This window comes from Orcinus orca, chromosome 6, assembly GCF_937001465.1.
Source record: "Orcinus orca chromosome 6, mOrcOrc1.1, whole genome shotgun sequence".
Taxonomy (NCBI): Eukaryota; Metazoa; Chordata; class Mammalia; order Artiodactyla; family Delphinidae; genus Orcinus; species Orcinus orca.
Window position 1 is genome coordinate 47,128,293 of NC_064564.1, and position 72,089 is coordinate 47,200,381.

At 36.7% G+C, this 72,089-nt stretch overlaps 1 protein-coding gene across 1 annotated transcript; it reads left to right on the plus strand.

Annotated features, from left to right (window-relative positions):
* Nucleotides 1-33,544: 33,544 nt before the first annotated feature.
* TUSC1 (tumor suppressor candidate 1) lies at nt 33,545-37,617 on the plus strand. The gene has a single exon (XM_033437743.2). It carries the CDS (start codon nt 33,852-33,854, stop codon nt 34,464-34,466), a length of 615 nt encoding a protein of 204 aa, XP_033293634.1. The 5' UTR covers nt 33,545-33,851; the 3' UTR covers nt 34,467-37,617.
* The last annotated feature ends 34,472 nt before the right edge of the window (nt 37,618-72,089 follow it).

A 72,089-nucleotide genomic window follows, 5' to 3' on the forward strand; every position in this document is an offset into this window, starting at 1 on the left:
GATGCAGTGTGAGAGCTGGCTCTTTATTGAAGACTGTAGCCAACTTACTTCAAGTGTAAAATTTATATTGTCTTAGGTAATAGCATCAAGCAGCAATATGAACACTGGATGTAATTTATGTCACCATTTAGAGGCTATGTGTATTCTGCTAAAGTCATATTAACAACATTGTAGTCATTCTTAACATGACAGCTCCTGTATATATTAGTAATAACATTCTAGACACATTATTTTTCTCTCCAAACCCCTCCCCAGATGCACTTTCCAGAAATTCAATAAATAAAAATAAAGTTTACGGGTTTATGAGAATATTGGCTTTCAGTATTAAATGACAGGAAAATCAAAGGATCCAGAAATTGAGATGTCTACTCAAGTAATCAGTTCATTCTTACAACAGGCTTTCCTTGCATTGCAGGAAAGAAAAAAAAAGTGTTGTGTCTTTTTAGTTAACTGTTGCCTTGATCAAATATAATAGGAAACAAAACATAAAAATACTTAAAATTATATATATATGTATATATTTTCATATTTATATAGCCATATATATAACCACATGTATGTATTTATATGCAAATTTCTAGGTATCTCTGACATGTCACTGCTAATTCATGTGCTAGATGGAGGGGGAGAGAGAGGTATGAAAAACAAATTAAATGTTAATAAATTTTCAAACAAAAGATCAGTTTCTGCAGGGATCCAGTTGATTCTACTTTTGTTTTTAATTTTAGTTCAACAGACTTTTTTTTCCTATGCCTACCTATTATTAAGTAATATTAGTTAGCTATTGGGGATAAAAAATGAATGAGTCAGGTTCCTATTCTTAAGGAATGTATTATGTAATTAAGAGAAATATTATAAAAATAGCCTTAGATAATTTCTTCATGATATTAATAGAGGCATGCAAGACCAATGCTGTTTTTCAGTGTATTTCTCTTATTTGATTATATCACCAATTCTTAGTTGGTACACCATGATATTTGGTATCTCATCTTACTTAGGATGTTTTCATATTCTAACTTCCCTCTTTCTTCACCTCCATTTTGTGTTTGTAGCTAGAATGCAGAGACAGAAAACAGTAGATGGTATATTTGTAAAGACATTTAGGTGAGGTTGGGAGGCTGAGTGGACAGATTGCGAAGACTGATGGCTGCCTGTAAGATAAAAGGTTGGGTGGGGATGGATGCAGCATAAAGGGGAACATAACATACTTTCTTCTCTTCCCTGTTTTCTCTTTTGTATTCTTTGATTCTCCCAATTGTTAGAACAAGGTACTATATCACATAACTTCCATAAAGAGTAAGTTGGCAGCAACCAACTTCTTTAAGATAGAATGACTTCCACATGGAATTCTGAATTTTTCTTTAACTGGTAGTTTGTGTGAAAGAGAGTAACCAATGTTGTGACTTGAGCCTTTCCCTTTTTGACTGAAAGCACCACCGTCCCTCTGAGTAGCGTTCCCTCAAAAGGGTGGACCCGCTAGAGCACCAAGTTCAACATATTCTTTTTACTGCTCCAGTGCTATTCTTAAGAAAAACAAAAACAAAACAAATAACTAGGACTGAGTACTAATCATACAGAAGTAGAAGAAGTGTATTCTTCATCCAAAGTAGTCCAAATTGTTTTGCAGTAACAAACTGATATCCTGGATGGCTTTTAACAACACAGGTGGAGTTCATACTTCACTTACACGTCCATTTCAGGTTTGCTGAAGTTCAGTTCCCCATCAGCTCTCCTCCGAGAACGAGGCTGATAGAGCTGGTGATCCTGAAAAAGGGAAACGGGAATACGGCGAACCATGTTCTAGCTCTTAAAGCTTCTGTCTGAAGGGACATAGACCATGTATGCTCACATCACTGACCAGAGCATGTCACATTGGCACACGTGATGTCAAAGAGAAAGAAAGTAAAATTGTCCTCCAGGGAGAGGTGGCGATTACTAATGAACAATAATACAATCTGTTGCAGTGGATTTCTTCAAACAAGGCCCTACATGAACAGGTCCTCTGTTATTTCTCTAACACCATGTCCTACTACTTATGCCTGCTTCTCCTGCTACACTCCCTTTTTCATTCTCTGTCTTCTGACGCAGTCCTCCATGAGGATCTTTCTGGCGAGCCTGCAGAGAAATGCCTGCACTTCTGTGATATTTCTTATCTTTCTTCCTTGCTCTATTTTTCTGTACTTTCTAACATACTATATATGCCATTCATATTATTTATTGTCTAGCTTCCTTACTAGATTGTTAACGGCATGCAAGCAGAATTTTTTATTCAAATCTGAGCCACCGTCACCTAAAATAGTGACTAGAATGAGGTGGACATGCAATAATTGTTTGTTGAGTGAATCAGTTCATGAATGTATGGGGCATTTGATTCTTTCAGTTTGGGGGTTCCCCCTGCCTGGTTAGCTTTCTCCCTCATGCTGTGGATTTGAGATCCTCCTCTCTTCCCAACCAGGACTTCTCCTTTCTCCTAAATTTGATCTCTCCTCATCCCCAGGAGACATTTTTGAGTCAGTGTGATATACAGAAAAAAATGATAATTTGGATATTTCGAAAGAAATGTTTTTTTCAGTTTTCTGCCAGTGCAATAGTGCATGATTCTAGGGGAGTTATTTCAGTCGTTGGGCATCAAGAAATGTGGTCTAGTGAAAAGAGTATGACATTTATCATCAAGATATCTGAATGTAAATGCCAGCTTTACCAGCTTTATTATCTTAAAGCAAGCTATTTTGCTTTGGCTACATCCTCTTAAGCCTGATTTTCCTTCTTGGTTTTGATTTGCAGAATTAGGCCAGGAAAATGATCTGTTCTAGTTATTGAGTTCTTGGCCTCAACCTCCACACTGTCCTCTGTGTGTACTGGCCTCGGACCTAAGCATCTGGTGCCTGCTTTGCTGGCTGGCTAATACCAGGCTCTGGCAGGAGCAAACACTAGGGAGAGACCACACGCCTGGAGGGAGAAGAGGTACTAGCTCCTTCCCATGGCGGGCGGTTCTATGAGTCACGCTGGCAGGCCTTCTTCACCCTGTCAGCAGCAGTTCCTTCCCGAAGGAGCCGTTGAATCCTGTTTGCTGTTTTCTAATGCTTGCAGAACCAGCTTCATGCTGCCCTTCCCTGCTCCAAACACCAGCACCAGCTCCCACTTCTGAAGTCTGGGTCCCTGCCCCACAGGGTCCCTCTTCCCAGCTCAGAGATGCCAGCATGGTCGGAGCTGCACCAGCTCCTTAGACACCTGAACTCCAGCTCCTCTGGAGCCCTCCTCCAAGCTCCTGAATTGTAGTAATTGCTACCTCTTCTCTGTTCCCTCGGGCCTAAGGACTTTATAAAGTAGATACTTTTGTGAAACTTTAGAATTCTTTTTCTTAACACTTTGCAATAGTTAATTGAAAGTTAACTGCTACTTAAGCCTTCACATTAAATTCTCTCTTGTTTTCTGTCCCCTGATACGATCTTGACTGATACACTACCTGTCCTATCAAAGTCATAGGGTTAGTGGGAGGATCAGATGAGATCACATCTAGGAAAACACTGTGTATAACTCAATATTGTCTGAAAAAATGAAGTGCCCAGACCGGAGTCAGCCCTGCAGTGTGTGCTCCATGCACCCCTGAGAGCTTCCCCCAAACGGCCTGTAATGAAACATCAAGTCTAAGAGTAAAAAATATTTGTCACCAAATAATAACCCCAGTCGTTTTATCTGTGTGAATCGCCGGAAACAAAACAAAAAAGCCTGTTGCTGCTTCTGCTCTTGAAGAGTGGGCGCAGGGAATGGCACAGGTTATCCCCATGGGAAGGAGATACGTGAGGTCCAAAGAGGACGGCACACCGTTCAGCAGAACACATTCATCAGTGTCTGGGTTTTAAAAAGGTAAAAATAGATCCGTAGTTAAGTTTCAGGCTGGAGCTCAATTCAGGGAACTGAATTGTGGAGTGAATGAGTCTGGGATTGCTGGGGGGTCAGGGATGAAGAGTTGGACTAAGTAGTAAGAAGATAAAGAAAGAAACTGGAGTTGGAATGAGTTGGAGCGTATCATTGCCAAAGCAAGGCAATCTCAGATTTTAGTTTGCGTAATTTGTGGTGCTGCTGTAGAAAATTAATCCCTGCAGCACTTGAAGTCTGCCAGACGTGCCTACCGTGTATGAATGGTTCTGAGTGTTGTTGTGTTTGTTCGGAAATCAAGGTCAAGTGGCTGAAGGCCAGTACAGAGAAGACAGATGGAACTGCCCGTGAGAAGTGATAGCTCAGAAGAAGGAGAACTCCAGGGAGGCAGGAGTTCTGGGCCTAACAGGACCAGGTAGAACTTAAGGTTCGTGAAAGGACAGTAGAAACTGTTACCACCTCAGGACTGAGGCGTGGAAAGGAACTGCCATCGGGCCTGAGGCATTTGGAACCGCCTCCCTATTTTATATGGCACAAAGGGCGTAAACGAGGGAAAGCCGCATGAAAAGCATGACTAAGTTTCATTTGCACGGCATGTAGAAGCCTCCCTCTGCCTTCCCAGCCCTGTCTCTATCTACCCCAATCATCTCTTGGAGAAATGTTCAGTAAGATTTCAATTTTCTAATAATTTTATAGTCTGGAGATAGAAAATGAATTTGTGGGCTCCTTTTTTCATCCTCCTCCTACCATCTGCCTCATGACAACTGCCCAGACAAACTTACATATTCTCCAGAGCATCTCTACTGTCATCCCACCTCCGATGCCTGCCACACGCATGCCATTATGTCTACCTTTCTCCAGCTTCTTTAAGACCTTTGTATCCTCTAAGAGTGCTGTGTTTTTTCTCCCTAGACTAGCTGAATGCTGACACCCGTTATCAATTCCTATACATCCCTCCATATTCTACCACCAAGTCTTGTCACGTATACACACACATCCACAAACATTAAAAATATATCTCTCTATAATAGCCATCCTAGCAGGTGTGAGGTGATAGCTCATTGTGGTTTCGATTTGCATTTTCTTGATGAATAGTGATCTTGAGCACCTTTTCATATACCAGTTGGCCATATGTATATCTTCTTTGGTGAAATGTCTGTTCAGGTCCTTTGCCCACTTTTTTAATCAGATTATTTGTTGTTTTTGCTATTGAATTATAGGAGCTCCTTATATATTTTGGATATTAAAACATGAACCGTTTATGAGATATATGGTCTGCAAATATTTTCTCCCTTTCCATAGGTTGCCTTTTCATTGGTGAGGATGTGAAGAAAAGGGAACGCTTTACACTGTTAATTTACATCAATTACAATTAATTTTAAATTAATTACAATTAATTTACATTAAATGATGCAGGCACTATGGAAACCAATATGGACGTTCCTCAAAAAATTAAAAATACAATTACCAGGGTTTCCCTGGTGGCACAGTGGTTGAGAGTCCGCCTGCCGATGCAGGGGACACGGGTTCGTGCCCCGGTCCGGGAGGATCCCACGTGCCGCGGAGCGGCTGGGCCCGTGAGCCATGGCCGCTGAGCCTGTGCGTCCGGAGCCTGTGATCCGCAGAAGGAGAGGCCACAGCAGTGAGAGGCCCGCGTACCGCAAAAAAAAAAAAAAAAAAAAAAAAAAAATATGCTGCTTTTATAATTACATATTCTGCCTTGGAAAGTATATTTCTGACAGGGGGAAACTTCCATTTTGATGAAACACCAAAAATTAATAAATCCTCCACTTAAATTTTAGATATGTATTTATTGGAAGAATTTTTATAGAATAGTTTTTGGTCTCTATATTCAAACAGTATTTCTCCTCCACTAACCTCATATTTCCAGTGCTGAGGGTTGTAGGTAGTTTGTTTTCTCTGTAGGACCTCTGGTCCTGATGCATTCTCTCTTAATACCAGAGGGCCATCAGAGAATTCCCAGAAGTCATTCCTCTACAGGGATAGCAACCAGTAATGTAACTATCCATGGCAGTGACTGCAAACTACATAAATCTATCCTATTTGATACAAAATAAATGTAATGGCTGCAACTCAACTTCCATTTAGCTGGACCTCAAAATGCCCTCAACAACTCTAGTCACATGAAAACAATAAAAAGAAGTCAGAGTTGAAAGAGAGTAAAATAAAGCTAAAGGATTAAAAATTTTAAAAAAATTTTCAAATACGCAATTCAGTTTAAACACATAACTAGATCCCTTCCAGGCATAAATCCTCCTCTGGGCACTTATAATAATTACTTTTCAATGTAAAGTTTTTATTGAAGATAACTTTCCTTCCCCTCAAATTGTAAGTATATGGGTTTTTGTTTTGTTTTGTTTTTTGTGGGTTTTTTTGCGGTACGCGAGCCTCTCACTGTTGTGGCCTCTCCCGTTGCGGAGCACAGGCTCCGGACGCGCAGGGTCCGGACACGCAGGCTCAGCGGCCATGGCTCACGGGCCCAGCCGCTCCGCGGCATGTGGGATCTTCCCGGACCGGGGCACGAACCCGTGTCCCCTGCATCGGCAGGTGGACTCTCAACCACTGCGCCACCAGGGAAGCCCGTAAGTATATGTTTTGATAAAGTTTTGTGTGTACACACTCTTGTTACTAGTACTCAGATAAAAAAACAGAACATAATCAGTGCCCCAGCAAGCCTCTTGTGCCTCCTCCCATCACTATCCCTCACAGTCCCTATTCTGACTTCTAAAATCACAGATTAGGTTTACCTGGTTTTGAACTTTATATAAATAGAGTCATACAATATGTACTCCTATGTCTGATTTCTTTAGTTCAATATCATTTGTGAAATTCACTTACATTGTTGCATATTGTAGTTCCTTCATTTTCATTGCTGTATAACCTTTAATCGTGTGAATATGCCACAATTTATATACTTGTTCTGTGATTGATAGGCATTTTGGAAGATTCCAGTTGAGTCTATTACTAATAGTGCTGCTGTGAATATTATTTTTTATGTCTTTGTGTGTAGAATGAAGTTCTGATAGTTATACATCTAGAGTGATAATTGCTGGCTCACAGAGTATTGTTGTTCAGCTTCAGAAGATACTGCCAAAAGCTTTCCCAAAATGTTGTACTAATTTACACATATCTTGGCTGAAACTTGGTGATATCTGTCTTTTTCATTTTAGACATTCTGTAAGGTTTATTTATAGTAATACCAAAGTGTTATAATTGGCATTTCAGTGATTACCAATGAAGTTTACCAACTTTTCATATGATTATTGGCCTTTTAGATATCCTCTTTTATAAAGTATCTACTTAAGTCTTTTGGCTCTGTTTTCTATTTGTCATTGTCATATATTCATTACAGTGCTTTATATCTTATGGCTATACTTAGATTGGCTGCATCTTTTAAAGAAATATCTAAATGAAATAAGAAGTGTAGACATTTTAAGCGTATGTGTGAAAAGAGTGAAAAGTTATGACTTAGATGGAAAGCAAGTGACTATGTTTAGTACTGTCACCTAGGAGATCATTTGCATTCTCATATCTTTTAAGAACTAGTTTTTTCTCGTTCTTATTTATAATCATTTAAAAAATATAGGTTATAAAAGATTATATATAATGCTCTATAAAGACCTTACTCCAGTTAGAATATTGGGGCTTGTAAGCTTTTATTTTCTAAATTCTCAAATGCTTTGAAAGGAGCTTATTGTGAATGTACTTTTTTAAGCAGGAAATAATTCTTTTTTAAATTATGGTCTTTTTACTCTACCCACAAGTCTTAATGGGTTTACTTTATTTGGTCAAATTTGACAGAAATTTTCATCATGATATTTGCAATGTCCATTATGTTTAGAAATTCAGTCAAATTCTAAAACTAAAACACATTCCAGATTTCATTATGAGTTTTCCCTCACACTCTTTATAAGAGCTCTAATATTTGTCCAGTGTATTAGAATGTTTTCTGGCATAGTGCTAACAAAATTAATATTGCCAGAGTGTTAGTATTTCTCGTTTCTCACTTTCCTTATGTTTCTCCTTTCTTCTAAATACTCTGCACTACTCAAAAATATTCATTCCGTTAATTGAGTCACTAGACATAATCAAAACTGAAAGAAGATAATTTAAATACACTTCTCTTCGGGTAGAATAATTCAAACAAGCTCTCCTCTAAAGCACAGTATGAGCAGAGTATGGGAGAAAAAGATATACTTGTTTACAGCCCTGGTTTCCTAAAAACTATGAAAGGAAAAAATTGTCAAGGTTTTGCCATAAATGATGAATCATCAACAACATTGTTACTTTTGTTTTCAAAAATTTAAAATTCACACACAGTCATATCCAAAGATCTCAAAGATAATTTCCAGCTGGATATAATGAAACCCATGCTAAGACTATTAATCAAATTAAAGCCAAGATTCTGGGAATAATTTCTTTTATGCAGAAAGTTGCATTGCTGGTTTCTCCTCTTATATTAATATCAATAGTTGTATACAAAGCAGGAACTTAAAAAAAAAAGAGAGAGAGAGAGAGAACAAAGACTACAGATGATGTAAAGATGACTGCAGTTAATTTTTGTCTCCTGTCTGAGCACTGGAAAAAAGACACCTCCTAGAACTGAAAATTGTTAACATTTAGATTACATATTCCTTCTTTTTAAGCTCATCTTTAAGATGGTCAAAAGCAAGAGGCTTTTGTTAACACTGCAGGTTGGATTGTCTTAGGCTTTGAAAATGTGATTTAAATAGAGAAGGAACCATTATGGATGAGCATATTGGATTTTGCAAGTATTTGACTGTTTTGGTACTTCAAGCCTGAATGTTTTCCAACTCTCTGTACCATGGATGCTTCCCACACACTGAAATGTCTTACTGTTGTATTCAGAGTGAAGGAAACCAGGCAAGGAAGTCTATCTTCCAAAGAGAGTCCCTCTATATATAACATTCATTTAGCTGTCAAAACAGAAAAAGGCTGCCTGACAAATGTCTAAATATCGGAGTGTTCATGTAGGCTCATTGTCTGAGGTTTGTGTTTTAAATTTACATTTAAACATGTTTATTATATTTATTGCTCATATAAAGATTTGCCCATTTTAGTTGTAAATGATGTGTGTACTATTTTTTTGCGGTTATGAAAAGTCATATTTTCTGTGGTAGAGGTGAATTAGCTGTCTTTAGTAGAGTTTTATATATCAGGAGGCAGAAAAATATATGAAAAAGAGTTTTATATTATTTGACTCATCCTTTAGTAAGACTTCATAAAAAATACAAATATGGCACAATATTGTTTCTTTTTTCCAGATTATTATCACCAATAGAACCGTTAAAGGTCTATCTATCTTCCTGTGCTCCAAATAAAATTAAGTATTGTACTTTTAAGTCTATAAACTTTGCTTGGAATAGAGTTGGGGCTTAAAAGATTTGCTAGAATCTTCTAAAGGCTTCAGGTGCATCAAATTCTGCACATATACAGACTCAGGGAAAAACGTATGATAAGCAAAGTTCGGTTTTGGAGTCCTGTTGTCTCTCTTCCTGTGCCTTTTTCATTTCTCTTCTAGGGTCTCTTCCTTCTGGATGCCCAATAATCCATTCCCATGTTAGTTGCTTTCTTCCTTGAAGGAAAGCTTTATGATTGATCAATTCTTTCAAATAAAGGTATAATGATTTTTTTTTTTTTCCCATCTTAAGGATTCCTTGTGCTATTTGGATTTAAATAAAATTTTCTGGAGAATGTGTGCTTAACCCAAAGAAGTACAGTTTTAATGTCTGGATTCTGATGTCCTGTTTGTCTTCTCACTTTATTTTTTTGGCTGGCCAGGTCCCAGGGCCTAGGAAACCTTCCAGAGTGGTCTCTAGCTTTGGAGGCAGGGGGTGCTCCTGAAGAGGAAGGGGCTGTGACTGAGGGAGCCGATGCTGCTCTCTGGATTCCAATGTCCTTCCTTCCTTCTTTCCTTCCTTCCTAAGACAGAGCAAACTGGGCTCTTGTGTGGGCTATAGAGTATAGGTTAAAGGATCTTAGTGAAGGCTAAGTTGAAAGCATTAAACACAAATAAGGCAAGAACTTGATTGGGTGGTGATAGCTCAGGCTCTGAACAAAAAAAGTAATAAAAGAGGGAGGCTTGGAGCTTGTGTACAGTTTTAAGACACAGTTTCCGAGAAGACTTCAAAGACTGGAGTCAAACAGTGAACACTGTAGATAGAGTTCTCTGGTCCCTAGGCTAGTAGCATCTGGAAAGAATCCATTGTTATATTGTCCTAACCAAGTGCTTTAGAGATTGGCAGAATTAAAACAGCACGAAGCTCTCAGTCCTGACCCACATAGTGTGAACAGCTTCTCCTTATAGCTTTTAAAGATCCTGACTATATTTGGTTCTTCTGGAAATGGAACCTATTTGGGGCACAGGGCAACACTGAGGAGATGCTAAAAAGTTCTCCTAATTTTTCCCATATCTGCCAGAGATGGTCAAGGGACCTAATCAGAGAACCCTTGAAAATCGCAGGTACCTTTCCATTTAAAAGTACCTGTTACTGAACGTAAATTCGTGTGCCTGACGCACAGAGAGGCCAAACAAAAATGTCAGTTTGGAGCAGGCAAAGGTTTATTGCAGGGCCATGCAAGGAGACGGGTGTCTCATGCTCAAAATACCCGGAACTCCCCGAAGGGTTTCAGCAAAGCATTTTTAAAAGCCAGGTGAGGGGGGAAGGAGTGTCCCAGGGTATGTGATCAGCTCACACACAATTCTCTGATTGGTTGATGGTGAGGTAACAGGGCAGTTAATATTATCAATCCTTAGAAGCCGGTAGGTCTGGGGGCTCATGATCATCTAGTAGTTAATTTCTTCCATTTGGTGGTGGATTTAGCATCTGTAAAACAACTGAGGAAGTGTGCAGATACTATTACCTACGTACTTCAGAGAGGAGCTACAGCAGACGATATGGGGGAGGTATCTGTCCTGGGAAGGCCTCATAGGGTCCTGCTAGGTTACACATCCATGTTTCCGTGGTGCAACTTACTTATTTATTAGTTCGTTCATTCATTTATACATTGAAGTAAAATTTATTTTACTTGTACCCTAGGAGATGGGATTCAGTGTTCAAGAAGATAAACAAGGTCCCTGCTCTCATAGAAGGATCTGGACAATGAATGAGTAAGTAATTTATACCACTCAATTCTCACTTTTAATGAAAAGTCCTTATTTCAGCAGGTTTGTTTATTGATAATGAAGCACCTAAGATTTGTGAAAGGGTATATCCAAAATAAGTTATTCATAAATATTCAATAATATCTTATAACTGACAATACTAGATACATCAAAAATTATAGAGGATGCTCAATAAATGCATGCAGCTTTAGAAAGGGTCAAAGGGAATCATCTGTAGATTACCCATCCTTTGTCTAATGCAATCAGATGTAATATTTAGGAATTTGTATCTGTATGTAGGTACCTGAGTTAAGAATCAAGAGTAAAGGAGACAACTTGATGGTTTTATCAATTTGCATTTTTATCAAGACCACTTATTATGTGGAGATTTTATCTTTTCATGTCATTGCATTTAAAAATAAAAGGTTATTGTAAAATCTGGCATCATAAGGCATGTATCAAAGTATCTTCAAGGAAATTCCAAGTCATTTGTGAATCAAAGGCAGGTCTTTTCGTAAGTATGGTGGCAACTTGTGGCAGTATTGAATTTTAATGCAGATTACTTGCCTATCTTATCAGAAAGGTGGGATTCTTTAAGAAAAAGAAAGCTACTCTAAATATCAATACATGACATGATTATGTGATTAGGCCTTAGACACTGACATCTTTAAACCATGTTCTAGCTAGGTAAAGTTAGTTGTTTACTGAGCATACACTATGTTCGTTGTGTGGCAGTGTAATACATAGTTGGATAAGATATGAATCATCCACTTAAGAAGGCTTTAACAAGGTTTATATTGGCTCCCTTCATTCCAGATAAGTTGATATAAGTATTCCGACCTTCCATATTACCATACTTGTCGTAGTGCCTTGCTTCTATGACCTTGCTTAGCCAGTATTTTTGATTGAGTGGAAAGTGAGTGTAGGGAGTGATGATACAGTCATAACTTAATGGGCTAGTTCTTCCTCAGGAGGGAGATACTAATATATGCTCTTTGAGACCGATGGAGATGATATACTGTACCCTCAAGCCCTCTACCATTTCAGCCAAGTTTTCATCTCTGGAGGAAGAATTCTAGGACAAGCATAACAGCCTGAATGGTCTCACTGCAGGTTGCTAGATAAAGCGCTTGTGCCATCTCTTCCTCTAATGATTTTTCTGCAAAGGCACCTCCATTGCATCACTGCCAGATGGAAAGTTTACTCGTGGCTCCTCTCCAGTTTGAGCCAGGCCGTGCTTCCTCTGAGGGCCGTACAGTTCAGGCTAGCTGGTTAATTAACAAGCTCTTAATAAACACCTACTCTGTGTGGAACACTCTGTGCAGTTCTGCTCTCTACCTATACAAAACCTACTCACACATCACAGCTCAGCTCCAGGCTCTGCTCCTTTGCCTCCTCTACTGATTCTAACCTATGTTGATATACCCTGTGGAAACGATCATCTGAACCATTTGGCATTTTAATATTTTTTTATCATTTGATTTTTTATTGATATCTAAGTGTACACTTTAATTTCTAAGCACAACTGTAAGCACAAAGATGTTATTTTTCTATTGTTACTTATTATAGTTGAAGATTACTTTGTGACTAATTTATTGTTACTTAAAATACTGTTTCCCAAAAGTGTTTCAGGAAATGCTAGTCCTTAGAAAAATTCTGGGAAAAAGGGCAGGTGGTGGTGTGAGACGGTCGAATACGTTTGTGAAAAGCTGTACACCATTTCTTCCCTCTTAAAAATACATTGAAGACAATTCAAACTTTGCAAATTCATGTGTTAAAGATAAAATTTTAACTCGGTTTTCCCTAAATTTAACCAATTCCTTGTTTAATGAGATCAGATATAATCTTCAGGAATTACGTCTTTATTTAGATATCTGAAGTAAGAATTCACTATTAGAGATAGAAGTTTAAACTTGGTGTGGTTTGTTTTTATGGTGACAGTCAAATACCTTTTACCTTTTTTACCAGTCAAATACCTTTTTTACCTTTTTATATATATAAAATATACCTTATGGGTATATTTTCAAACGAAAGCCCCTCCCCTGTCCCTTTACTGAACACCATTTAACATCCCTCAAAACCAGCACTCTACTGAATAATTTTTGGGAAATACATTTTTCCATTGTAGGCAATAGTTACGGCTAGTGGTATAATCAAAGTAGATGCTACATCTGAGAGGTAGCATCTGTTTGGCTCGTGGCTGTGGTGAGGAATATCCTAGATGTCCAGAAACTTTGTACAGGCAGGGGTTAAGTTCTCTTCCTTAGCCTTTGAAGCTGTGATATAAGTGATACAAGAAAAACAGGTGTAACATCTATCACCCCAGTGGCAGTCAAGGTCCATTCAGTTGATCAGATTATCTCTGTCACTAAATAGAGAAGGACTGTCATTTGGTCAAAACTGTCTAAAGCTCAGCTCCCATGCTAGAGTCTTCCAATAAGCTCAGGAGACATTAAACCAGACAGTTTCCTTGTCATCAGACTTGAAACTACAAGGAAGTCCATAGCATTATTTAGTTGCACAGGGTACATTTTATGAAATACTGTGCCTGAAAAGTCAGAAGGAGGAAAATCACTCCAACAGAAGTAACGTTTCTATGTTTTCTCACATAGGAAGTGGTGTTTTCTAAGTTTTCAGATAAATGGCTACAGAGTTTAGGAAAATGTTCAGGAATCGATGCTATGTCTTGTTTTTGGCAATGTCAATTAGAGATTTTTGCCAGGTTTCTCCATTGTAAAATTTCAAATTTTTCTTTTGAAAGTAGTAAATATGTCGTAAGAGATACTTTGAGACTATGCAAATATTTTGTTTCTCATCATACTTTGACCCAGTAATTTTAGCATTAGTTGATGACTCCTGCCTACAGTACCTATTACTAAAATGTTCACCAAATGGCAAATTGCTATCATTCCTCCTACATTTATTAATTGCAATCCTAGTATAAGGAGGAGCTACCCCTTTTACCCCATTTATTTGTTTATGTATTTAATTACTTACTTATATCAATATAGACTCATGGAGATTTATTTTATTTGATGTACTATTATCCATTGCTTGTTACTCTTTAGTTTTTTTCCTTAACTTGTCTCAGCTTCAGCTTTTGGAAACATCTTTAAGTTGGCTTTTGTGACCTTCATCCTTTTTCTGTTTTAACACTTCCTTACTTTTCAGAACTCTAAGATATTCCAAGCTCATTTTGTACTTCCTCAGTAATTTCCCAGCCCTAGAATCAGTAATTTTTCAAGTGTTTTTGTTTCTTTTGGGGAATTGTTTATAGAAACCAAGATCTAGGCATAGAGTGTTCTCATTGCTACTGGGACGTCATTGCTGTTATGCCATCTCAGTGAATACAGCTAGAAAATATTTGTATGTATAGTAACCCTTGTATGTATACATCTACATCTATTTCCTAACAATTCACATTATTTCTAATAAAATCCATCAGTTCCAACTGATATTTCCAATTCCAATCTAACATCACCTAGTTCATTCTAGCCTTCTCCTTTCCTTATTTGTAACTCCTTTCTCTGATAGTGAGAAACCTGTGTCTCATTATCCACAATCCATTACTATCAGATACACTGACATACGATAGTCACAGAATTGCTAATTCATACTCCAGTGAAATCAAATTTACCAACTGAAGCATTATATTTGTGTATAGTTCTTTTTTTCTTTAGGCTTACAGTATCTTGTGAAAATACTTTTTTTTTTTTTTTTTTATGGAGTTATTTAGTCTATTTTTCTCTGACCCCTGCAGTGGGACTATTTATTCATTTGTAATAGGATTAGGTTTATTTGTTATTTTTGTATTCCATTTTCAGTCCTTCCCCTATATCCAGTTTGAATTTAATTATTTATTGCTTCTGTTTATAAAATATTGCTATGATTCTAAGATGCAGAACTATACATACAGGTACACTCAAAGAAGTTTCTCTTCCTCTCCTTCTTTTCTGATCCACTCCCGTTCTCATTACCCCATCCTTTCCACTCTATTCCCACCACCCCAGAGGTAACCCATCTCATTTGTTTCTGAATTTTTTTACCTGAATTACTTTTTGCACTAATGAGCAGATATATTGATATTTTCTTACTTGTCTTTCTTTATGAAAGGCTGTATGCTATATTCTTTTGTACTTGCCTTTTGCACTTAAAAATCCAACCTGAAAATTACTCCATGTCAGTAATAGAGATCTTCCTCATTCATTCTTACAGCTGTATATGGAGCACCTAACATTTTTAAGGGTCTGTACATACAAACTGATGAGAATGACCAATTGTATTCATTGATTGTGATGACTACTTATATTCAAATCAAAATAAAATACCCCATGCCTTGCCGCCTGAATTTTTATCTCATCCCTGGCTTCATGAGTCAGAAAACATACATATGTCTAACTTAATGTCATGCACATGCTCTGGCTGGTGCTTCTCACTCTCTTCCTTCCCGTTTCTTCTTGCTCAAGTTGGCTTTTGCTTCATCTTGTGGTCTCATGTTTGAAATGAGTCATTAGTTTCTGGTTCTCCCATTCTCTGTCTTGCCTCCAGGCACCTTACATCAATATGGGTTCTACCTTGGCAACACCACAGCTCCTGGCCTGTGTGTCAGTTTCACTGTAAACTCCCCTGGTCATGGTGGTCTTGCTTTTATAACCAGACCTAGTCTAGCTGAGTCTAATCCAGCTAACTCTACTCCAGATTTTTCTTTCGTCTCTGACTTCTCTGCGGCCCTCACTCACTCTTAGGCAAAATACCTGGGATACGGTCCAATTTGCAGAATGAGGCTTGGCTTTAAATTTTAGCACTTTTTTTTTTTTGAAAGAGGCTTACGTCTTTTTACTATATCTTTGCAATGCTTTTACTCTATTCATTTAGGACACTGTTAAACAGTTCCCTCATGAAATTCATCCATTATGGTAAATGTTTTCACTTCATGGAAACCTACTGAAATGGAAAGTATTTTGAAAATAAATGAAACCTATTTTTGAAGACTATGCATGACCAGATTTAGCAAATGTTGATAGCTTGGAAATTCCTGATACTTTAAAGGAAGAGGGGGAAAAAAAGACAGTTCTGTGCTAGAAAGTTTTTAGCCTGCACATGTAACTTTATTTTTATAGATGTAGTGATTAAAATCTTGATTAATTGTTCCAGGAAGTCTAACTCATAAAAAACAAACTTTCCGATTATCCAAATAAGTGCACACACAAATCAAAATGCAGGAATGCTATCTCTATGTTTAACTCTCTTCTCACTAAAATGTTATGAGATTCTGTTCATTCCCTTTTTCTGTTGATACACATAACAGTTTAGACATCTGGATTTGAGCTATATGAAAAGCAGGGGACAGCCATTAGAAGGAATAAGTAGAAAACATGTGCAGTGAATATTTGTGATAAAACAAGCCATTTCATTATCCACATGCAGTTGGAGACTTTTTTCTACTTTCTCATCTTTGGCAGAAATCAATTTAACTCTCACATCAATAGAACATCTCCTAGATGAACCCCTGAGGTGGGTCTATAAAGGGTATCTGATTTTTTCATTAATGCAAAGCTATTAAAGCCATAAATAGGGCTTAACAGCATTCAACATTCATTGCAGAAGGGCTCCTCTAGCAAAGTTGTATACAGAGAAAAAATACAATTTCCTATAAATTCTGGCATTTAAAGGTGGGAAGTGATCTGAGAATTGTAAGATGGAAATGTAGGTTCTAAGGATGAAAATAGGACAATAGTGGTCAGATCTGAAGAATTCACTTTTTTTTCCAGATCAGGTTTAATTTTGCTTATACTATAAATGGATACACACACTTGATACTCTAAAAATACACTGTGTATATTTACTTGCCACAGATGTCTGATGAATCACTGTACAATATGTTTGAGATAGGTGAAAATGATTTGAACATCTAATGGAATAGCAACTAAATATAGTACTTTAAAATACATTACAGAGGTTAAACATCCTGAGACATTTTAAGGTTAGCTCTGCCTAATTGATAAACAGAGTATTCATTTGTCCTTTTTCTCTGTATTTCTCATTTTTTGAGATCAGATAGCTTGTTCTACCAAATAGTTTCTGAGGTATCCCATCTTCTTTCTAAATGCTCCTTTTTTTTTTTGAGACAAAGAGTTAAGAGTAGTAACAGGTTAGTGTGAAATGTGTAGGTTAACATATTAACTAACTAATAAAACCTAGACGTTATGTTAGGTGTTGGAAATATAATAGTAAAAAAATATGGGCCTTGCCCTCACAGAGCCTATAGCCTATTATAGTCCAAGTAAGAACGTGTGTGTGTGTGTGTGTGTGTGTGTGTGTGTGTGTGTGTGTGTGTGTGTGTGTGTGTGTGTATGCAGGTTGTTAAAGAGCTATGAGGGGCAGCAGTAGGATGCCAAGAAGATAACAAGTGGGTGAAGTGATCAACTCCCATAGGCAGGTAGTCATGAAAGAATTCCCTCCTGAAGTTTGAAGAGAAAACCATATGAAAGCTAGCAGAAGACTACTCTAGATAGAGAAAGGAGCTTGTCATGTCCAGGGATCTGAAAAGAGGCCAATGTAGCTAGAGTACAGTGCAGAGAAGTTCAGATAGGAAACAAAAAAATGGAAGTTGAGAAATTGGAGTTTTCAGTGACGAAGCTGTATGGCAAAAGCAGATGGCATCTGGAGGGATGGGGATTTGTAGTCAGAGGTAGAAAGAGGAAAGTTTACACTTTCAGATGTATAGCAGCTCTAGATGATTGCAAAGTTTGCAGTGCTACCTAGCAGACCTGGGGGATGAAGTAGCAACATTGTGAGAGTTATAGAATGAAAAGATGTCAAGGAATGTTAAGAGAAGGCTGTTAAGGGGTCCTCATGGTCTTTGAGACCAGGCTAAGTATTATAGAAAGCAAGACTCTTTTAACATATGGGAAGTATACATTTTGTTATTATGCTAAATTCAAATCTCTATGATTAGAACATTTTTACTAGTTTTTAAACGGGCAAAACTTATTCAGAACATTAAGGATGTTCAGTTTTCTTCACATACATACGGGATAGTGAGAAATTTGTTGTACTTTGACTGAAACTGTCATTTTTACATTCAGCAACCAATTGTCTGTATTGTAGCAGAAACAAATAATCCAGTCATTAAAATAATCAGAGGCAGTGATTCTCAAACTTGCCTAGTGTAAGGATCACCTAGGATGCTTGTGAAAAGTGAAAACTCCTGGGTCTCATCCCAAATTTACTGACTCACAATCTTCTGGAACAGTGTTTGAAATTTTTCATTTTTAATAAGCACCCTAAATAATTCTTAAGATCAAAAAAGACTGGGAAAAGCTGCTGTAGTGGAAATACAGCATACTATGCATGAGGAAATACGAATTCTAGGCCCATTTCTCTGCTAACCAGCTTTTGATCCAATTACTTAATCTTTCTTGGTCCTCAGTTTCCTTTTCTACAAAATAATTATTTTGAGGGTCATCCATAAAAATTTCCTAGCATCAGCACTTCCATCTATGGTCTGTATAGGAAATTTTCCATATACAGTAAGTTAATAGTTTAAGTCTTGTGACTTCAGGGAACATTTAAGAAAACAGCAAATTACAAGTGATTTGCTGAAGATTCCATTAAATTAATAAGAAGGCATTTTTCTTATTTTCTGGTATTTTTAAGGACTGGCCACCTTACCATATCTTTGTGGAAATAATCTAAGAGATTTTCTGGCTCTCTTCTTTTGAATCTCCTTAAAAGTTTTCATTGAAATAGCTTATCAAAAGAAAAAACAACTCAGTAAAAATAACAGTCTTAAGCCCAAAATATATTTATTAAAATAACTATTCTTATAGTCAAAGGAAACCATGACAGACAGCAAAAGAAATATAATTTTTAACAATAATGTTTTATATTAAAACATGTTTTAGATTTAAAAGGCGTGTGTACCACTAGTAATATAATATAGCTCCTTAGATATCTAGTACAGTGTTTTTAAAGCTGTGGGTTGCAGTGTATTAGTGGATAGGAACCAAAAATGTTTTTGCAGATTAAATTGAACACAGTAAAAATATCAAACACATATAGTAGGTTAAGTATTATTTTGTGAACGTTCTTCTTCAGGTATATACTCATATATATATAGACATATTTTTGTATATATATGCATATCTATAAACACATGAGATTTTATACAAAATGAATTTCTCGCTGTGTCATACATGTATAATATGCATTATTTACTGCTGTATTACAAATAATTATGAGTTTTGGATATTAAGTTAGACCTGTGAATACTGTGCCTGAAAACATGAGGGAAAAAATATATCTCAGGCTCCTGTGAAATATGAGCACGAACTCAGTGAGCTCTGACTTATATCTCATTTCTAAGTACTCACTCCACACAGTTAGTGTTCTGTCTCCAGATATCCAGGTACGAAGGCCCAATAACATTGGTGCTTGGCACCAGAATCTAAATGAAGCACAGTGTTATAAGGGAAAGTCAACCCTGTTCAAAATCATACTCAACGCTCTTTACTACCTACCTCCCAGGTAGATTGAAATGTCAGTGTCCATTATTTGCTGTAAACTTCTTGAGATCAGAGACCCTGGCTTCTGTTCAAGACAAAATCAGTTTATTTTCATTGGTATGGGGAAAACCTGAGGATTTCAACTGGATTTACTAATTTTCTTTCAATAAGTAGTTATATTTTAAAAAGAAGAATTGACTGTAGCTCCTTAATTTGGCATTTACAGGTGTTTATGAATTTGAGGAATATATTTAGATGAAAAACGATTTGGCTTCCTTGCATGTCTTTTCCCTGAACCTGATACATACAGCCCTATGTCAGGTCCAGAACACATGACAAAAAAGCAAGTTGTTGGGCCTCCAGTGACAACATGGAATTTGAAGTTCTAAGAACTAGGTGTTCATTGAAAAATTGAACTGCAACATGCCAAGGTCAGAGAGTGACGTTTTCATAAATTAATGCTATCAGAAGCTGCTGGAATTTTCACAATTGTCTTATTTGAAACCAGCAGACATTTCAGTAGAGGTCATGCTGATTATGCTGGGGGTAAATCTGAAGACTTCCAATGCATGTAAGAATTTTATCTGAATACATAGTGATAAAACTCAAATATAGATATATATTTATGCTTAAGAAAAACCCTATATTTGTATGCTTAGTCCCTCTTCAGTTGCTCTAAAATATGTTTCTCTTTTTATGTACTTAAACTTACATATCGCTTTTGGTAGTTTTTATCTAGAAGTAACAAAAATCTTAAACTATAAGTTTCAGTTTGATGGACATAGATTTGAATTGCAACTAGACAATGGAATAAGAAATGATAAAACTACAGTGAGGAAGTGACAGAGGCTAACAGAAAGAGAAGGAGAACTAATTTTCCACTTACTTTGACTATGTAATAATTTCTGAACAGTTCAAACCTGGGTGAACCCTGAACACAGGAATTGATTGGGAATTATTAAATATTTATTTCACGTTTTTCATTTGCCATTAGGTCATTGGGTATAGGTCATACATGAAGAATATTCTGAAACCGTAATAAGGATTATGATTCTAAATATTCTATTAAACATTTCGTTATGTTAAAAAAAATATATGGGAAACCAGGACAACTCCTCTGAGACATGCGATGAAGCCTCTAAGTGGGAAATCAGAATTGGAAATCTTAACATGCCTGTAATTTTTCTAACCATGTCTTTATCTACCGGAACTCATATTATCTCACTTAACTCACTTCCCTCCCCTTTAAACCTTTGCAAGATGGGTTTGAAAGGAAGTGATCAATTCCAGTTCATCATCCCTGAACGGAGCTGAAGTTTCACTGGCAAGAAGGAGTTAGGGTGGTAGTTTCCAGCCTTTCTAGCAGCAAACCTACTGCCCATTTCCCTGAAATACAAAACAATAATGGGAACAAGAAGTTAGAATTTTACTTACTGACAGTGTAAGATTCCGCGGGAGCAGAGATCAGTGTCTGCTGACCTGCCAGAGGACAGACTGCCTGTGGGTTGCTCCCATCCCTGCCCCATCCCTGGCCAGGGAGCCTCAGAGTGGTTGCCACAAGGACCCTCAGCCCTGCTGGAGGCCATGAACGCGTCTTTCACTTTCTTAGGGAGTAGCACTGTCTGTACACTAAAATAGAAAACAACAGACAGAGATGATAACCATCACACTGTCACAAAGTAATTTAAATTAAATTTAAAAATACACAAACAAATCAGACAGCACATTCCCTGGGAATGGAATGTGAAGCACATTTGCACTCGCAGATACTCCCCGTTTAGTCCTGTTAGCAAGTAGGTCTGTCCTAGCCTTCGTTCTATGGACTTCAATTACTATATTTTTCTAAATATGAATAATCTTTTTCCTTAAGTCATATTCTGATGGCTAGCTCTGTTTTGACACCCCTTCGTCTCATCTCTAGACAGATGCCTCTCGCTTGTGAGGTGGTGGAAAAAAAATGTTTTTTCAAGTCAGTGCTGTTAAAGCAGACAGTGCTCCTCTTGCACCCTCCCCTGAAACCTCTAAATCTCTAAGCAACAATAGGCTCAGCTGACAGTCCTGATCTGAGATGTTTAAGAGGATTTTAGAAGAGATTTGGCTTTTGTTTGTTGTTTGTTGATATCTGGAATAACGGGAGAGTATTATTTCTAGTCTTTCAAACAAAAGGTTTCAGAGCTTGCTTTGAGAGTAGGTCTGGTGATTGGGATGCTTCCATCTCATCCCACTCATTGGATCATCACTAATGTTACACTGCAGAGCTGGCCAAATGGTGGTGTATTTCTCAGTAGCAAGTAAATAAAGGGAAGTAAATGACCAATAATTTATTCTACACTGTTATAAGTAACTGAAATGACCTAGAAGAAACGAATGTGTCTCTATTATTACCACATGCTGTAAAAAGATAAAAGTATATGGAAATAATGATTTTCAATTGCATAAAGAAAAATGTATATATCAATGCCTTTATATTTCATATATGTATAACATTTCATCCATTGAAAAACAGTAATGGACCCAAAACTTAACGTGTCATGTGGGTCATGAGATAGTTCATGAGATTATGGATCTGAGGGAATATATTCAGTGATTTGTCCAAAGTTAGCTGGAATTAACAGCACAAGCAAAGAGGTATTGTTACCTCTTTCACTTAGCTACAGCTAAAATACTGAGCAATAACACTCAAACAGTTTAGGGGTATCCAAACAGTGTTGTCCTTGAAAGGTAAGAACTAGCCTCTACTCTTTGCTTTCTCAATAGCTTGTGGAAGAAGTTGAAATTAGATCTTCCACACTTTAGTAAGGGAGCACTGCGTTGAGAAAGTTTTAAAGATTGAATCCAAATTCAACCTTAGCAAGGAAGAAAGTGGGATTAGTGATATCTGCATAGGTACTGAAGGGGGAGGGAGTACTAGCCCTTGTGTCACTTACTTGCCATCTCTTATTGCCATATTATTGCCAACACATTGCTTATCCATTTCATCATTCAGCTATCTATCCATCTACTTTAAAATGGCATATTGAACTTCAACTATATGAACTTCTGGGCTATATCCTAGGAAATTAGAATCTATGTTCTAGCCAAAATACACTCTAGAAAAATTAAAACCTAATATTACATAGGACCAGCCTGTAATTTCCTTTCTACTCTGTGTGGCCACTATTTCGGATGCATGCTTTTCAGATATCCTCTTTTCACTCCATTATTCTCTTTTGAGGTGCACAGTCTTCTCCCACTTCTTATTCTTTGCTTCTCCACAATCTCATGCAAATATTTTTCTCTCAGTCTGTAAATAATTACTCGTGAGCTCTTTGATGTAGTTTCCATTTAACTAAAAAGTGGTGACTGGGTGTTGGTATCTGCTCAGTGTCCTCAGGGATGCTGAGGTAATTAACTCCACCTACTACACTGGCCACATTTTTGCCTATTACTAAGGCCTCAGTGTTTTTTGTTTTTTCTGTTGTTGTTGTTTTAGTATTTTCTAGCTGCTTCCTCATCAATTGCCTGTTGGTCAAACTTCCCCTTTAACTTACTGCTGTCTCAGGTTTCATCATGGGGAGAATCTAATGATACAGGATATGATTAGAAATGTAGACAATTTTTTTTTAATTCTCTTATTCTTTCTTTCTTTCTCCTGTCTTTTTTTTTGTTTGTTTTTTTGCTTAAGATTGAAGTTGCTTTGGGACTAGAAAAACATCATGTAGAATCAGTTCCCTAAACTCAAAAAGGTTTTAAAGTGCTTAGTCAACACTATAGTATTTTCTCCCAAGTCTTGTTTCATTGTAGCCTAAATTCTACTGATTAGGTGGATTGTTGTTTCTTCTTGGTGAATCTCTCTCTAAATCTGGATACTTCCTGCAGATATGATCAAACTAAGCCACTGTTTATCACTATTTGAACGCCAATGTCCTCTTATTTTCCTAATATTTGAAAAATTAGCCTTGGTAAAAATAAATTCAGTAGTAACTTCATTTTTAATAATCAAGAATTTGTATAAGTTAACAGCTGAAAAAGAACTGTTGGTCACCTCTGGATTCATTTTTTATTCAACAAATATTTATTGAGCACCTATATTATCCTAGATAGTATAAAATGATAAACAAATCTGATATGGGCTCTATTTCTTTGTATCTTACAGACTGGCAGAATAGATAAACAAAATGTAGTATTAAAATGGAACTTACAGATTAGTGGAAAATTTAATAAAATATAGTCAAGGCTAATTGTCAACATTCTGAAGTAAGTGAATAGAGCAAAGGGATAGACAGCAAAGATGGTTGTCATCTAGGAAAACCTTGATGGAAAGAATATTTAACTTGAGATCTAAATGATTTTTTTAATCATGACAAGTCACACAGAGCAGAGGAAGAATACATTCCAATTAGATAGAAATGAATGTTCAAAATCCCTAAAGCAGGAAACAGTTTGACAAGCTCCAAGAATTAAAGAGGCCAGCATGGCTAGAGTGTAGCAGAAAAGTAGGTAATAAAAATAGATGAGTCTTAAGAAGTACGCAGGAGCCAGGGATTATCAGAAAATTGTAGGCTATGATAAGAGTTTTAGATTTTATTGGAAGCATAATGGGACACCACTGTAGGGTTTTATGCAGAGAAACAGCATGCTCATATTCATGCTTGCAAAAAGTCACACTGGTGGGCTTCCCTGGTGGCGCAGTGGTTGAGAGTCCGCCTGCCGATGCAGGGGACACGGGTTCGTGCCCCGGTCCGGGAAGATCCCACATGCCGCGGAGCGGCTGGGCCCGTAAGCCATGGCCGCTGAGCCTGCGCGTCTGGAGCCTGTGCTCCGCAACGGGAGAGGCCACAGCAGTGAGAGGCCCGCGTACCGCAAAACAAAAACAAAACCAGAAAGTCACACTGGTGGCTCTGTGCAGAAGGGATTTGATAGGGTAAATATTGAGACCAGCAAAGGAGTTGCAGCAGGCCAGATGATAGAGGGTAGTGCTTTGGACTAATCTGTGGTCAGAGGAGATGCTGAGAAAAACCAAGATTCTTTAGAGGAAGAAATGAACAACTGGAGATGGATCTAGTACCAGGGGTGGGAATGATAGGGAAGAAGAAGGAATCAAAGAAGACAGCTGGCTTAAACCACAAGATGGATGGTGGGACTAATTACTGAGATGGAGAAGTCTGGGAGCAAAACAGGTTAGGAGAGCAGGGCAGTGTAAGAGTTCCATTTTGAAAATATTGTTGGACACACCTGTGAGATAGTCAAGAAAACGTGTCAGGTGAGAATCAATGTATGAAGCTGGAACTCAGAAGCTGGAACTCAGAGTGGAATTTTGGGGTTGAGAGATAAATTTGGAAAGCACTAGCACAGAAAAAAAATAAGGTTATTGGATTGGATGAAATATTTAATGAAAACATAGAGAAGAAGAAAGGATATAGGAATCCAGCATAATCTGAGGGCTTGTAAGTTTAGAGTTTACAACTGTTATGGCAATACATGTTCAAGTTCCTACAATGTGCTAGGCACTTTATATATTTTAAGTTTTTAAAATACTGGTTCATAGTTGAATTTATTAAATACTACTTGATTGAATGAATGTACAGCCTTCACTAGAACAAATATCTCTTTGAAATATGGTAGAACTTGTCCTCATCTCAGCTGACGTGCCAAAACTAGACATTGATTATAGGTGCATACCTGTCTGAGAGGCTAAACCATATCGAGAACCTTCATCAAGGGATTTGAACTGGGAAACTGATTCACTGTCCTGTATATAAGAGGGCAGCATGATCAGAGAGAAGACTGGGGATATGAACATCTTGAAAGAGTCTAACAGAGAGTGTTTTCCTGAGGTTCCCGCTCCCTACATATTCTAAGTAAAAGTTCCTCAGAAGAGCCACAGCTAGATCCTGTGAGTAGTCCACAGAATGGAAACTGACATTCAGCCTGAAGCAGAATACTCTAACTGCAGAAACTGATATTCTTAGTGTATGCTTCGACAGGTGGAGTGTAGTGAGACGCTTGGTGTTTGTGGGACACTGTTGCCTGGATAAATCTTAAAGGTTAAGGGTTAGCTGAAGATGACTTCAGGAGGGTGGGTGAGGAGGTAAAGCATGGAAGAGAATAAACATCAATTTCACCCTCCTTTTCCATTAAGGCTGGTTAATTCCAATCTGGGGGGGAATGGGTAGTGACAGTGCTGTGAGGAGATGAGAAACAGGGAATTGGATGAGCGTTTTAAGTTTTGAATTATATTGCAGTGGACTTTTAATATCTGAAAATGAGGACTGTTCATTAATATTCAGAAGTAGTTGTAAATTAATGGTTCTTTTCGAGATATTATATAAGGGAAGGGAAGGAAGAGTGACAGAGTGGGTTTGAGGGGCAGTGGTAAAAGAAAAAATAAATTACTTGTTTTTTTGCACCCTTCTGAAGATAGCTGGTAGGTAACTTAGTTCTAATTAGAAATCATTCCCAGACTCCTGTTACTACCTTCAGTGATGCGTACGTAGCTGGAGAACTCAGATTGAGCCAGAATCACTGTTTTAGATACGTATGCTTAAGAATAAGAGGGCCCTATCTGTTCAGGGTTGATTTAAAAATACAAAACACCGAGACCGGGCGTGCTGTGGTGGAGCCAGGGCCGGGGCAGGGGCCGGGTCGGGACCATGGGCGCTCCGCTCCTCGCCTGCATCTGCGGTCCCTCGCCTCCAGCCCGCTCTGGCCCCGGCCCCCGCACTCCTGCGGCCAGATTCCTGCCGGAACTGGAGCTCCCAGGATGCCCCTTCCCCGGCTGTGGTGAGCCCACTGGTCTCCAGGACATGTTCCTGATTTGAGGTGAAACCATGAAGAGAAGATAAAACAAATAATAATGCTTTTCCGCAGTCGCTTCGTGCTGCGCTGCTGGCCTTCGTGAGCCTCAGCCTCCAGTTCTGAACTAGCACTGCCAACCACATAGGAGGTGTCTCAGGAATGTTTAAGTGAATGAATGAATCTACACCTGCTCTGGAAAGCAGGCCGACCCTAATTCCCTATCCTTCTAGTGCTGTGTACTTGAAGCCGAGAAAATATCTGTGCAATGCCAGCAGTTTTGTTTTTGCTGCCACCTACCTGACCTCCACCTCCCACCTCACCCCGATGGGTGGGAGACAAGGGCTTGGCCCCCATCACCGCCTGGGACACCTCTGTGAGGAGGTGGCGTTGCTGTCACTGTCTGCCTGATGGAAGGAAGGGCAGGTGGCTGCGAGAGCAGGATGTTCTCAGTGTGCTGGGGGACGTGGGAAAGACTTGGCATTTGGAATAAGTGGTTTGAAGGGAAGAGGCTTTGAGCAAGTTTCTCTGCTTCCCCTCCAATTTGTGACACATTCCATGCACACATCTACTGCATATGACAGGCACTTCTAATAGTAAAGAGAATTAAAAATACTCACTTTATCCTAACAGAATAGAGAAAGAGGTCAAGAGAAGATACTTGTTTAAAGATACTCCAGATAGTTAATGAAGTGTTAAAAAACAAAAAAAAAAAAGAATCTTTTCCAGAAAGTGTGTTAGGACTGTCATTCATTTAATTGTTTATAACTTTTCATTAAAAACTTTCCATCCTGTCACTGGAGAGGTAGGATGTTACAATCAACCTTGATTGTTATTCTGAGACCCTGACAGGTTCTGAGACGTGAATGTGGGTTACTTGTGTTTGCTGCGTTTCTCTTGCATGAGGTGGTTTCCGCATCACTCAGTTGGCCTGTGTGTTTCGCTTATATAACTCTTCTGAAAGTACCTTCTGTTTTAGGAGAGCCACTTTTCAGCCGTACTGTTTTTATGGAAAATTTTGCAGGGTAAATTGACCTGCCTGGGTCTGAGGTCTTTATTCTTGAATACGTTGAAGTTTGGGAAGATATTAAGATATGAACGTTCTTACTGCTCTTCTGCGTCTAGGTAAACTGTAACTTTGGAATTTAATAATTCCTGTGAAAATCGAGTTAAATGGCTTTAGTTTTTAATTGCTTTATTGGTTGCTAATTATTATGGTGTAAGAAACTGGACTAATTCATAATACAAAGGTGTCTGCTTAAGTAACACTTATATTTTCATCCTTACCCTAAAATATATGGCCTTTTTTCTTAAAATAAAATAAAATAAACAAAACAAACAAACAAAAAACTGTTCCATTGGCATGAAATCAAACATAGAGAAAATGCTGGAAATATGCAGAGTGATCTCTTGCATTTTCTTTTCCAATATCAATTTCACCATGGCTTTCTGAAGATTGAGACCAATAATTAGAGTAAGAAGTGGGGTATACTGATTGTCCCAGTGCTGTCCAATAGACCTTTCTGTGATAATGGAAATGCTCTATATCTGTTCAATCCATCATGATAGCCACTAAGCCACATGTGACTACTGAGAACCTGAAATGTAGCTAGCGTAATGTGAGAACTAATTTTTAAATTTTATTTAATTTTAATTCATTTAACCTGAAACTTAAATAGCCACCTGTGGCTAGTGTACAGCACAGGTCCAGACCCTTTAAGGAATAATGCTAATCTACAAACATGTAGCATGGAGACACCACTTTAGAACTAACAAAGACATTTCCCACGTTAAAAAGTCTCCGTTTTGGACTTCTTTCGGCCAAGTGTTCCGTGTGGATACCTTTTGCTCTTAGCTACATTACTTTCTGCTTAACCTATAATGCTCTTGCCCTCTTTTGTTAGTCTGGCTAGTGCTTTTATATTTAAAGGAAGGAGGGTCTTTCCCCCACTGTAGAAAGTATCCTAATTAAGACAGATAAGTCATGCTGCTTTTGTTTATGTTACAATTTTCCCTGTAGCTAGAATTAAATGATGTTGTCAAAGGGCAATGCTAGTGTTTGATGGTTTTTAATATTTTTGTCCATATCAAAAGATTAAATAAATGCAACCAATATTCTCAATTCCTAACCCTCTAGTAATTATTCCAATAAAGAGATATTCATGCTACCAAGCATCAGTACATGCTCTTCATAGCCCTAATAAATCTGCTCCCAGAAAATAAAACCGTGTTCAGCTAGGGCTTTAGAGAGAATGTTAGCAAATCCCAAGCTCAGAATGTGATTAACTAAGTTTTTCAGCATATGGAGCTTACAAAATATGGATTTTTAAAACCCAAACATTTAATGAGAACTATCAAAAAATAAAAATCGTATCTGCAAAGGGGCTGCATATTATATTTGGGGCAGCTCCTTAAGCAAATAACTCATATGGGGAGTTTAAATACCACTGGCTTTTCACAAGAACTCATTCTATTAATGTCTTATAAAATAAAAACAACAAATTAATAATAGTATCAAGAGTTAATGTGTAATCCTTGCTGGCTGACTCTATTTTAAGATTTTTAAGAGCTCTTCCCAAGAACCCCATGAGGTAGATACTACTTTATTCCATTGTACAAATGAGGGAACTGTGGCTTCAGAAGGCTGCCCAAGGTCATACATCTGGAGTGGGAGGGTTGGGTTGTGGTGTTTATGAAATCTGGGTATGTATGTCTTACTCCAAAACCTGTACCTCTTATTTATTACATATTCAAAAATCTACATATAAAGACCCACTATATATTAAGATAAGTCTTTAACAAGGCTTGTCATTAACAAGGCAATGCCAGCCTCCTTCCTAGTTCAGTCTGAAAATTGTCAGCATTCTAAAAACCTTTTTTGGTGAGTTTCAATTAGCTCAGCTCTTGGATATATAGGTTAACTTTATTGACTATTAAATGGTTAAAGTTTTACTTGATAAAATCATCCTTTAAGATTATATAAGAGAATGAGGAATTAATTTTTTCAATATCCTAGTCATTCAAGAAATATTTGTATCACACTCTCACACACACACACAATATAAGCTGCTCCAGGAACTCATATCTTGTACAGATCTACTTGTACAAGAAATATTAACTTGTACACGAAATATTAACTCATATCTTGTACAGATCTACTTGTACAAGAAGGACCTCAGCATCAATTTACTGGAACAGGTATTGCAGTACGTTATCAATGTCTAAAAGAGGGAAAAACACCTTGAGTTCAGGGGATCTAAGACAAATGTATGAAATGGTAGGGTATAAACTTTCTTTACAATCCAGATAAGTGAGACAAAAAATGAAACGTACTGTATGAACAACAAGGCTTTATTTCTCATAGTTCCATAGTTCAGAGGCTGGAAAGTCCAAGAACAAGGTGCCAGTTGACTCAACTCCCCGGTGAGGGCTCTCTTCTTGGCTTGCAGGTGGCCATCTTTCGGCTGTGTACTGACAAGGTGGAAAGAGAGACGGGAAGGAAGCTTTCTGATGTCCTTTCTTTTATGGGCACTAATTCCATCAGAAGAGAGTCTCACCCTCATGACCTCCTCTAAACCTAATTACTTCCCAAAAGCCCCATCTCCAAATACCATCACATTAGCAATTAGGGCTTTGACATATGAATTTTGGAGGGGTACAGTTCAGTCCACAGACCATGCATTACACCCAAACTCCAGGACAAAAGACTCTCAGTAGCAGCATGAATACAGCAGCAGAGGAATAATGGAAGGTAAGCATAGAAACACCCAGGGCATCCTGCCGGACTAAGGAGTTCAACATAATTATACAACCGACCTTGGTCAAAGTTGTCAACCAAGTTCATTTGATGATATATTATAGGATGTTTTAAGGAGAGAGGCCACACAGAGGCATTTGATATAGGATGACTTGTCCCAATGTGAGTGTGCCATAAATTACCTTAACATATGATTCATTTGATAAGAAATGTGGTTCAAAATGGAGAAATGAGAGTCAAATAAGTATGACAATAAAAGAATCTTAGAAATCAACTGGGGATACAGGAAACTATGTATGTAATAGGGCCTCTTTCTCAAGCCAGCACTTAGAAATATATACCAGAGAGTGTATATGGGGAAAAAAATAAAAATAAAGAAAACTTGTTTGGAGGATGGGAGAAAGGGGGCAGTGAACTCAGCTGTCATTCAGAGTTGGTTTTGAGAAGTACTAAAGTGGAAGTGTAAGGCGAAAAAAAACAGTGCCACTCCAGTTTGCTGACACAGCTTTTCTTAACTCCAGTATTTACAGAAATGTTGGTGTAAGGCATTATATTAAGAAGCACAGGGCTTCCCTGGTGGCGCAGTGGTTGAGAGTCCACCTGCTGATGCAGGGGACGCGGGTTCGAGCCCCGGTCCGGGAAGATCCCACATGCCGCGGAGCGACTAGGCCTGTGTGCCATGGCCGCTGAGCCTACGCGTCCGGAGCCTGTGCTCCACAACGGGAGAGGCCACAACAGTGAGAGGCCCGCATACCGCACAAAAAAAAAAAAAAAAAAGCAGCAGCACAATGACTGTCACCTCATCTAATCATCTTTTTTCTCTTACGTAAAATGAAATACAAGTGTTGAACAGTTAGAGAATGGGCAGTGAGGGTGTGGAGAGAGAAAATAATTGATAATAATACTTACAAAAAGTCCCCTTTTTAGTTCCCAAAAAACTAAAAAGTTGCTGTTTCAGGGAAATAGTGAAATCAAGTACTCTAAATTACTTACTTCCACTTTTTCTGCTTTTTTACTACAAATTTTATAACCTTAGTGAAGGAATAATCTTTGGCATTAGAGTTTTCTAAACACAAAGTGCACATAGTCCGTTGGAGTTTTTATTTATAAAACTGTCACATTTATTATAGGAGAATTCTTATCTCTTTTTCTTGAGTAGGGGTAGCTTAAAGAACAATAATTACAGTGTCAGAAAAAAGCAATCTGTGTCCTTTGAGCCTTTTTTCTCTTTAGTAAGCAAGTAATTTTACTGCTTACAAGCTCCCATTTTTCGAAGAAAGCACAAGTGTTTATTTTATGTATATTTTCTAATTAAGAGCTTATGTTTTTCTATATTCTCTTCTTTGAAGGATAATTGCTTTTAAATTTTATCATTTCCATAATTTTTTTCTCTAAGATTTCTTCATTTTACTTTCATATATGTTATATTATTTGTGCAATAATATTTTCATATGTAGTCTACTGACAAATAATAGTTGGTAGAACCATTTTTACGAACTTTTGTCCTACTATATTTAGAAGTGCTGTAATGTTCATCTTCAAGTATACAATTCTTGACAATATTCTAAGTGAATTTAAATATATTTAAATACAAGGAATAATTTGGGCAGTGAACATTTTAGTAACTCTATTCCAAATCATCTTTCAACTTAGAGATCACATCCATTGTCTCTGCCTCCTATTTGGGAAGATGGGTGGAATCTCCATTAACCCTAAGGTGAATGTTCATTGCTTTGCACAGATAACCTTCATGATTGTGATTAATAATCTTTGCTGGATCAATTTTCTCTCCCCACCCTGTTTTTTTTGTTTTGTTTTGTTTTTTTGCCCTTTTCTTTCTTCCCCTCCTCCCTTTCTTTTAGTAAAATAAAAATAGTTATATATGCCACATGCCTGCAGAGTGGCAGAATTAGTGGGTTCTGTCTTTTGGGAGTATATACATATAATCAGATTAGTTACTGTAAAATACATAAAACAAACTGACGGTTTTACTGGATCTTCTTCTGCTTAATGAGTTTTACCTGCTTTTCATGACATTTTATATTACTTCATTAATTTATCAAGGCAAAAGAGAGCACTTTGGGGTTGGATCAGGGGTAGAGAGTAAGGACATGGAGGCCTTCTCATATAACCAGTGTAAGTGTTCTTTAGGAAACTCAGTATAGTTCATTACAGTGGTTAGGTACAAAAATTTACGAGATATTCTACAAAGGAAACAAAGCAGCTTTAATCTGATAAATTGTAAAAAGAGAATACTAGTAGATTTACTAATGTAAGGGTAAGAAGAGTGAAGCCAACAAAAAAGACACTAGTACTCAATTCTTAACACCTAAGGGGTGACTGAATCTTTCTTATGCAGAGTCTCTCTAACTTGTGTGGCATACCTATCTTCTTATCTCAGGGCTCCCTAAAGCTCTTATCTAAAATCGGGAACTAATCACCTTTCCTTACACACCAGCATTTTTTCTTGCAGTCTCCATACACACTATGGGAAAAAACTTATTTTTTGTTCAATAATACATAGAAAAGTTGGTGTATGTCTGTAACAGAGTTTTCACCATCTACTTTTATTGGAAATTAAGAATGATATGGTCTTTTCTTTCATAAAACTAAATTTATATTTCTTGAAATTCTGAAGTTATATATCCTTTTTGATTTCATGAAATGATAATGACGATTGTGTTTTTGTGGTGTTTTAGGATAAAAGTTGAATAATTCTGTCTTTTCCCCTAGTTAGTTACCTTTGTTTGTAGTGTTCAAGGAAAACCCCAACTGTGAACCAGGTTTCTCAAATGCTCTTCTAGTTCCTTTACTTGTTCCGGTGGTTTGAAGACTTCAGTTAACCTAAGAATTACCTGGGACCTTGTTGAAAATATAGGTTCTGGCTAACACCTCTCTCTCCCATGAGATTCTGGCATCAGTGTCTTATCCTTAATTTACTTTGCAATTATCCAATTATTGTGTAAGTTGAGTCCCTTAGAAACAGAGTGTGATTCATTCAATGAGCTGTATCCACCCAGAGATTTTGGAATTTACTGAGTAAAGTTTCTTGAACGTGTGAGACACATTTTGAGTTTCACAGGTTTTGTTAACAGACCTGAGCACATCAAGTACGTATAACCTTGTTTCTATAGACTTGCAAACAATTTGCCAAGTGGAACCCTGGCTGTCCACAAACTGGGAATTGCCTATATTCTTTTGAGAGCTACCCGTTCCCACTTGAGGGCCTCATGACAGGTGCTCAGCTCCACTCTGTTGAATGTTTCCTTAAGCTTAGAGGTGGGTTAAACCGCTGGGTTCTAAATAAACCCGTTATAGCTTTTCAACGTGCCTGAAGCTGTCCCAGAACTTCTCAGTGTAATATTATTTGCTTTGAGATTGCCCTGTAAAAGGCAAGGTAACTGGTGGTTGCGCTGGAGACAGGGCGAGGCCGGCTGGTTCCTGCAGTGCCCTGGCCCGCGCCGAAGAGCCCTGGCAGAGCCCGGCCGAGGATACACGCTTTTCCCCCCCGCGCTGCCGGAGGCCTGAGCCGCAGGGCGCTCCCCAGGGGCATTGTGTGTGAGCCCGCCTGGAGATCGCAGGCCCAGGGGGCAGCTCCACCCGAGGAGACAAGACACGCCTCAAACCGGGCAAACTCCCGGCCTCCTCTGGCCCCAAGCCAGCAGCCGCCACCCGCCACCTTCTCTCCTCCTGCGCTGTTGCCCCGACTGCCCTGCCGGGCCCCGAACTCGCTGGCGCCTGGGCGCGCGGCCCCTCGGCCCAAGGGGCTGGCGGCGTGGTTGGGACGATGTGGCGCATGCGTGGTGGCGCCACCAGGCGCGGGAGCTGCGGCGGAGGGGACAGCCGCGGGCAGGGCCGCCCGGGCCGCGTTCGTGGGGGTGGCGGCAGCGGGGGCTGGAGAGGCCGCGCGGGCGGCGCCCGACAGCAGCTGGAGGAGCGGTTCGCCGACTTGGCGGCGAGCCACCTAGAGGCCATCCGCGCGCGGGACGAGCGGGACCGACAGAACGCGCGGCTGCGTGAGGAGAACGCCCGACTGCGGCTCGAGAACCGGCGGCTGAAGCGCGAGAACCGCAGTCTCTTCCGTCAGGCCTTGCGGCTTCCCGGCGAGGGTGGTGACGGGGCGTACGCGGAGGCGGCGAGGGCGACCCCGAGCCCCGAAGAGGCCAGCACGAACAGGAGAGCTAGGGGCGGCGGCCCCGAGGACGAGCAGGGCAGCCCCAGGGCCCTGAGAGCCCGGCTTGAGAAGCTGGAGGCCATGTACCGCCGGGCCCTGCTGCAGTTGCACCTCGAGCAGCGGGGGCCGCGCCCGCGTGGGGACAAGGAGGAGACCTGTCCACGCAGACCCGACTCAGGCCAGCGAACCCCGGAACCCGAGCCCGAACCCTCGGAACCCTGGCTGTAGCCCGAGGCCGCAGCCGGGGGGAGGCGGGGCTTCGCGCGGGCCCCTCCTCCTCCGTTCACGGTTGCCCCCAGCTAGCGCGCTCCTGAGCCGCGCGCTCCCGCCTCCTGCCTGGCCGGCCACTTCCGGGGGCGAGTCGCGCTCGGCCGGCAGAGGCTGAGAGGGGCGCGGGGCCGTCTGAGTCCACGTGTACAGATCAACCTTCTCTGGCCCCTGCTCGTTTCCGTGGAGGGAGGCCAGGCAGCGGAGGGGCGGGTTTTAAAACAGCAAGAAATGGGTGCCAGTCAACACTTCGTAATGCCTGAAGTTTTCTGAGTGTTGTGAGGACCTGTGGTATTTTTTCCCTCTGTTTTGGTTCTTTGAGGGATGAATAATACATTTTGAATCGGCTGAGTTTGTTCATTCTTAAGTCTCCCAGAGCCTCTAGCCGCTCTCTCTTATGTGGCCAACATTCTAAGTATTTGGTTTGTCTTTATAAGTCGGTGTTACTTGGATAGCCTATGAAGTACCACCCTTTTATGAAAAAGGTGATATATATAATTTAGAAACTCATGTCTGCCCTGGCTCTAGTCCTTATACATCTAATATATACTGATTTGTTTACCCCATTCTGCCCCCCACCCCCAGCCCTGGGAATTTTTAAACTATCTGCCTATAGTAATTCTTTGATCGGCAAATAAATTTGGTGCACTAAAAATAACCTAAAGCTATCCCACGACTATTATTTAAAGTGTGTGAAATGTTTACACGTTTCTTTAAGAAATATACATGTATGTATATATTATACCTATTTTTAATATCTGAACTTGATTAGCTTTTGTAAACTCATTTTCTTTTCGCTTTATGAAACTGATCTTTTAAAACAATCTAAAGATTAGACAGTCTAAATATTTCATAATTTTTATACATTTTAGACTTGACAGCATAGCACACAGCTACTTTGCCTAATATTGCTAATGTTTAAGAGTTTTTAAGAAATTATGAATTATATGTATATCAGAAGTCCCAAAACAAAGTGATTTAAGTCTCAGTTGTACTTTCAATGCAGGAAAAAAAAAATGTGATTATCTTAACAAATATTCTAACTTCAGTTGATTGTACTTTGTTAATGAATAACACCTTTGCCTAGTAATGAAGAGGATACCATTGTACCTGGTAAAAATCATAGGTGTAAAAGGGTGTTTAAGTGGTGGAGAACACTTCAGTTTAAGGAGGCAGAAAACAATGAGAAGAGTTTCTGTTACAGCTAGAAAAAAATCATGAGTTAGAATGTTTGTTTTGTTTGTGGAATATTCCAAAAGTTTCATAGCATATATTATAAAACAAGTTGCCAAAGAAAATAGTTTTGAGATTTTTTTCTAATACTGGGTATTGAAGACACTGCATTTTGCTTAAAAGTAATTGATAGTTTTGAACATTAAAATCTTCCCCTATGACCAAGAAATACGAGACGAATCTTGGTGAGAATAAGTAGGTATATGAAAAGTATTTCTATCCCCTTTACGTCATTTTCTAATAGCGAAAGAATTAAAACATTTTTAGGAGGCAGTAGGAATTGAAGAATGGAAAAAAGCCTATTGGCCCTACTTCTACTTTGAGTGTAAATTAGTTAATCTCTCTAAGCCTTAGTTTTCTTACCATTAAAATGAACATACCATCTACCTTAAAATGTTATAAAAATTTTATTGAAATGCTATCTGCAGAATACCTGCTTCAAAATAAGATCTATCAGTAAGAATTATAATCCAAATTGTGAAATTTCAAGTGCATATTTTACTGTCACTTTACTTTCCTTCTGTATTTTGTTCCTCTATGACTTTATGGGTATTAGCAGATATGTATATTTCGAATGTGTTGACATTTTTCTCTCCTTTTAAACAAACAGGGGAGATAAAGCCTTTATGATAAGGGAATAATACAAAAAGTTTAAAATATTTCCTGATTGTGGCAACTGGCGATTCAAGAACTAAGCAAAATATTTAGTTTAACTAGTTTTAAACACCCTTTGTTTTAAAATCATGTATAAGTATGGTGAAAAAAACTTTTGTAATAAGGCACACACACAAATGAGGAATTTTTTTTAGCACAATTCCTGAAAAGTTTTAAAAATTCTGAAACCCAAATGCCCCTATAAATGGGTTAAGGCTCAACTTTGTTGAATTTCCCCAATGACACCTGATGAGAAGTATCATGTAGTAATATAAAAGATGTTTTGTTAAAATATGTACCTGTTTAAGAAATGGGTAGAGTTGATTTTAGAAAAGTTTTGTCTAGGCCCTAGTTTGATCTAAAATAACCTAAAACTACAGATTATCATACTTTGTTACAATGACATTTCCATAACTTCAGATTTCTTGTGCAATGAAAAGAGGGCTTATAATAGAAATGAGCAAAAAAAATGTGTGTCATATTAGCAAGCAAATTCAGTGAGGAGGGTTGGCATTTTTTTAATTAGCAATTTTTATTGCTGCTACTCACAAACGTATACCATCTTTATGTTTTCATCTGTAAAAATTAGGATGTAAATCAAAGCAGTATAAAATGGGGTCTTTTGTAGATCATAGAACAAGCTGTCCTTACTATACTTCTTGAACATAGTGAATATTTGAAGAATACTTGAAAATATTCTTTGTATTGTTTAGTCTTAGACATAGATTGCCAATTTATGAGTATCCCCATGAGGAAACTAATACCAAATTATTCAATAAATTAAATCATCAGTATATACTAAATAATTGTTAGCAACATGATTTTGATCCCAGTGCCAAAATACCATTTTCTTTTGATTAAAGGAACAGATTTTCACTGAGAATTTGTCATAAAATCTTCATGAGTGAATGAAAAAACTTATTAACATTTCTGTTCAGTGATTAATTGATCAATTATAAGTTCTAATTTTTCTACTATAAACTTGCTTTCCTGATATATATTTTACCTATCTGATATAGACACTATATAAATCTATTTGTGCAATGGAAATATGAACCAAGGAAAACCAATAATACCCACATCTGACTTTATGAGGTTATCATGCTCAAATTTCAGATTTTAAAGCTTAAACTAATATTAGCATCTCTTAATGATTTGAATTAAACTATGTTGTGTTTAATCCATAGGGGGTTTTGCTTATTAAAAAATTCATATTCAGAATCGACTTGTCAGTATAGTCTTTGCATTATTCATGTTAATTTATTAGACTTTAGAGAAAATTTGAGAAAGACTTTAGAGAAAATTTGAGAAAGGGGGCTTCCCTGGTGGTGCAGTGGTTGAGAGTCCACCTGCCGATGCAGGGGACACGGGTTCGTGCCCCGGTCTGGGAAGATCCCACATGCCGCGCAGCGGCAGGGCCCATGAACCGTGGCCGCTGAGCCTGCGCGTCCGGAGCCTGTGCTCCGCAATAGGAGAGGCCACAGCAGTGAGAGGCCCGCGTACCGCAAAAAAAAAAAAAAAATTGAGAAAGGACAGCAGTGAGTTTGTTGGCGCTTAATTCTTGTCCGAGTGATAGGCATTCTACTCTAAAAACTGAGTTCTTAGAGAGAGGAACTTGAACAACAGTCTACCGCAGACCTCATACCTGGGACTGATAAAATTTTTCCATGGCCTTTCATTTTTCCAGGTATCCTCACTTTATTTTTGATTCTATCATTTTAAACTTAAAACCTCCATTGTAGGGGCTTCCCTGGTGGCTCAGTGGTTGAGAGTCCGCCTGCCGATGCAGGGAACGCTGATTCGTGCCCAGGTCCGGGAGGATCCCACATGCCGCGGAGCGGCTGGGCCCGTGGGCCATGGCCGCTGAGCCTGCGTGTCCGGAGCCTGTGCTCCCCAACGGGAGAGGCCCGCGTACTGCAAAAAAAAAAAAACAAAAAAAAAAACCTCTACTGTATTTTAAACTTAATGGGTCTGACTTAAGTTATGGTGAAGACTCTGTTGCTAATAACCAAGAAACCCAACAATTCAGTGACTATTAAAAACAGGATTTTAAAATCTGGTACATAAACTTCCTGATTCAGGTGCTTCAGGATTGTCAGGAAGCTATGCTCCACATGGTCATTCAGGGTCTCAGATTCTTTTTATCATGTTTCTCTACCTTGCCCAAGGTCATTGTTTCATCTGTGTGGTAGAAATAGGTTACTTTCAGGTCCAGGTTTCAGCATATGGGAAAGGAAAAGAAAGGCTTGGCCAGGTGAGAAAGTGATATAAATTCCCCTGGTCACATTCTGCTGGTAAAACCTTATCACATGACCCGTTGACCCTGGCAGCTATCCTGTGATCATAAGAATAGCAGTTCAGAGAGATGAAAGAAAACTTATATCTTAATAATATCATTGCAGCTCTGTTTATCACACCCAGAGTCTGTCCTACATCTGGACTTCCAGTTATCTGAGAAAATACATTTCCTTATTGTTTAACCCAGTTTGAGTTAGGAAATCCTCTTAGTAGGAGTAAAAATGGAATACTATACAACAGTGAGAATGAACGCTATGATGACACATGAAAATATGGATGTCTCCCAAACAAAATGTTGAGGAAAAGAGGCCAGACACAAAGAACATAAAATGGACAAAATGTTTATATCTATTGAGAACTCTTATAAATCAAACAAGAGAAGGGCAATCATCCCAATGCAGAAAAAGGCAAAAGAACTTACAGATCCTTTATGTTAGAGAAAAGCTGGATAGCCAATAAACTATGGAAAGATTTTCAAATTAATAGTAATATAAAACTTAGATGTCCTATCTCTTATATTCCATAACTCAAATAATCAGCATTTGCCTAATGGCTATAGGAAAAAAATTATAAATCATTCTGAATATCTTTTCCAATGCTCCTTATATCTAAATGGTTATCAAATCTTAAAATTTTTTGTCTCAAAAATGCCCTTCACAGTTATTCCTTTTTCTTCATTCATAATTTTGGGCATAGGTTATCTAAGGACCTTTGTTTCATTTTGCATGAGGTAAACACTAAGGAATGCAAATTTATTTTAATTCAGAGGATAAATTGGTGTATGTACTATTGACCAATAATTTTCAAAGTAGGGTATGCAAGTATGCTGAGAGCAGGTTAAAAATCTCAGGTCTTCTATTTGCATTTATTTTTACCTCATGCTTTTAAAATTTATTCTTTCTGTGTGTGTTCTAAAGTGTTCTTAGTATAGTAAATGATATACACATTTTGTTATGTGCTCAAAAATATTTATAGATCCTGATAGAGTCTAAAGAATACTACACTGGGAGTCAAAAGCTCATTTGCAGGGTTTTCATTTATTAGTTTTGGACCTCAAGAATATTATAATGTTTTTAACATGGAATTTTTCTTAAATAGGAAAATTGAGTAATAGAATGTATCTAAATATGCATCATAGCTAGGTTTGTTATGAGACTTAAATTAGATATTATAACTAAACTTATATTTTATGCTTTAAAATACAATACTACCAAAGTAAGAAAATTACTATTTTTGAAAGATCATTTTTCATGTTCCTTGGCTTTTGGGACAAAAAGAATTAGCTATTAAAATTATTTTAGATTTTTGACATTTTTTTTAATCTTCACAACTACTTTTTAAGGTTTAGGATTAATTCATCAGAATTTTTCAGTGCGTATCTTTTTGCTTGGCATTTTATACATTTCAAGCAAGAAATTAGGGCAGGTGTGTATCTATCAAGTATAAGGAGGCTACCGAATTAACCTACAAATCTCAAAAGTTATATTAATGAATCTGTGTGCTTCACAACCTTTTCGGAGAAGAATAAAACAGTTTTATTGAGGCACATTAACACTACTAATAATTCTAAGACCTGAAAATACCTGACTGTGAAGTTGATTATGTACTCAAACAGAAAGCTATAATCAAAAGGTTTCTGAATCCCCTCCTTCAACAGTGTTTTTTTTCCCCATATTATTGATGCAGATGTTGAGTTTCTTAACAAAAATGCGAAATAATTGGGGCTGAAGACTTCCTTTAGCCAAAAAGAAATTTCCACGTTTTTATTAAGCAATATATTTCATAATGAAATAAATTCCATGAATTATTCTTCTGATACCAAGATTCAGCAGCATAAAATAAAAACAAAATGTCCAAAAATAACTCCCAGATAGCAAACATTTGCCTTCCAGATCCACTCTCTATTCTTCTCCACCTTACTCTCTTCTTTACCACATTACTGGCCTCCCTTGGTCCTTGGGTTTCAAGGCAAGATTGGTTTCTGGCTGGATTTGGCCATGGAAATACTAGCAAGAGGGCAGAAGCAGGAAGTAGGGTTGGTATGGGGTTGCTACAGTTTAGCTGCATCCTGCCTATCAAGGGTCACAGCTCCTGTAAGTCTGCCTTCTCTCAGAGCTCTCTTTCTCCAGGTTCTGGTAGGGGCTCTAGCCTCTCACCACTTCTGCCCAAGGGGTGGTGAAGTTTTCTGTAGTAGGTGTTACTACCTTCAGGGTACTGCTCCGTATCCTTTGGTTTCCCTAAACCTTACCCAGTTTTTGCAAACAGCCCTTTATTGAACCATTTAAAAATTACTCACCTTCAGTGTGCCATTTTTTTTCCTGTGGGGACCCAGGTTGATTCAATAAATGAACAGTGACTACTGATATTAATATCGATTTGCATACTTTTACTTTTACTGTATTTAATTTAATGCATCTTGAAGATTCCATGGAGCAAAATGCTATATCTCAAAATCTGATCTTCAGTTAATCTAGTTTGATGCTTTCTTGATTTAACTAACTCAAAACGGACACATGAAAATTAGGTTTTACAATTAGATACTAGGTATATATTACTGGTTACAGGGTTTAAAAAAAAATTGTATCCTCAGTGATTCAGTATCATTCAACAGATATTTAATTTTTAATAACTCATGTATAAAATCTTTGACCATTAGTAATACAATCTATGAAATCATTTCTTCCTTTGAAGTGTTTAACATCCAATGCAAAGATGCAGACATATAATGTAAAATAGGAAATCAGGGAGAAAATATTAATGACCTAAAGTAGGAAGAACAGGATTCACATGAAGTGTTATTAGAGCTAATTCTTAAAAGACACATAGGGTATCAAGTAGATGGGTCTCATGGGATGATTATTTAAGACTAAGCGAACATGAGCAAAGGGATGTGAATAGAAATGTATAGGGAATGCTCTAGGAATAAAAAAGACTGTAATATGACTGCAGTGAAGGGTATAGAGGATTGAGTAAAGCAGATTGTGGTCAAACAGTGAAAGACCTTAAACTCCAAATGGGAATTTAATCATTCAATGGAGAAAAATCAAAGTTCTTTGAGCAGGTGATTGATTTAGAATTGTAGAGTAGCTCATATCGTGATCAGGTGTAGTTTTAAGAAAGATTACACAGGCAGCAGATAATTAGAGGAAAGGGGAAACTGGAGGTAGAAATGCCAGTAAAGAAATTAGAGCAATGGTACAATTAAGAGGTAACAGTGTTTGAACATGATCAAAATTGTTGGCGAAGAGTATGTTTCTTAATTTGTTTCCTCTGAAAGCAGAGCTTGTTACAAGGCAGTATATAAAGATGATACAATTATGGGGGAAACATCTACAGCTATAAGAGATAAAGACCAAAGAATAAACTTAGAGAAAAGCGAATTTTCAAAGAACTAACAAAGGCCAACAAAGGAGATTCAAAAGAGTAGGCTAGAAATGTAAGGGGAAATCTAAGAGATTGTAATTCCTTAGGGGAAACCTAGGGAAGATAGATTTGATGAAAGAATGAACTGTTTAATACTACAAACAAGTTAAGCAATATGTGACAGAGTCCAAATAAAAAATGGTCTAATTGTCCACTCATCCCTATATCCATAGCCATTATAAAGTAATTTTACAACTCTACCTATGAACAGATGGAGCTTCTTGTTACTCCTTGCTTTGGCCAATGGAATGCAACTGAACTGACAATGTCTTTGTGTAGAGGACTCAAGAGACCATGAACACTTCTATACTTTCTTAGAATCTTGTCACCACATGAACAACGTTAAGCTAGCACGCTGGGTGGAATGAGTGTAAACTGATCACTCTTGTTACCCCAGCCCATGGCCAGCCAACTAGCATGCTGGGTGGAATGAGTGTAAACTGATCACTCGTGTTACCCCACCCAACAGCCAGCCAACTACCTTCAACCACCCAGTTCCCAGTCAGTCAGCTAAACACACAGATATGCACAAGCCCTGTATAGGTCAACTCAGCCAGGCCCAGGTCAGGAAAACCACTGACAAGTAAACTTGTGATCAACAATTAATGGTTATATTAAGTCATTAGATTTGGGGAGCAAACTGTTAGATTATAAATTGTTGAGCAGTTACAAGGAATTTGGCAATGAATATTTTTAAATAAGTAACTTAAAGAGAAGAACAGAGTTGGAAAAGTTGCCGAGGGTATTATTATTTATATTCTGTGTATGGAATGAATTTGAGTATGTTTCAGGAGAGATGCGAATAATGGAAAGTGAGATGAACAGCCCAATGGAAGAAGATATAAAGAGTTAACATGTTATCATGAATGGATTAACTCAAATGCACAGATGATTAGAATAGTCTGGTAAAGGAATAGATTAAATTCTTATTGAAGAGGAGGTAAGGAGAAAAGAGTAGGTGACAATATAGAGAAAGAATGAGGTTGGAGACAGGTAGATTGAGTGAGGTCATGTCTTTTCAATGAAACAGTAAAATCATTTGTTGAATTAGGTTAGCTGATTTTCTGTTCTAAAAGTGGATAAAAGTTTCAAACACTGATGAAAGATATTTAAAGTGTGGTCAATTGGGAGATAAATAAAAGAATGGCTGAATGGTTCTGAGAGCCCAGGTGATTCTGGATAGCAAGAAACACACTACAAGTGTAGAAATCATATTGGCCATTGGGAGAAAAAACACGCAAGAGAAAACTCTGAAAGATAACCTCAAGAGAACACACAAGAGAACTTTTTATTTCTAAGGTTGGATTTCACTAAGCAGTCTTACTGGTAACTGAATTCTGATGATTTCTTTCTGTATGTTGTATATCTTAAATTAATCCTATTAGGATAAGTATAATTAATTAGATCATGCATGTGCAAATTTGAAAATTTCATAATTTTGGAGTCTTGGCAGTGTGTGTAGGGTGGAAGAGAGGGTCAAAGTGGAGACTTGACAATCCAGACTAGTGTTGGGGAAGAAATATAAGATATTAATAAGAAATATAAGGAAAACAGTGCCCTGTTGATAGAGCGTAAAGCCAGTGACACATACTTTTTGAACATCGATATGTTCTCCCTGCTATCTTAAACAGGGAAAGAAACAGCATAATTCACCTACTAGTTTGTATTTTGCATTCTGAAGATCAGGTCTCAAACATATATACAAGGTGAGAAATTTTAAAATAATCCATTCTTTTATTAATGAAGTTAACAGTCATTCACTTTTGAAATGTATGTTGAGTACCTGCTCTGTGACAGGCACTGTCCTCAGTCCCTACCTTGGAAAGCTTGCAAAGAATTGAAGGGAGGTAAATAATAAATATCTTTTTTCAATCCAAAATAATTTATCAATTTTTGTTTAACAAAATTCATTTTTCAGTTTTTGGTTTATATTAATTGGGAGGACAAGATGAAAAAAGTTTACACTAAGAGAGGTAATAGCACAGTGGTATGAGCAGGTGGTTTTGAGTCACTATCACTGAGCCTTTCTAGTTTTCATGTATAAAGCTCTCTTCCCATTTTAATTCCCCTGATCTGTATAAATTCTCACCAACTCATTTAATTTTAGATACAATTTAAAAATGAATATTCCACACAATGTGTAAGGATAGTGTCTTCAGTAAACGGTGCTGGGAAAGCTGGATAACCATGTGCGAAAGAATGAAATTGAACTCTTAAACCATATACAAAAATTAACTCAAAAAGGTTTAAAGACTTAAACATAAGACCTGAAACCTTAAAACTCCTAGGTGAAAATATAGAAAAGAAAGCTTCTTAACATGGGCCTTGGCAATGATTTCTTGGATCTGACACTAAAAGCACAGGTAACAAAAGCAAAAATAGACAAGTAAGATTACATCAGATTAAAAAGCTTCTGCATGGCAAAGGAAACCATCAACAAAATGAAAAAGCAACCTGTGGAATGGGTGAAAATATTTGCAAACCATGTATCTGTTAAAGGGCTAATATCCAATATATATAGGGAAATCCTACAACTCAACAGCAAGCAAGAAGGAAGGGAAGGGAGACAGGAAGGGGGGGAGGGGGGAGGAAGGAAGGAAGGAAGGAAGGAAGGAAGGAAGGAAGGAAGGAAGGAAATGATTTGATTAAAAATTGGGCAAAGAACTTGAATAGACATTTCTCTAAGGAAGACCTACAAGTGACCAATAGGTATATGAAAAGATGCTCAACATCTCTATTCATCAGAGAAATGCAAATCAAAGCCACAATGAGATATCACCTCATATCTGCTAGGATGGCTATTACCTAAAAAGAAGTTTTTTTTTTTTTAAAAAAAGATAAGTGTTGAGGAGGATGTGGAAAATAGGAAACCCCTGTATACTATTGGTGGGAATGCAAATTGGTGCAGCCACTATGGAAATAGTATGGAGGTTCCTCAAAAAATTAAATATAGAACTACCATATGATTTAGCAATCCCACTTTGTATATATATGCAAAGAAATTGAAATCATGAAGTCAAAGACATATCTGAACTCCCACATTCATTGCAACATTATTCCCAATAGCTTAGAAATGAAAGCAACCTAAATGTCCATTGATGACTGAATGGATAAAGAAAATGTTTACTATATACATATTTATATATATATATATATATATATAATGTTATAAAAGTAGGAAATCCTGTCATTTGTGACGACATGGATGAACCTGGAGGACAGTATCCTAAGTGAAATAAGCCAGACACAGAAGGACAAATACTACATGGTATCACTTATATGAGGAATCTAAAAGAGTTAAACTCATAGCAGCAGTGAGTGGAACGCCGGTTGCCAGGAGGGGGAACAGGGAGGTATTAGTCAAAGGGTACAAACTTTCAGTTATACGAGATGAATAAATCCTAGAGATCTTACTGTACAGCATACTGCCTGTAGTTAACAGTACTGTATGGCATACGTAAAATTTTGCTAAAAGGGTAGATCTTATGTTAAGTGTTCTTATCACACCAAAAAATAAAGATGTCAGTAGGAAACTTTTAGAAATGAGGGATATGTTTGTGGCATAACTTGTGATGATAGTTTCACAGGTATATACTTATCTCTGAATTCATCAAGTTGTATACATTAAATATGTACAGCTTTGTGTTTGTCCATCATACCTCAATAAAATAGTTTAAAAAATAAGGTCTTGCTTGCTTTTAGAAGCTTTCACTGAAGTAAGTGGATATTTAACTTGAAAGGTGACATTATATAAACGTACATCATGTGTTTCATTTGATTGTGAATTCTCAAAGGCAAGAATTGTATCTTATTCACCCTGTATCCCTAATAAGTACCTGGAATATTATAGGGAATAAATAATTATTTTTTACTTTTGAAAAAAAAAAAAAGAAGATTCCCAAGCTGAATGGAAGCAGATTACTTTTCTCTTCTTCCAAAAATGTATTTTGAAAGAAACGAGATGAGTTTTCCTACAGATGTATCTAATTGTTTGGCAGTAATTTGTGGTCCTTCAAAAATCGGACTAATTATCATCATGTAGGCAGGGGTTCTTAGGTGGCAATTTGTAGTTTTTAGCAGTTTTTTACTTGCAGCGTTTTGAAGTTGCTGCAGCAGGAGGTAAAGCACAGAACCATGTTTATTTGAAAGGAAATATCTAAAATGCTATGTTATAGAATCACTGAAGTTGAGTTCAGGGGAAGTGAAGAATGTATCTTTCCTCTTGTTTATATTAGTTAAACTTCCTGTGTTTTCCACATAATGGTGATTTAGAATTTGGTTCCTATAATAGCCTCATAAGTGTACTAGTGTCTTAAATTGGTATTCACTTACAGATATAGTCTAATACACTGGCCAATATGGTAGCCCATAGCCAGAGGTGGCTGTTGAGTATTTGAGCAGTCTGACTTGAGATGCATAAAGTAAGTGTGAAATACACACTGGATTTAACACGCTTAGTCAAAAAAGCTTAAAATATTACATTAATAATTTTTATATTAATTACATGTTAGAATTATAACAGTTGATATATTGGGGTAAATAAAATATGTTAATAAAACTATTTTATCTGTTTCTTTTACTTTCTTAATGTGGCTTCAAGAAAATTTAAAAGCATACATGTAGCTTGACTTATATTTCTTTTGAATAGTACTGTCTAATAAGTACAGAATACAGTGGGATTATTTTTTTCCCCTTGAGAACATCATCTTCTGTTACTGGATTACAATGATTTTTATATCACACAGCTTAGGTTTGTATTCAATTTCTCATCTACTAAAACCAGGAGCTACATTTAAAGAGAGCTGCTGGTAAGCAGCTCAACACCGTTCTGCAGTTTATTATATGTATCAAAAATTTATATATCCCACTTACTTGCAAATAGTTTTTGCCGAAGCTTACCCACAAAATATATTTAAACACAGCAGTTACAAATAAAATCAAATAGAAACAAAACAAGATAGAGGAGGAATAGGTATCATTCTAAAGTAAAGTGTTTACTGTACTTGATTAGTCATTTAGACCAAAGTTTCTTACAAAGGGAAAAGGAAGACGTAGCTATTGTCTTCTTGGCCTTATGGTAAATTAAAACAAAAATTTGGAATCATCCATTATTAGAAACTGAACTTTTTATAAGGTAGCCTCTAAAACTTTCTGAATGGTGAAGAAGTAAAATAAAAAGGCAGCATACTATCTGTGAAGTGAGGAAAATCAGAGCACCTTAAAAATCTATTGCTCCTATATCTGGTTATCCCACTGATGACCCTACTTATGTGGCCTCAGTTATGCATATGCATCTTTGTTCTGAAATAATGGTAACATGAATAGCAGCAGTAAGGGCCCTCTTCATCAAATTCCATAGAGTATTTGAAAAACCAGTAGTGAAAATTTTCAGCAATACTATGAGGGATCAAAAAATCCAAGGGTTGCTTTAATCAAAACATAGCTTGAGGTCAATTAAAAAGTTGTGCAGTACAAATGGAGAAAAACGTTTTGGCATTTTAGAAGGGAACCTGAAGAATCTATTGAAATGAATCACATATGAAAAAATTTCTTTTAATTAATTACATCCTGGTTTTAGTCAAGTCTGAAAGAGAAAATTAAAGTGAGAAGAGGGAAGTAATGAGAGGTAGTGAGAGCCAGAACTTCCTTGTAAACCCTGAAAAGAAATTTGCATTTTGCTCTAAGTGTGATTCTAAGCCATTGACTTTGAGTGCTGGAAATATAGAATATCATTTTACATTCTAAATCATCAGTCTGACTGATCTGGGGGCCCAGAGAGAAATCAAGATAATGCCTTTTTAGAAGTAGACATAAAGATATGTTATAAATTCTTGATTACAAGAATTCAAATCTCAGGGAATGGATCAGGGCTGGATATGAAAATTTGGGCATCAATATATAAAGAATAGAAGAAATCTTCTGGGAGTAGTTAGAGATAGAAAAAACAAGTGGCCTGAACTCCCAAATATTTGGATCTCACTTAAGGATGCTGAAGTCAGTAAAGAAAACTTAGAAGGGGCAGAACAAAAACCAGGAGCATGATACTTCGTGGATGCCAAAGAGCCTATGACAGGGATGGGGGATTACCAAGTGTGCCAAATACCATGAATAGGCTGAGTAAGAAGAGAACACAGAAGCAGCCATGAGATGTGTCACCACCGGGGCCATGGTTGACATTGACTAGGGTGGTTTCAGCGGTGCAGTTTAAAAGAAAGATTGGAAGCTGACAAAGTGAATCCTAGATGCACAATTAATAACAGGTTTTTCAAGACTTTCCTATTAAAGGAATAACAATAACAACAAAATGAAATGATAATAAGCCAATAAAGGATTAAGAGAAACTTGTATTTTTATGTTTTTTTAATTCTAGGAATGATACAATGGAAAGAGATGATATTCCTGGAGCATATGAATAGGGGACCAGTGTCCTCTAAAAGAGGAGATAGGGACAAGAGGATGGAAGTCTGAGAATATATGAAAAGACTGGCCTTAGAAGAGAGTAGGGACACTTCATTCTTTGTCATAAGAAAGAAAGCGGATAGAGGATAAAGAGATACAGGAGCAGCAGATTTATTGGAGGGACTCTAAAGGCACTACTTTCTTCTTTTTCTATTTACTCAACAAAGTGTGAAGCAAGTCATCGGCTGCAATGGAAGGAATGGATCTGTCTTATTACAAAAAGAATAAAGCAATTGACTCTAATAAAGAGAAGCCATCTAAACCTGTTTTCAAGGTCGCATGCCACATTTTCTTTCCTAGTAAACCCACTGCTATCTACATGATTCTAAATGATTGGAAGAGTATCTACAACCCAGATGTTTGATAATTCTATGTCACTTCTTAACACTGTTGGGTTTATGAGTGAATAGGGGAGGCTGGAATACATGTCACTTCACTCATATTTTCTTTATTTGTTGAGTCATCAGTACTTAGAGCAAATCTGGAGGATAGCTAAGAGATTAGCCATACAAAGGCAGGCTGAGGTTTAAAATAAAAGAAGTTAACATCTGTTCCCCTGAAATAATATTTATATAGAAATCAAACATAGATTTTATTTTTTCATTGCCATAAAAGATATAGAGAAGGCCAGATAAACTCATCTATTTTATTTCCTCAGAACTACAGAAAATCTGATATCAAAAGACAAACATGAAGATTAGTACTTGAATTGTGATTATCAGATATTATTGCAATTTATTCTCAGGGTAGTACCATTTTATGTGACAATTTCAGGCTGAACTATAACCTATGTACTAAGGCAGTCATTCTCCACCTGTTGAAACTTAAGGTATGGGAGTTCTTCTTTTGAGGATACTGATGAATCTTTAAACATCAGTGGATATAAAGATAATCAAAAATACTACTTTAAAAACATAGAAACCTTAATTTTATTATCTTTTGACAATAGCTCATATTGTTTGATTGGGTTAATTAGTGTTACAAATCCATTCTTTATTATTTATTAGTTAGATAAAATCTTTAGATGTGTTGTGGAACAATCCCTTTGTAACTTCACTGACTTTTATTGTTGAGGGCTTTCTTAAAATGTGTTTCTATAATAAATATATAAAGTGTTCAATTTGGAGACCTATAAGGCAATTGACTCCTGAAAATCAGTGACAACATCTAGGTACAACATGATAAATCTTGGGCTCTAGAGTCAGGCAATCCTGAATTACTGTTCTGCCATCTCCACTGAGTTGTATGTCCTTGAGTAAATCACTTAACCTCTAAACTTTCTCATGTGTAAAACAGGGAAATTAATAGTATCGCTACAGTTGTAAGATAAGTTGAGAACATGAATATTAAACACGTGTGCAAAGTATTAAACGTGTGTGTAATGGCAGCAATGGCATATGTGGAAAGCAACCTATGTGGAAGTTTCTTCATGAACGGGGTGGTTCCTAGATGTTTACTTTTTTCATCTCTCTTGTTGAGCTTTTCTTTTTTAATTATTAATATACAAATTCATTGTAGGTAGATGTGGTTTGCATTTTATTTCCTAATATTTGATGCCTAAAAATATATATATTTAATATACTGTATATAGAAGATAGGAGACATAATAGTAAAATTTATACCTATGAACTCATCACCCAGTTTAAGAACTGAAATAAAATAAACACAGCTTCATCAACTAGGTGGTCCTTTACTATCTCGTGCTCCTGACTCATGGTCAGGGATAACTGCTATTTTAAAGTTTGGATTTATCATTTTCTCTTTTAAAAATACACATTCATCATATATGAAAGTATCCCTAAAATATATTTTTTATTTTGCTTTTTTGCTTATGTCGTTTCTGTTAACAGCATTTTTGATCAATATATTCCTAAAGTGTATTCACATGTTTGGAATTTTTATTTTTTATGATTATAAAAAATCCCATTGTGCAAATACAACAAAATTTTGTTCAGCCTGTTTTGAGGATTATTTGAGTTGTTTCCAATTGTTTTGCTATTAGGAACTATGCTGTATCTTGTACATTGAAAATTAGTGCAGGTGTACCTCTAGGAAAAAGTGGAATTGCAAGGTCTTTTTTCAGTTTTACAAGATTCTATTGTGTTTCAAAGTGGTTGCACCAATTAATTTGAATAAGTGTCATATAAGGATACTTGGTGATCCATAAACTTACCTTCAACTTTAAAGAAACAATATTTGCTCAGTTACAGATTTCTCCATTCTATCTCTCCATCCATCCATCAATTCATCTTATTTTTGATGCAGAGTAAGTTGAGGATATCAGTATTCCTCAACACAAAACACTTCAGCTTACATATTATGAACTAGAGTTCAATATTTGTTTAGGTAAAATAAGCATAGAGAAATACACAAACCTTATGTGTAACATTTCATGAATTTTAATATATGCATACATCTGTTGTATCACACAAATGGCTATCAGTTTATAGAAGAACATCATCATCATGACAGAAAGTTCTTTCATGGCTCCTCCCACTCAACTTCTGCATCCTTCTAGGAAGCAGTAATTGTTCTGTTTTGTCATCATATATTTATTTCTATAGAAATGGCATCTTTTGTGTGTGGCTATTTTTGGGTCATTTGGCATTTTTCATATAAATTTCAGATTTAACATGTCAAGTTCTGAAAAAACTATTAGAATTTTGATTTATAGTACACTGAGTCTATACATAAATTTGGAGGTTTTATTGTCCATGAGAATGGCATATCTCTCCAATTATTTGAATCTTCTTTAATATATTACAAGGAAAATTTATATTTTTTCTATACATCTTTTACATATCTTTTGTTAAACATTTCTTAAGTACTTTACATTTGATAGCTATTATAAATGATAAATAATGATTATGATGAAAATGGTGATGTGATGATTGTATTCTTGTTTCTTCCTGGCATACAGAATTTTATTGCATACTGACCATATATTCAAGTACATTGTTAAACTCTCTTATTTTCTCTAAATTTTTTGTAGAATGTTTTGATGATTTTATATAGTAATAATAATATCTATGAATAATTATATTATTAAAAATTCTAATAATTTTATTCTCCTTTCTTCTCTGTGCTAACAAGGACTTCCAGAACTCTAAATGGAAGCAATGATAATGTACATCCTTATCATGTTTTTGATTTTAAAAGGTCTGCTTTTAGGAAGATACACTTTTTCCAAGTCCTTTTTTTTTCCCCCTCTATTTTATATTTTGTGAAGGTTTTATAATAACTTGATATCAGATTTTTTCATTTATCCACAAAGATTGAGATGATCATACAATATTCTCCTTTAATTTGCTAAGAAGCTGAAATACGTATCAGTGTTGAACCACCCTTCTATTACTGGATTAACTTGGATTAATCATGGTGTACTATCTTTTCTATGCAGTCCTGAATGTAGCTCTCTAAAATCCTGTTTATGACCTTTGCAGCTAGATCATGATTGCGATTAGCACATAATCTTCTATTAAACAGAATTTATTATTATATATTAAAATCTACTTTCTCCATCTCACATTTCCCTCATACCTTTTAAGCTGCTCCCCTAATTTCAACCAGATTATATTTGTCAGGCTTCAGAGTATGTTAAATACTCTCTCAATTTCATCAATTTAACCCATTGTAATGGATTCAAAGTCTCTTAAAGTAGTTTGACATTTTCCCCAGAAATAATGGCATTTTGTGTGTAAAGAAGAGACCTAGAATAAAGGCAACGTTTTATTATTTATTTGGAAAGTTCTAGCAAATACAGTATAGGACCATATGATATTGAGGGACTCCAGAGAAAAAGACAATTTGACCCCCTAGGCAGTCTCAAAATAGACACAGTTTGACCCAAGTTTGTGTAAATCGAAAAAACAAACAAGCAAACAATACTTTTTCTATAATTTAGAACATTTATATGCCCATTTTTCTGTTATTTTATTTTTGTTCTGGAGTCTGAGCAAACAGAACAGCTAAGATGCATTCTGGTCTTTCTAATCATATCTGTATCACATTACAACTATTAGTTTGTCCCCTCTTTCCTTTCACCCACTTTTAATACAAGTTTCAATTGTGCTTTGTTAGTTCCTGTCCATTACTATTAGAGAGGAGTAGCCTACATCCCCTTAATGAATTACTTTTCACTCTTTCTTCTATTGCATTATTTTCTTTCATTAAGAAGATTTGGGGGATAGCAAAATAGATCTGTCCATATATAATTACAAACTAATAAGTATAAGTTTTCTTATTTTTTTTTATCAATTATGTGTTTTTGTAGTAGTATTGACTATGAAATAGGAGGACGTATATCTTTTTTGAAAAGAAGGGGGAATTTGCCTTACAATTAACAGTCATTAAAATATTTTTATTATTATGTAGATATAGGTAACAATACAGATATTAAGGTTAATTTTAGTGGTCATTATATTATCATGCTTTTAGTTGACCTCTGCTAAAAATGGAAATTCTGAATTCCATTTCTGCTTTTATAATTCAAAGAGAGATTTTTTGAAACAATGTTCTGGTTTATTTTCACATAAAATTAGCTTTGACTTTCAGTACTTTGCAGGTATTTTGGTAGCATTGCTTCAGTATTGTTATATGCCACTGTATTTTTCTTTTCTTTTCCTTGTGAAATTTTGCTGTCTCTACCAAAAAAAAAGTAAAATTGAGAATAAAGTCTTTTCTTTCTAGTCTTCCTAACTTCTTCAAAAAACAGTTATATGTGTGGCTTGTATCAGGGATTACAAAGTGTGAACCCAATATATTGTCTGTCTGATTAATTTACCTATTATGGAAATTGAATCTGGTAGTCAGTCAAATGTAATTACTTCAGCATGTGCCAGGCAGGGCACTGTATTAGGTATTAGGAGTGTTGCTACCAATAAACCATCCAGGAGCTACTAGTAATATGTTTGTCAAATATTTGTATTAGTTTTTCATTACCGCTATAATAAATTTCCAAAGACTGGTGGCTTAAAACAGCACAATTTTTTTTTTTTAATCTTAGAGTTTTGTTAAAACTTCTAACTTTATGTTAGAAGTATGAAATGTTTCAATGGGCTAAATCAAGGTGGTAGCAGGGATATGTTCCTTCTGGAGGCTCTAGAGGAGAATCTATTTCCTTGACTTTTCCAGCTTTTAGAGGCAGCCAATTTCTTGATTCAAGGTGTCCTTCCACCTTTGAAGCCAGCAAAGGCCCAATGGCCAGTGGAGTCTTTCTCATGCTGCGTCACTCTGATATTGATTCTCTTGGTTCCCTTTTTCACTTATAAGGACACTTGTGATTACATTGGGCCAGGATAATCTCCTTATCTGTTATTCAAGATGGTCACCTTTTTTTAAAGGTCGTTTTAATATTAGTAACCTTAATTCCAACTGCAAACTTAATTTCCCGTTGCCATGTAGCATAACATATTAACAGGTTCCAGAGTTTAAAATGAGCACATCCTGGGGGACCATTATTCTGCCTACCATAGTACTCTATAAGTCTAAGTACCATGCCAAGTTTCAGACCTCTAAAATAATGAACTGAAAGTTTCATCTGTAAAATTTGGATCTAAAACATCTTTTTCATTATTCATTACATACAAGTGCTGCAAAACTTTGATTTTGGTTGATTTATTTGGATAATTATCCTTAGTTCTCCAGCTGATTTTGCATAAGTTAAAATAACATAGATTTAATCTCTTAACCAAACATAAGAGTTCCAGTTTTAGAATTGTATTAATTTTAGAAACAAAAGACAGTAAGGGATACTTATGAATATTAATTAAGTAGGTTCTAAAATAAATTATAAGGAATAACATTTCAGAATCTAAGGACTCAGCTTCTGTGTAAGACATATTAAAAATGACAGCATGGTTTGCCACTACTATTTTTTTTTAATTCCTTCTGACCTTATATGTTTAACTTTTCAGGGTCAAAAAAGAAGTATTAGGTGTTTGATTTGAATGTATAAATTTTTGACTTAAGGGTTTCTGGCTTCAACTCTATTAGGACCTCCTAACCTTACAGCTTGATGTGATTTAGTAAGTAGACATGATGGTCGTTGTTTCTTGTATAAACAAAAAGCCACTTTTTGTCTTTCAAACTAGATTTAAAATTCACTGACACAGTAGAAATAGAAGTTAGAGTGAATATCATGGAATAATTAACATTATATTCATGTTATGATAAAAATTACCATTTTCATTGATGCTGAGGCAAAATAGATTGCAGCATGAGTTCCTAAAAGATCTCAAAGTCCCATCCTGTTTTTTTTTTTCTCAAGATGTCAGAGTATGGTTTTTGCTAACTCATTGGTTTAGAGAAGGTATTTGATGAGGCCTGAATGCTGAAATACATAGGTCAGTTATGACCTTCACCTCCTGCTGAAGGATTCTTTAGATGTTGAGCATAAATCTGGAGCAAGAGTAATCATAATAAAAGTTTCTTTTAATTGTTAAGCACGTAATGAAACTTTGGGGTACCAGTACTTTGCATCCTCCTCAGGGCTGTAATGGCTGTAATTTCTGATAAGATACAATACTAAACTGACATTTTCATTTCTGAATTTATCCTATTTCATGAGATTTTAGGCACCTTGTTTTAAATAAAATTGCATGACTAACTACTGAACCCCAAACATCTGTTGCTGTATAGATTTTGTGTACTCAGTGAACATCCTTTTAATGAGAAATAGCTTCATATTTCTGTTTTGGAAGGGATATATTTGGTCATCAAATTAAACTTCCCATTTTGCATGTTCAACCAACCCAAACTTTGCCAAGAGTTTAAAAATTCCAGGATCTCTTTATATTTTGCATTAATTACATGAATGGGTTTTAAAATTTTTTTTTTATCAGTTATCCCTCATTTTGTTTTGCTTAAAATTTGGTTTTTTTGGCTCCTGCAGACTTAGAGATTTAAAAACAACTTGGGATCGAATCTCAGCTCTATCTTTTAAAGATGTTTGATTTTTTCACTTCCTTGGATATAAATAGAAAATAATAACACTTATCTTTCTAAATTGTAATGATTAAAAGAGATATGTTTAACTCTCTAACATAGTGTCCTGTTCATAGCAGATACGCAAGAAAACTTCTTTCCTTGTTCTCTTGTGTTATCTTTTTCTTCCCTCTTCTCCTTTTTAGTTACTAGAGTGGTAAATCCAGGTTACTTTTTTGAGTTGCATTGTGTTGTTTTCTGCTTAGACCTTATGGTTGTATAGGGTGAAAAATGGGTTGTTGACATTTATTGTGATGAAATAAAGGATAAAAAAAGGTTTGAGGCTTTGAATACACCATATCCCACAGGAGAAAGGAAAATTAGAGACCCCCAATCCTTGTAGGCCAGTGTGATAAATCTTTAATAAAGCAACTGTAGGATATATCCCTTAAACCTAGAGAAATATATAAAATAATCTTTTAAATCATGTTAATGGCTTGTTTAGTAGCACTGGCCTACTTAGTAGTTAATATTTCCACCTACTCATAGACTTTTCACTTGAGAATTGGAATTTCCTTCTCTTTAATTCCTGTGCATGTTAGAAAGCACAGGTGTTCTTGAAATATAATACTGTTGGGTGAGGAATCTTTTGCTAACACAGGCTCAGTGGGGGTATGTGAAACCAAAAAAAAAAAAAAAAAAAAAAGCTATAAGGAGGCTTGTACACTTTCCTCTTATTATTGCACCTGCATTAGCATACCTTCAGCTTCAGTTACTTGTTAAAGAAGGAAATTTTAGAAGAAAAAAATTCTATGTACTTCAAGGAGTATAGGTAAAGAATTACTCAAATTTAAGACATAGGTCCCCAAACCCTAGGTGAAGGCTCACAAACATATATTATTTATTATGTATTTGCTGTGAAGTTTAAACTTCTTAAGTTCAGGGAACATTTTTATTATTATATATTTCCAAGTGCTTCAGGTTATTATCCTCTGGAAAATTAGTAATAATGATTTTAAAATGTTATGCTGTCCTTTTTAACAAGTAAACATATGAAAATTATTTGAAAATGAAAATCTATGAACAAATAAACGTAAAACACTATAAGAATAATGATGAATATGATGGTGATGATGATGGTGATTATGAAAAAGATAATGAAAATCAAGGCTATAGAATTTGATGTGGAGGAGAACTGAACAACTTAGTGAAGAGGTGTGATACCTCTTGTTAAGAAGTTAGTGTATCAGGTAGACTGGTATAGGTACAGTATAATAATAAAGGAGGAATAACTTATTTGTAAGTAAAAGAATTTATCATTTACTGTTTGGTGATGCAGTTAGATACTCAGATGAAGAAGTTATTCCCAGTATAATAATTATATTATACCATTGTTATCACCAGTATAATAATAGTTAAGGGTAAAATATTTGAACACAAATAGCAGAAAGCATTTTGCATGGTGGTGTTTAGAGGAAAGAAGAGGCAACTTCTGCTTGAGAAGGGGGATCTGAAATTCTAAAATCAAGTCATCAAACCAGAGACTTTTGCAGAGAAGAAGCTACAGTTTTTCAGCATTAACTAAATGTGAGGATAAGGAAGATAAAGAAACCAAGTTGATTCAAAGTTCTTAACCTTGAAAGACTAGAGGGTGGGTGCCATGAATAGAAATTTAAAAATCAAAAGGAAATTTTAGTAGAAGACAAATAGCTATAATGCAGTCTTGTTTTGTGGGAGTTTGAGGAAAGTAGGGGTTTTACTTCTGCTTAGAAGGTGGAATTAGTCATTTAAAAAAGAGGCATCAAACCTGAGTCTCCAAGGAAGAGTGATGGGATGGAGGAGGGAGATCAAGTGACATTTAGTCATGAGAAGAGACAGCAGGGAGTATGGAACTCTTGAGGAGAGAGGGTTTGGGACAGGATTGCCTAAGATGTAAGTCCAAGTAGGTATATCAAGGGGATCTGGGAACGAGGCAGGTTAAAAATTCAGATTAAAAGTTTGGGAGAAGACTCAGAGCTGGAAATACAGGATTCTGAGCCATCTGAGGAGAGATGATACTCAAAGATTTATGATAGGACATAATGGATTATAGATAGAAAGACAAGGAATAAGAAAATGACTCCAGAGGCTTAGGGATGGCGTACATTGAAGGGCTGAGAGGAGCAGCAAGGCAAGAGAGTAGAGGAAACAGAGAAAGAGGAATCAGAGTAGTGGTAGACAAACTAGAAGAGTGTTCTCAGAAACAGAACCATGAGAGGAAAGAGGATTTAAGGGGGATCAACCTGAAATGTGTATGTTGTCGGAGCATCAAGACATGTTTTTGGAATAGATGCATGTGGTTAGATTGGGAGTAATGATAGCTATGTGCAAACATTGCCACTCCTACCCTTGGCCTCTGCTGACTGATAATGTTAATGTCTGTAAATATCTTTTCACTTATTTGTACACCTCCATCCCTGTCATTTGTGGTTATTTCAGAAAAGAGAAATCCAGAGCATATGTGCGCCTTTTTAATTTCATGTATCTTTGTACATACTTTCTCAAGTGCCTTGTACTTAATTTTATATTCTTTTGTAACCACAGTTTTTCTTTGCACAAAAGATTTGCTAACAAGAGCTCTGATTTCTCAAGTGAACCCAAACATTTCTAATTAAATGTAAGCTTAGTATCTTTCAGAGAAAAATTCTTAATGCTTCCATTAAAATTAGTAAGCAGCACGTGTCTGCAACAATAACAGTAGAGTTTGGTGGTGGCTTTTAGCCTTTGGATAGAAAACTGCTTTTGATAATGAACTCAGAATGTCTTGTAGAATCCTTGCACTTTAATATCCCTAATATTATTCTTGATGATTTTGTTAAACTTAAGGAGAGTAAAACAACTTTTTTCATACCTATAAAGGAAAAGTCAGGAACAAAGTTTGTCTCTAACTTAAACTACTTAGTTTTTTCTATTTTTTAATACTTTTGTTGATTCTCTAATTGCTTCTGTGCATATGTTATATTTACCCAATTCAACTGTAAGATTATTGTGGGCAGAGACCATTTTTTAAAAAAAATTAGCCATGCAGCAGCACAATATCTTACACATGAAACACAATAGTAAACTGAATGTATGTTGAATGGAACCAAAAGAATCTTCTATATTTACATATCCCTCTGTTTCTCTTAATTCTCATTTAAGCATAGTTCAGAATTCATCCCAATTCATTTTTTATGACTTTTTGTAAGAAAAACCTCAGAAATGGCCATATTATAAATGTACCTAAAGTGAAACTTTTTACATGTTATCAACAAGATAAATATTTTGAACTCAAAACTAGAGAAATTAGATAAAAGGGGAATGCTACAAGTTGGAAAAAAATTTGGTACAAAAGCAGCATATCCCACAGAATAAAAAGAAGTAAAAGATCAAGACATTGAAAAATAGGAGTGGGATATGAGAACACTTTTTATTTCTTGTTTATTTTTCATAACCAACAAATAACTCATTCTTTTTACCTCTGACAGTAACATTTGTGCAGAAAAGTCATTTTCATTAACCTTTGGTTTGTAATTTACAGCCTCTCTGCCCAAAGGCATTGCTGTTATTTACAATTTTTCTTAGTCCTATGGAAAACCAAACAACCATCATCGTAAGGCTAATATATGCTAAGTGCCTTCGGCACATTTCAATTAAGTATTAACATAGATTGGAAAATTTCCAAAACATTTAGTGAATATTACTTTAAATCATTTTCATTAAAATTAATAGCAAGTGTTAAAAAGTAATATACCAGGGAGCTGGGGGAATTGACTTACTAGCTTCTAAAAGTCTTCTTGTGTTAATGTAGAAAGAATTTTAGTACAATTCAGCCACATAGTAACCTGGTCCCATTAATCCTCCATTTTGTGTGGGTATAGGATGGGAGTTATGTGCAAATTGTTTTTTTTTTTTTAATAAATTTATTTAATTTATTTATTTTTGGCTGCATTGGGTCTTTGTTGCTGCGTGCTGGCTTTCTCTGGCTATGGCAAGTGGGGGCTACTCTTCGTTGAGGAGCGAGGGCTTCTCACTGCGGTGGCCTCTCCCTCTGCGGAGCACGGACTCTAGGTGCTCCGGCTTGAGTAGTTGTGGCACCCAGGCTCAGCAGCCGCAGTGCACGGGCTCTAGAGCGCAGGTTCAGTAGTTGTGGCGCATGGCTCAGTTGCTCCACGGCATATGGGATCCCCCTGGACCAGGGCTCAAACCCGTGTCCCCTGCATTGGCAGGCGGATTCCCAACCACTGCACCACCAGGGAAGCCCCGTGAATTGTTTTAATACTTTTAAATAGTGACTCCAGATTTTAATGAGTATTTACTAGATACCCAAAATAATGAACTGGCATTTGAGCAAGGTTAAAACCTCCAACTACACTCATACATCACTAACAGTATTTTTCAGAAATACTTAAAGATGAGCTTTGAGAAATCAGTTTACAGAAGTGAGAAAAAGAACTCTCCAAATTAAAGATTATACCAAAATAGAGGTACTAAAATCATTATAAGAGGAAACAATGATTGAAAATTTTGTCTGTGAGAATTAAAAAAAAAAGTAAAACTGATGAATAAAGTGAAATATATTGTTGAAATATCAAAATATATCAGAAATCTTATTGGCCAAAATTTACCTCTAAAAATAGTATTATATAGAATGTTAGCATTAAAATAAAAGTCATTGGCCTTCCTCACTTAGTAACCCTTTATTTTCTTAAAAATGAAAAGATCTCCAGCTGCATACCTGCTTACAGTACTATTGGTATTACATGCAGCATTTTAAAAAGTGATATTTTATCAGATTTAGTTCGTGATATATATATATATATGCACACATATAATATTATATATATATATACACATATATATAATTTTCAATTTGGGGTAGTAATTTTTCAACCTTTAGAGATATTACACATAAACACTGATTTTCCTTCATGTCTTCCGTTCAAGTCAATGTTATATAAGGATCACAGAGTGGAACATGAACAAGTTAAAGATTTTACATAGAGTTTTGCTGTTGGAATAAGAGCAGCATTTTGAATGTTAATATCATAAAGTGTTTTACTCACTTTGTCCTAAATTTCCTTCAAATGTAAGAGAAGGAAAAGGGATATTATACAAAGGACATAATAAAAGAGCGTAAAGATAAAACTCTTTTCTTTGCAATGGGGACGGCCTTCCTTTTTCTCAGTTTTCTAGATGCTCATCTCTTCAAAAAAGCCATTGAATACAATTAAACTGACACTCCAAGAGTACAGAATAGTGAAACCAGAAGAATACTTAGCTTAGAAAACATGGTAAGGATAATTATGTCATAGCACTTGTGTAAGGTGTGATGATCAAGGTGAGGTACCCCTGGCTATGAATCCAAGTAGTGAATGTTGACATCTGCTTTGTGAAATCAGGGGAGTCAGCCTGGCCAAACAGTAGCTTAGTAGCTTGTATGGCCAGTGCAGGTCTAAGAATGTGGGCTCTCAGGCAGGTACTTAGGAGAGCATGGCTTTGAGAGAGCATCCCTAAGAAACTACTGAAAAATGCGACATGTAGAAAGCACACAGGTTTATGTTTGCCACTGTAACTGTTACATGAGAAAACTAAGGCTAGTTGTGTGGTGTGTATAAGAGAGACTCAGAAGATGTCGTTCCGCATGTCTGGGATAACTTTTTTCTTATCCCCGTTGTCCACCATAAAGACTCATTTTTATTCTTCAAATCTGAGGGAAAATGTCATTTGGTTTCACTAGTTTTCATTCGCCCCCATTTCTTAAGTAGAGTCATATTGCCTCTTCTATATTAACCAAAATTTCAGAAAGGGAGACTGGATTTAAGTAAAAAGGTGTTTATTTGGGGTTTGTTAGGACTGCTACTGGGAGACAAAGGTTCAAGAAGCCCTTGAATTGTGTTCTAAGGGACTACAAAATTTGATTTTTATTTTTTTAGTTATTTAGTTTTTGTGGTACGCGGGCCTCTCACTGCTGTGGCCTCTCCCATCGCGGAGCACAGGCTCCGGACGCGCAGGCTCAGCGGCCATGGCTCACAGGCCAGCTGCTCCGCAGCATGTGGGATCTTCCCGGACTGGGGCACGAACCCGTGTCCCCTGCATCGGCAGGCGGGCTGTCAACCACTGCGCCACCAGGGAAGCCCCCAAAATTTGATTTTTAAATGACCTTGAATATGCCATCACATAGCACTTCGCGCACACACACACACACACACACACACACACACACACACACACACACACACATATACACACACACTTTTTCTTTCTCTCACCATAGATTAAGCATCTTAAAGAAAGGGCCGGTATCTATTTAACTTTGTATTCTTGGCCCCTAGCACACTGACTGATAGATAATAGTTGCTCAAATATATTGAATGAATAAATTAATAATTTAAGGCTGTAAAAAAATCGAGTAAGATTAAAGGGTAATAAGATTAGAACAATATCAAGAGTTTTTAAGGAAAAATGTCTCTTATATTTGAAAGTGATTCTAAGTAAATGCCAACAGAATTTGAAAAGCTTCTAGATTCCATATGCTTCAAGCACTATTACTACAGACAAAAAAAAAAGACGGATTCATGTGAGGCTAAGTGGGGAATTCGTAGAAATGGTATTTTGCCATATTTGCTAGTATTTTGCTAGTTCTTAATAGGGAGGGGTTAACAAATGAAAAGGAATTAATTTGCACCAAATATATTGCAGTGAATTATAAAGGCATGTAAATTGTAGTTTGGTAGATCATTATAAAATTCTTCCATACTAGTTTGGTTGTTCTCAATTCAGTTGTTTTCATAGTTCCAAATTTGAAAATCAAAAATTTTCAACAGTTTATCTAGTTATGAACCTGGTCTTTGGATGAATTCTATAGAAACTGAATCTCCTAGCATGATTCAGTCTCTATAGATGACTGAATAGAGGCAGTTTTCGAATGGATTATTTGCAAAAAATCACGTTATGGTATATTGTATTTTTGTTTTGTTTGAAATTAATAAATTATCTTTGAAATATTAGATGGCTATTAATAAATAGCATATGTAGCATAAGCTAAGTATCTTCCATCTAAGGTTGCATATTGATAACAGATCAAGTAAAGCTATTCTTCCTCATGTAAGTAGACGGTGAGAGCTTGAGCACCGTTTTTTGCTTTTTTTTCCTACTCTTGTCTCTAATTTGATATCTCTAAGGCTTTGGTTTCTATTTCTATAAAAGCTTTTTCCCATGTGAATTAGGCAATTTTTACTGATGAAGAGAAGACCTCTGTAACATTTTTTCCTGGAAGCTACCATCAAATTGTTGATTTCTTTCCAGTGACCTTCAAAGTATAATGATAATGCATCATTATTAATCTGTATTGGAGTTGAACTTATAACCTTTAGACCAAGACTTGTATATTGGACATCTATATTCATGATTCCTAGATTTTAGCAGAGTATCTATCTCTTGGGTCATCTATGAGGAAATATGCGGAATTCGTATGAACATAGTTGTAAAATGGTTAAGATTTTTAGGACAAAAATTGTATGCAATTTAATTACTTTAAGATTGATGATGCTCACAAGATAATGTGTCTTATACAAGAGTAGTCTATGGCACTTTTACTGAGTAATTAGGGGGTGTAGCCCATGGAACTAACTCTTCTTTGTGTTAAATTCCAATTTTATTTTTGATTCTTAGTAACAATTCAACTAGGTGAATATCCATGGAAAAGGATTACCTGTGGTTCCCTTAGCAATAAAATTATATTTATATAATACTATAACTATAATATAATATTTATATTATAGTATAACATAATATATAATATAATAATGTTTATATTATAACAATATATAATAATATAACATTATATTATAATATTTATGTTAATATTCACTTAAACGTTCAAAAATATAAAATGGATAATATAGCCTTAGATTCTTTATGCCTTTAGAAGTGAAACCTAGCTACTACATAGATATGTAGCTATACAGGTATGTAGAACCTATACTATGATGTCAAGTCTCCTGCGTAGTCTATCATTGCCAACTGATGGTGGTTTTAGGACAGACCTGATGGACACGTACATGGGTTTTGTTTGGATGAAGTCTATTTGTGCATTAAAACTGAACACATTATTCTGAATCAGATAGACTTGGTTTTTGAATCTCTCATCTTCACCTTTGGGTAGATGAGCAAGGGAAATGCTTTCATTCCCAAATTCCTGTGAACTCTGCTATTATATCTCTAGCACTTAGCACGATGAGCTGGCTAATTGATTCCAATTAAACAAAGGTTTAAACCAAACACGACAGAAAATCATGTCCAAACAAGTGGTTGTTTTCCCCTCATCTTCAGATGTAAGACATGCAAGAGATTCGTTGGAATACTCGTTGTCAAGATCTTCAGAACAGGGAGCTCTGAGAATGGCCACAAATAATATGTAGTAATCACGTATAGGTTGAGTAACCAGCCTTTCTCTTTCAACTGGAAGTATTTTTTCCCTTGGGAAAAGTTAATCTCCCTACTACAACAATGTACTGAAAACTGCCAATTATGGCATCTAATTCTGTTGATAAAAATATGACCCAGGTAAAGGTCCTACCCTGTGAAGTCTTTTATTTTCTTTGAAGTAATGTGCTTTGTCCTAAGCATGCTAATACTGACCTATAAAGCTAATTTCAGCTCCATTAACAATTATAGAAATGCACATTAGCAATCAAATAGTAAAGAAAATAATATATTGCAGTGTTCCGTGTTTGAGAAAGTGTAGGAAATTAACACATTCATTTTCTTGGGGCATTGTATGTTTTGACCAACTTTCGTGAACATATCTTGATAGTCTGCATCAAAACATTGAAAAATGTATGTACCTTTTGACCCGATAATTCTATTTCACATGTATTTATCCTAATGAACAAATGAGTGTGTAAAAAGATCTTTACAAAAGACTGCATGTCATATCACTGTTATAGTAGGGAAAATATATAAACAATGCGAGAGTCAATAATAGGGCATTTGTGATGTAAATTGTGGCATATCATAAGTATAGTCTTAAAAATAATGTAGAAAAATATTAAATACCATAGAAAGGTATTCATGATGTTTTATAGGGTGTGTTAGGAAACATTATTTCCAGTGTGATTTTATTTTTGTTTAAACAAAGTTGTGTGTTAAAAAAGACTTAAAAAAAAAAAAAAGTTTCAGAATGTTGATAGAAATTATCTCTGGGGAGGGTTATTTGGTAACTGTCACTATTGATCTCTATTTTCTAGGTTTTTAAACAACAAACGTTTTAAATAAGAAATACCAAAAATTCATATTTTGAACAACAAAAGGTCATTCCACAGATAAGTGGTGCAGTATTGATTGTATAGAGCCTTGGAAAGTTGACATCACTTTGAATGATTTACTTAGAGATTTCCTTATTTGCTTTTATGTTAGACTGAGGGACGTGACTTTGTTGTTTTTTTTTTTTATCTTGTATCAAACATGTTTGTTTCTAGCTTTCAGGAAGCCAGAACAAAGAGGGAAACATACATAAGATGCATAACTCAAGTTATTAGAAAATAGAAACCGTAACTGCTCTTCAGGGGGAAGAAATATATAAATAACGGTACAACTCAATTATAAATAGTATGCATTAAGTGACAGAAAATGTCCTCAATAAGATGTTAACACAAATGCAACAATTAATCAAGGTACTTAAGAAACATGTTGAGTTTGTCAAGAGTCTTTCTTTTTCTTTTCTTCCCTAGAATCATTTAGCATTATGGTGAATATACAAAATACTGTATTGCCAAAATTAAGTAACCTGGAAACATTTCGCATCCCCTCATCATCATGAATTGGTTTATTTAAATTCAGTAAATATTTTTTGTATGCTTATTATTAGTTCAACACCCTGTTATATGCTATGAAGCATGGCAAGCAGCTTAAGTTGGGAGTTCATCATGTATAGAACTTTCAATTTTATTTAATATTGTGTTCTCAGAAACGAAGATTTGTGTATTCTTTTATTGACTAGCAGTTAGTGGTGTAAGTGATAAAATAGGGCAAGACTTTATTTTTTGTATTTGAAGGATTTGATCTGCAGGATTGAAGGATTATATAAGTTTATTTGGAGTCTGTATCCTAAATTTAATAACCACGTCTTAAAATAGGGATAATAGTAGTATCCATATCATAGAGGTATATGGAGCTCTAAATGAGAAAGGCATGCAAAAGATTTAGGAGAGTGCCTACCATGTAGCAAAAATATAATAAATGTAATTTATTATTACTATTATTATTATTTTAGTGTCTAAGGCAAAATTCAAACTCAGTCTGGCATACAAAGCTCCCACAGCCACTGTCTGTTCCTTAAGTCTTATCTTGCACTATTGCATTCACACCTCATGCTCCCCAGGCCCAATGAGACCTTGCACGTCTCATACATCTGTGCTTTTGCTCAGCTGCCCTTTCTGCATGGAATCCTAGCTTAAAGGCCTAACAGAATGTTTCTCATATTTTGAGACTTGATTCAAGAGATGTATGTCCCAAAGTCTATGCTGAAACCTCCTTCTCACTCTACTCAGGATTGAATATTTTCTCTCTGATGTCCTTTGTATGCAACACAATTTTCTCTGTGGTGCCCTTGGTATTTAAGTGCTGTATTTGTTTACATATCATTATTCCTCTTTTACACCCTACAGTCTTCAAGATCACAAAGTTTTATTGCCCTTTGTATTCTCACTACAGAACACAATGCCTAGAATATAATAGACATTAAAGATGTGAGAAACACATAGAGAACAGCCGTGTTCCTCCAGATGAGGCCTAGGCCACCAGCCAACCTACCAGCTCCTCAAGGACACATGAGCAAGCCCACTCCAGAACAACAGCACTGTCGAGTTGAACTGCAGACTTGTGAGAAATAATACATGGCCACGTGGTATTTTAAGCACAAGACTTGGAATGTCTGTTTCATGACAATCACTAACTGATACAGATACGTAAATAAAATACCAGGAAAAGAAAGTCATTTAATTTCAATGCTAGATTTTCCATGAGAACAATATAAAAAGAGACCTGGGAAGGAATAGTTTGTCTGTGGGAGAATAAAAATATTTCATGAAGGGAGTAAAAACTCACAAGGTTAGGGGCTTTTTCATTTCAATTAGAAAAGCTCAAGCTCCAGCTCATCACTCCCTTCTACTCCGTTTTCTTAGCAGACTATTGATGAGAGTCATCAGAGACTCCGAGGCATCCCGTTATTTTGTAATAGCAACTGTGTGTGATGAGTGTCTGGGGCACAATGGAAGTCAGTATAGCTACATGTACAATGTCAGGATTTTTCACAGCGCTTCCCAATTAACTTCCAGAGAGCCTGACTACAATATCACCAGCTGCTCACTCAATCAATTTCTACACATTTTTCTGAGCTAAATGGGGCTTGCATGACTGAATTTGCATAGGAGTTTTCTCCAGTTGCAATATCATAACTAGTGGGCGAGGTATTTGGAAATGATTTTTTTTCTGCTTTGTGGGACATTCTCTTTGATTTTATATCTTCCCTGTCTCTTTCTCCAACATTGCTTTTGCATCTGTGAGATATGTAAATTTGGAATGAGAGTCAAAAACCAGTGATGAGAGGAATAAGGTGAACTCCCCTCTTTTCATAATTTATCCATTTATTAATTCATCTTCTTGCCAGATACAAATTGATTGCCTAGAATGTGTAAGGTACTATGCAAAATGCTGGGGTTATAATAAAAATAAGAAAGAGCTCTTGAAATCATGAAGTTAACGTTTTAGGGAAGAGTATGGAAATATACAGGTAATCCACAGATAATGATAGGGAGGCTCTAATTTAGGGAGGGTCGTTAGAGAAATCTTCTGTAAGAGGATGCCATTTAAGCTGAGACCTGAAGCACAGGAGTCAGCAATGGGAAGACTTTGGGGAAGGTAATTTAAGGCCGCTGGAAAAACAATGGCAAATCTCTTGTGGAGAAGAGCTCATTGTGTACAGAACTGGCCAGTAAGACTGTAGTGTAATAGAAGATGGGTAAGAGATAAGAAATAAGACGGGGAGCTAGGCAGAGAGTAGTTCATGCAGGGCCCTAAAGATCATGCTAATAATTTACACATTTCAGGACCCAGACATTCAGGTGACTCTTTCTGCTTGTCTTTATTGTCCCAATACCATAGGCAAGAGAGATGCAAGAGAGGAAGACAAGAGACTGACAGTTGCAGTGATACAGGTGAAAGATGTAGTACTTGGAGGAAGGACTGATAGTGAGGATAGAAGGAAATAGATTGTGCTGTATTTTGGAGGTGGACCTCGCTGCACTAATGAATAGATGTTTTAGAGGGTTTTTCTTTTATCTTCCTTTTTGCATGCAAATTAGGGCTATAAGCCCCAGTTTTGGCCACATTACTCTATCAGTATTAAACCACAAGAGATGCTTCCCATTCAGTAAAGGACATTACATCCTACCAAGATCAACAACTAGGGTTGCCTAATTTTCATACAGGTAAAAAGACAGCCAGATAGATTAGGGTAAAAAGATTTTAGAATGACCCCCTGGGAAATTGCTATTTAGATATATAGAAATGGTGGTGGGACTCAGGGCAGGCTGCTCCTGAGTGGCCCCCAGATGTGCCCCTTTGGCATGCAGATTATTTTGAGCTGAAAAGTATCAAGGCCCAAAAGATTTGGGAAGAACCTTTGAACTTCCTCCTTACTGTCGAAAAGAATTTAAGATAGGAAGACTGTCCTGTATGGAGCTATCACCAGAGATAACTATAATTAAAGCATTAGGTGTGGTAGACAGGGAGGAACCTTGGAAAGCCCATTCGATCACAGTCCTCTCTATGTCCCACTGTCTCTGGACAGACCAGCACTCATTTGTTTACCAAACATTAACTCTTTTTATCTTCCTGTGAATTTCCCCTTGAAGTCTCAGACCCCCACCTCCTTCTCCTTAGTCCATAATAATATATATATATATATATATATATATATATATATACACCTCACCTTCCTTTGTTGTCTTTGGAGTTCTTTATACTTATGCGGATTCTCCATGTATACATAATAATTAGGTTTTCTCCTATTAATCTGCCTTATGTCATTTTTATTGCCAGCCAAAAGAACTAAAAGGGGAAAGAAGGGAAATTTCCCTTCCTCCAATGATGGTAAAGATGTGGACACTGAAACATTTCTACTGACAAAATGATTTACAGTTTCCTTAACCCAACATTCCTTCACATTTGGTGTCTGTTGATGAACCGTGTATGTATGGGAAAACTAGACTTAAACCTAAATTAAACTTTACAGATTTCTTTTTAGAAAATTACATCTGTTTTATTCATACACATGATACAAACTATAATGAACTATTAATAGTTTATACTAAGAGATATAGTAAATGACTGGTTCATGTTAAGTGGTGAAGTAACAGGACACCAAACAAATCCCAAGACAATAGAAAATGATTTACTAAAAGTGAAACCATGCACCTCAGAGTGGGACTCGAACCCACATGGCTGGGGCTCGAACCCAGCCAAAACCCACAGTCTTCCAACTGAGATCACACACCTTGTTTCAGGACTTCATGAATCTCAGGTTCTTGATGTCTCATCACAGGAAGAATTCAGTGAAAGACAAAGTGATAGGTAAGAAGTGGATTTATTTAGAAAGAAACACACTCCACAGACAGAGTGTGGGCCATCTCAGAAGGTGAGAAAGGCCTTGGGAGAAACATACTCCACAGACAGTGTGGGGGCTATCTCAGAAGTTAAGAAAGGCACCAGGGTATGGGGTTGTCAGTTTTTATAGGGGTGGGTAATTTCATAGACTAATGAGTGGGAGGAGTATTCCAGCTCTTTCAGGAAGGGACTGGGATTTCCAGAAATTGGGCCACTGCCCACTTTTTGATCCTTATGGTCCACCTTAGAACAGTCATGGTGCCTGTGGGTGTGTCATTTAGCTTGCTGAACTAAATAGTGTCATTTAGCTTGCTGAACTTACAGTGAGCGTATACTGAGGCTCAAGGTCTAGTGGAAGTCAACTTGTCTGCCACCTTGGACCCATTTGGTTTTAATCAGTTTATGTCATGTACTTGGGCTATGTCATTCTTTCAAAGGTTGTGCCCTGACCCCTTTCCTACTGTTTCAAAAGTAGAAAAGGGCATAAACTTCAACTGCTAGTGTTCAGCAACTTTAAAGTTGAGATACAATGCATAAATAGAACTAAATTCTCATGCTTTGCAACTCAACCTGCTATAACGCAACTATTGAAAAACTTTATCTGAAAAAAGATGAGATTTGTTTAGGTTTAAAAAAATCATAGAAGGGACTTCCCCGGTGGCACAGTGGTTAAGAATCTGCCTGCCAATGCAGGGGACACGGGTTCGAGCCCAGGTCCGGGAAGATCCCACGTGCCCCAGAGCAGCTAAGCCCGTGCGCCACAACTACTGAGCCTGTGCTGTAGAGCCCATGAGCCACAACTACTGAGCCCGTGTGCTACAACTACTGAAACCCGCATGCCTAGAGCCTGTGCTCTGTAACAAGAGAAGCCACCACAATGAGAAGCCCATGCACCGCGACAAAGAGTAGCCCCTGCTTGCTGCAACTAGAGAAAGTCCGCGTGGAGCAACGAAGACCCAATGCAGCCAAATAAATAAAAATCATAGGAGAAAAATATTACAAATACAAAGAACACAGTGGTTTATATAATTGTTGTAAAGAATAATGGTCTCCCAAAAATTTCCACGTCCTAATCCCCAAGGCCTGTGAATATGTTACGTTATGTGGCCAAAGGATTTTGCAGGGGTGATTAAGTCAAGGACTTTGAGATGAGGAGATTGTCCTGAATTATTTAGGTGGGCCCAGTGTAATCACAAGAGTCATTATAAGAGGAAAACAGGAGGGTCAGAGGTAGATAATAAGATCTGATGTCAGAACTAGATTGCAGAGAAAGAGTGATTTGATGATGTTACATAGTTGGCTTTTAAAATGAAGAAAAGGGTCATGAAGAATGTAGGTAGACTCTAGAAGCTGGAAAAGGCAAGGGAACAGATTCTCCTGATAACTTTCGAGAGAAAGACAACCTGACCATACCATTTTGGATTTCTGACCCCCAAAATTGTTAAGAAGATAAAGTTTTATTGTTTTAAACCCACTAAGTTTGTAGGAAACTAATACAATCACGAAAAACGAAGGAAAAAAAACTATTATAGACATTTATACAAAACTAAAACTGAGATTGAAGTGTAATTTAAAGATGTATATGAAATAAAAAATGAAACTATTAGAAAGGACTGTGGATTCTATGCACTATGGTATCTGGACTGTAGAAAATATTCAAGGACAACTTACAATGTCAAATGAAGAAATACTAATCCACGCTAATGCAAAGCCTTTAACTGAAACATTTGGAAGTTCACATGTCGGTGTTAGACAAGGATTATTATTTAATGAAAGATTATTTAAGATACTTTTAGGAATGCATCTGCAAAGCTTTTGGTCTCTATAACCCAGGCCAGTTACAGTCAGAGAGATTCCAAAGACTTGTTCTTGGTCAATAATGATGCTGAGAATGTTGGCCTCTGTGCACCGGTGCTGAATCAAATCTTGGAGACAGAGCTTTGGGTAAAGTAGAAATGAATAGCTTTATAGCTTTGCCAGGCAAATGGGGACACAGCAGACTCGTGCTCCTCAAAACTGTGTGTCCCAACCTGGGAGGATTTGGTGAGGAGTTTTTATAGCAATGGTTCAAGGGCGTGGTTGCTGATAAGGATTAGGGTGTGTGCAGGGCCAGCACTCCTTTAACCTGGTCTCAGGTAGTCTTCTGATGAGCTTCGCTGGTTCCTTTAATCTGACCTCAGGTGGTCTTCTCTGGAATGAAGAATGCTAACATCTTCCACTTCTTGGGGTTTTAGTTCTGTAAAGAGCTCAGAGATATTGTTATGTGTATCCCTTGAGGCGAACCAGGACCCTGCCCCAAGGCTGCACTATTGTTTTTTGACTGCTCCTCCCTTGTCTCTGCATCCCCTTCCCTTCCCTGATTAGCAACTGTTTAAAAGGCTTCCATGCCCTGGAGCCCTACAGGGTCTTGCTTAGTTTCAGTAGTAACTATTAATTGGAAAGGTCCACATAGTCAAGTCCTAAAAGAAGACTGGGATTTTATATATACATATATATATATATATATATATAGTTCATATGTATAATCCTTAGTGTATCTTAAATATATTATAAGTGGAGTTTTCGGAACATGAAAAGAAGTACTAAAGTCAACCACCATACATGTTTAATGTGGTTTCTTGTGTGTTGTTTAATTTTGCTTTTAGAAAATTGTTCAGTGGTGTTATGAATTGGTCCTATGATAGTAAATTCAGGAGTAGCTTGAAATCCGTGAAGAAAGAATTTCTGATGGAAAATTTCAGACAAATCTTTTATAGGTCACAATTATCCCCGCTGCAACCATAGCTTGCTTAGCCAACAGTGTGAAATAATAACTCTTTTCAAGACAATTACAAGATTTTCTATTTTCCCTAGTTCTTTTTAATTTCAGCCTTCCTGAAATAAAATGCTGAATACCTGTGCATTTTC

Coding starts and splice junctions, on each gene's coding strand:
- TUSC1 (XM_033437743.2), top strand. CDS start 33,852: ATGTGGCGCATGCGTGGTGGCGCCACCAGGCGCGGGAGCTGCGGCGGA.